The 61,488-nt window shown below is 42.2% G+C and overlaps 1 protein-coding gene across 4 annotated transcripts; it reads left to right on the top strand.

Annotated features, from left to right (window-relative positions):
• Positions 1-10,274: 10,274 nt before the first annotated feature.
• Thumpd2 (THUMP domain 2 tRNA and snRNA guanosine methyltransferase) lies at positions 10,275-58,998 on the top strand. 4 transcript variants are annotated; one of them, XM_048416187.3, is made up of 11 exons: positions 10,275-10,437; positions 20,493-20,628; positions 21,844-22,253; positions 23,095-23,172; positions 25,939-25,991; positions 31,724-31,811; positions 37,871-37,942; positions 38,915-39,029; positions 48,453-48,561; positions 52,375-52,413; positions 58,378-58,514. In XM_048416187.3, coding segments are annotated over exons 1-11 (1,227 nt in total). In that variant the 5' UTR covers positions 10,275-10,311; the 3' UTR covers positions 58,379-58,514. The 4 variants fall into 4 exon arrangements, with proteins under 4 accessions (XP_048272144.2, XP_048272145.2, XP_048272146.2 ...); XM_048416185.3 differs by lacking the exon at positions 52,375-52,413 and having other exon boundaries at positions 10,277-10,437; positions 58,378-58,998; XM_048416188.3 differs by lacking the exons at positions 48,453-48,561; positions 52,375-52,413 and having other exon boundaries at positions 58,378-58,620.
• Positions 58,999-61,488: the final 2,490 nt, after the last annotated feature.

Below are 61,488 nucleotides of genomic sequence, written 5' to 3' on the forward strand. Positions count from 1 at the left end.
GGCACATTAGAGGTACAGTGTTGTAAACACCAGTTAGCACACAACCTTCCACAGACAATATCTAGGTTTCCTCTACACCATTTTCTGCTGAATTTTCTCTTTTTTAACTATACGTTCAAAGAAGCATCATTTGAAGTGGTTACCATGAGCATATAAGTGGTTCAAATCATCAGTATGTGGCCATGGTCGGTGGTTCTTTTTCTTTTCTTTTCTTCTCTTTTCTTTTCTTTTTTTTTTTTGTTTTTTTGTTTTGTTTTGCTTTTTGTTTCATTTTGTTTTTGGAGATAGGGTTCCCTGTATAACAGTCCTAGCTGTTCTGGAACTAGTTCTTGTAGACCAGGCTGGCCTCAAACTCACAGGGATTCACCTACCTCTGCCTCCCAAGAGCTGGGATTAAAGGTGTACGCCACAGTAGCTTTTCCTCAAATGGCTTGCAGTTTTGACTGACTTGTTTGAAATGTGACTCTCAGACAGATGCGTGTCTGCATCTAAGATTTAACCAAAATGTCACAATTCAATTGAATTTTCAAAACTTTTGATTATTATCATTATTATTACAGTACATGGGTGTAAGCCTAGCAAGTGCTTAACCTGCTAAATCTTCAGGATGGCCCTATAAATCTTACTCTTTGTAAATTACTCGGTATGTGGGTGGGAGTCTGTCATATCTCCATGGAACTTACAGAGGAGTTAAAAAGAGAGGCACAAGTGGCGGGGGTAGGGATAGGTAAAAGGGAAAGGGGAACTAAGTAAGTGAAGTCAAGGCTCTTGGTTACAAGAAATGGATGCTGATTTTATCTGACTATAAATAAGGAGAATTTTTTTTGAAAGCAAACAAAACAAGACATTATGGGACTCAAATCACTGGACAAACTGGAAAACAGTGTAACTGGGAAACCAGCACTTCCGACATCTTCCTGATAGCTTTTCCCCACTAATAAAATTGTCCCTGAAGATCAGACACCTCAACTGATATCCCAACGAAGTAAACTTTTTTTTCCCCCAAGTTACTTGTTAGTCATACGAGCCTATGTAAGTCTCATTGGTAAAGCCTAAATCACATGACTATGACTTGGCTATAAAAGTCCCTGCTTTGAAGAGGCCAGCTTCTTAGAGCAAGGGATCACCCAGTCTTTGCAAGAAATGCTGCAAGGTGGGAAAGACAAGGCTCACTGAACTTCAGAACTGCTTCATTGATTCAACTTCACTTATTCTTATTAAATGGCTACCATATGCCAGGTCCAGTTGCTTTTCTTAGTTCTCAGATATTACATTACAAAAAAATTCTTTATGTCTCTCTTGGCAGTCGAACCCCTTCCACATTATCTACTACTAAATTAGAGGTTGCTCCAAAGCTGAGATTTGCCATATTATGGGACATATTAACATGTATTCAATAAATACTTATTAACAAATAAATCATAAAGGAGTAAAATGTTATAAAAGTAAATGGTAAGAAAGAGCATTATCAATGTGGAATTCTAGATTAACTTTAAAGAACACAAAAATGTACCAAGTATTCTAGACAGAGGGAATAGAGTATACCATGAAGGAACTCTGACAAGCTTGGGTATGTATAGCAAACATGGCTCTGACAGGCATTGGCCTTCTCCTTCACTCCTTCTGCTTCGCTGAAAAGCATTAGATTACATTCCTGAAGTTAACCACCAAGGTCTATTCCCTTATTTGGTGAACCCCTCCTCCTGGGGCTGACAAAGTACTGAAGTCCAGAAATCAATAGTCCCCTTTGGTTCACCTAATCAGCATGCCCAATTAAACACAATTAAACACTTCATTCTAACATGTGATTTCCCCTTTAACCTTTATAAACTGTCATTTGCCTATGGGTCACAAATGTCTCCCCTTTATCCAGAGGCAGTCCGTTGTCCCTTTGGACTCTCTCCTGTTCCCTTTCCCTTCTCTCTCATCCTCTATCTCCCACCTCTGTCTCTTATTCCCTGCCCTCTGTCCCTCTGGGGCAAATAAATCTCCTTTGTGCTGAGAACTTGGTCGTGGGGTGTCTTGAGCTGACTCTGCAGTTTCTACTTATTACATCCTGCAAGTGTGAGGTTAGGAGATAAACATTAAAGAGATAGTATCGATGTAATGGTTCACACGTGAAATGTCCCCTTGCAGTATTTGAACATTTGATCACAGACAGGTGGTACTTGGGGGGAAGCTGTGAAATCTTTGGAAGGTGAGTCTAACTGGAGGAAGAAAGCCATTGGAGACAGGCCATCAGGTTTATGCCCAGTCCCATATTGGGGCCACATTTTATTTCCTGGTCCATCAAGGCATAGGCGCCCCAGCCATAACAGACACACACTCCTACTACCATGGCCCCTGCCGTGTCTTCCCTGATGTTCTAGTTTGCAGGGTTTCATATCAACTTACACCTCCAGGTCAGAGTCCATCAGTGAGAGAAGTCAAGGCAGGTGCTCGAGCAGAAACTGAACTTTAGCCCATAGAAGAGTGCTGCTCACTGGCTTGCTCTCGGACTTGTGATTAGCTAGCTTTCTTATACAGCCCAGATCCACCTGTGCAGGGATGGAACCAGCACAGTGGACCGCCCTGGCCCCACATAAATGATGGATCAAGGGGGCTGGAGAGATGACTCAGAAGTTAATGACGCTGACTGTTCTTCCAGAGGTCCTGAGTTCAATTCCCAGCAACCACATGGTGGCTAACAGCCATCTACAGTGAGATCTGGTGTCCTCTTCTGGCATGTAGTCATACATGGAGGCAGCACACTGTATTGTATACATAATAAATAAAATCTTTTAAAAATAAATAAATAAATTATGAATCAAGACAATGCTCCAGAGACAAGTCCACAGGCCAATGTGACAAGTCTTCAGTTGAGGTCCCCACTTCCCAAGTGACTAAAGGTTATATCAAGGTGACAACTACAACTAAGCTGGATAAGGGACACCATGGAATATACTCTCTAAAGCCACATGTTAGATCATTCTGTCTTCTGAAGCATTAACCTAATTTATCTTTATTAATTCAATTAATGCTAATTTAATTAATTAATTAAAAATCAGGAGTCAGCACTTGGGAGGCAGAGGCAGGCAGATCTCTGTGAGTCCGAGCCCAACCTGATCTACAACAGCTACTTCCCAGACAGCTAGGACTGGAACACAATGAAACCCTATCTCAAAACAAAACAAAACAAAAAACAAAACAAAACCAGGAGTCAGATATCTGGATAAGAACCTGAAAGAACATAGAAGCAGGGAGCAGCCACCAGCCACCTCCTACCTCTTCTTTTTCTCCAACCAAAAGGCCGAGGTCCTCTCTCAGCCCCATCTTGCTACTTCCTGTCTCCTCTCTGCCTATAGTCCTCCAAACCCCTATGGTTAATTTTGGTCAGCTAGTGGCTAGCTCTGCCCTCTGAATCCAAGAAAATTTTATTTGTCAGAATACAATCAAAATATCACACAATAGTGTAGATGCTGATTTTTCTCCATCTGGTGGTCCTGCTGGACCAGTTTCTCTCTGTTTACCGGGTCCCGTAGCCACTTATAAAATAACCACTCTGAGGTTTATTATCCATTCCAACTGTTTGTCCAATGGCTTAGGATTCTTTCTGACTAGTTCTCTCTCCTATAAAATAACCCAATTCCATTGAACTGTGCATATCACCACATGGCCATGGCGTTACCTCTGTTCTGGCATCTTTCTTCTTAGGTGGCTACATGGCATCTCCCTGACTCTGCCTTCTCTTCCCCTATCTTTATTTTAATTTCCCACCTAGGTATATTCTGCCTGGTCATTGACTGAAACAGTTTTATTCATCAACCAATAAGAGAAATGCATCGCCACGGCCTACAAAAGGACACCCTACATCAAGGAGAAGGCAACTACCACACTTGGCTGTAGCAATGGTTCGTCATCTCTTGGGTAAGAGATGACCAAAGCTGGCATCAATCCCACTCAACTGTGTCAGTCTAGAGGAAAGGGAGTTGCAAGCATGGCACTGGAAGACCATCCAGGTAATTCTGAGGGACATTCGTGCCTATAGAATATGTACTGAAGTGGAGCATGTAGGAAGAAGAAAAGCAAAAGGCAATGTTGTGAAGCTGTGCAGTGATCTCCTGCCTCCTAGTGCCCCAGCTTTCTATTTTGTTGACCATCCTTCCTTTCCTTTATTCCATGTCTACACACAATGGCTAATGACAATCAGATGGTGTTCTAGTTTCACTCCTGTTGCTATGATAAAACAGCCTAACCGAAAGCAACTTAGGAGAGGCAGGGCTTTATTTGGCTTACAATCCCAGGTTATGTTCCATTCTTTCAGGAGTGCTGAGAAAGAAACTAAGTGTTTCACATTCACACTCAAGAGCAGAAAGAGGACAAGCAAATGGATCCTTGCTTGCTCGTTTTCTCCTTATACTCAGCTAGCTTCCTTCACTCTTACACAGTTAGGGTTCAGCCTAGAGAATAGTGCTGCCCACAGTGGGCTGGGTTACAGACAGGATCACAAGCCAGTCTGATCTAGGTGATTCCTCCATCAAGGATTTCAGGTGATTTCAGGTTGTATCAAGTTGACAAAACCTAACCATCAGAGGTGGTTGTAGCAATCTTCCTAGCTGGGAGAAACTTCCTGTGTTGGGCTGTCTTTTAGTTTCACGCCACTGAATTGCCTCCAATTCAGCACCCACACTGACTGAATGCCTACTAAGAGTAAGCCAGGATGGCTGTGGTGTCCAAATGAATTCAACTATCCTCTCCTCAGGGCTTTCACAGCCTAGAACATCTGCATTCTGATACATAACTGCATACATTAAACACCTTTGAAGTTTTTTTTTTTAAAAAAGCAACGATTACATCAAAATAGGGAGACATTGTGAAGCAAATGTCCTACCCTATATGTTCACAACAACTTCAGTTAAAAGTATGTCTTGAGACGGGGTAAAAAAATGACTAAAATCTATTATAGAAATGTAGAAGTGTGTACAACTGCCAGACTGTTGGGAGCCACCTGGAGGCACAGGTGGTCCTGCAGTTTGGAGGTAGCCACGTGGGGCTGAGCACCCCTGCCTGCACCCTTGCCTGCACATGCTCAGAACAGCAGAATGGCATTAACCAATCAGGACAGCGTTCAAGCCGCTCCACCGTTTAAAAGCAGCTGCCTCGGGGCCCAACGCTCTCTCTCTAAGCTTTCTCTCGTCCCTGCTCTATCGTCCCTTCCCCCAATTTTCCTCAAGGGAATGCTCCAAATAAAGATGTGACCAGAGAAGGAATTCTCGTTTTTGGTGGGGTTCATTCCTGCTGGACAGGATGGCGCCCCGCCACTGGTGCTCGAAACCCCGGGACGCCGAGGGACCCTGACAACTACGCCGGGGGACCCTGAGAAAGCCCGGGAGAAAAAGCCAAGATCAGACACCAGCACAGAGAGCCTTGAATTTCAGAACTCTGAGAACATGGAGCGGTGAGTGACGTCGGTTGAAATCCCCAGAAAGGGGAGGAAAAGAAATGTAAAAAGGAATTTCAAAGGATAGGCCTAAATAGAAAAGAAAATACAAAAAAAAAAAAAAAAATCAAAGTTAAGGTATCTGAAAGAAGGTACAAAAAGCAACGGGGAAGAAAAATCCCTTAAGTTCAGTGCAGGTGGAGCTGAGAAAAAGCGAGGTTTACGGTTGGGAGATCCGCGGCTTCCTCCGTGCATACTCGCTGATAGAGACTGGAGGCAACAGTCTCGTAGGGAGGCAAACTTGATCACTGCCTTCCCTGTTCTTAAAGAGCCACAGAGCTTTTGGAGGTGATTTTCGCCTAATTTTGTTAAGAGAGCTCAGTCTCTGGCTCTCACGTACAAAAAACTTTAATTTTTGACTGAGAAAGACAAGCTGCTTGATCGTGCTGAGAGTGCTGGCGGCAGCCGGCCCGCCTTTGAGCGGTAATGCCTGATTAGAAACACGGAAGTGGGCCAGGCACGGTGGTGCACACCTGTAATCCCAGCTACTCAGGAGGGAGACGCAAAATTGCACTCTCCAGTGCTAGCTCGTTCGGGAGGCGTGGCCATGCTAACCAGTTGCTGGCGGGAAATTTGCTGGAGTCCGCAGAGGCCTGAGAATAGCCAGGTCGCGGGCGGGCTAAAGTCCGTGTGACATCAGAGGCCTTCTGGCGGGGCTATGGTTTTTGGAGGACTTTTTCAGCACCTGAGCGGACTCGCCTGACTGAGGCGGAAGCTGCGTGGTGAGCAGCGGCGCCATAGAAAGCAGAGAGGAGCTGAATCGGCTCTGCGGAAAAACTGTGTTTCCATAGCAACATGGGCGAGCGGGGAGGTGAGTTCCCAGAGAACGGGGCTCTGCGCGCAGGCGGACCGGGCAGGAGAAGCCCCCCCACGGGTGGGCGGATGCCCCCCCTCGCCGGAGCTTGGCGGTGCGAATTCAATGCCTGAGGTGAGGCTGAGGTACAGTTCGCAGTTACGGGATAACCGGCGAGCCCGCGCACGGCCCGGGGCGGAGCCATGCCTTTGGGCCATGCGGAGCGCGCCACGGTGGGCCGCGCCTCAGAGGCGGAGCCGCCGCCGTCCGCTGCTGCCGCCCTCAGCCAAGGTCGCCAAAAATTTAGTCAGATAAAAACATTTGTCGCCAAGAATTTAGTCAGATAAAAACATTTATCCCCCAAACATCGCCCCTTTGTCAGCAGGAAGTAGCCAGATGATCGACGTCCATTCTCCCTCAAAGAACTGGTCCTAATTATCATAATAAAGGCGCGTCAACCTGGTTATCATTACCTATTGCCCCTGGCAACGGGTGAAATAAACAATGTTACCTAGAGGTTTTTTCATCTGAATAGGGGAGCTGGAGAGATGGCTCAGAGGTTAGGAGCACTGACTGCTCTTCCAAAGGTCCTAAGTTCAATTCCCAGTGACAACTGCTTTGGTTTTTAAACAATAGAGGGGGACTACACTACCAGTGACAGCTTCCCCCAGAGAAAGGATTTCTCTTGCATTCTTTACACTTAATTTTTAATTCAAAATTTTGCTGGTACAGGCAAACAAGATTTGCTTTTTGAAACAGAGACCTGCAGATCTCTAAGTTCAAAACCAGCCTACTTCCAGTACTGATTGTGCTGAATTTTTACACTGAGAGTTTTTAATACTCTTAAATGTTAATTTGGGAGGAGAGTTTTGTTTATGTTTTTCTAGGAATGCTGACATACATCTGGATGCCAGCGAGACCGACCAGAGAGATAAAGAAGACGACCCAGTGGATGCTGAGTGTCCTGCTGTGGAAGATTCGTGCGGAGGCAGCAGAGATGACCTTCTGGGCGGTGCCAAGAGCAGCTGTTTCACACCATCGACTTGAGCAACACCCTGTGCAACCTCTTATCTCTTACTCTACTTTGCCTTTTCCTTCCTTAGGAATGGGTGGGAGCAGAGATATCCTTGGCATGCTGCGTCTAGGTGGGGACCAGATTGGAAAATAGTTTTGCCTTATTGCTCTTAAAGACAATAATTAGGGGGAGATGTTGGGAGCCACCTGGAGGCACAGGTGGTCCTGCAGTTTGGAGGTAGCCACGTGGGGCTGAGCACCCCTGCCTGCACCCTTGCCTGCACATGCTCAGAACAGCAGAATGGCATTAACCAATCAGGACAGCGTTCAAGCCGCTCCACCGTTTAAAAGCAGCTGCCTCGGGGCCCAACGCTCTCTCTCTAAGCTTTCTCTCGTCCCTGCTCTATCGTCCCTTCCCCCAATTTTCCTCAAGGGAATGCTCCAAATAAAGATGTGACCAGAGAAGGAATTCTCGTTTTTGGTGGGGTTCATTCCTGCTGGACAGGATGGCGCCCCGCACCAGACATTCAGAAGAATTAAAGTTTGTCTGTTCTAAAATTGTTCTTGTCGACTTCCAACTTCCTGCATGTTGAATATGTAATATTCAAATGACAACTTCCTGCATGTTGAATATGTAATATTCAAATGGCAAACTGCAGCTGGATAAGTTAAATTCATCTGTAGGCACTGAGACCTTTTTTAGTACAAACTGTGTGTGTGTGTGTGTGTGTGTGTGTGTAGGAGAATATATGTGTATGTGAGTGCATGTGTATTTGGACACATGCATATAGATGCCAGAAGACAACCCCAGGTGCCATTCCACAGATGCTGTTATCTTTAATTTTAATATTTATTTTTTGAGACAGGACTCTGTAATGATTCAGCCACACAACGTGGATGACACTTCCAGGTTCCAGAGCCACACATGTGTGGACAAGCCCTCAGGCAGAAGTGCCTAATGATCCCCGGAATCTCAAAGAACCCCACGTGACTCGCGTGCTGCATGGTTGCATCATCTACTTATGACGCAGCTGCGAGAGCCCTTGCATGCATGTGTGAGCTCTGTCATCTGTATGTAACGTAACCACATCATCCCCCTGTGTGCATGCGCTAGGCAGCCCTTAAAAGCTGAACACCCCACCTTTAGCTCTCTCTCTGCATGCCAACCTTCACCAGGCCTGTACACCCACTCCTAAGCAAGTTTGTTGCATGCTCCGTGCTTCCTTCTCACTCACACCAGGTAATTTCAGTCTCTATCTCTGAGACCTGGAGCTTGTCAATTTGGCTATGCTGCCTGGCCATCAAGCCCCAGTGATCCATCTGTCTCCACCTCCCAAGCGCTTGAATCACAAGTAAACACCACCATGCCCAGCTTTGTGACATGGTTTCTGAGGACCAAACTCAGATCCTTATACTTGTAGAGAATTATTTCATCAGCTGAGCCATCTCCTCATCCTCAGGAGAAGAAATGATGGGGTGGAAAGAAGGAGCAATAGGGAGGGGAATCCAGGCCAGTAACCTCCAGGAAAACAGTGAAGGTTGAACTCCAATCCATGACAAGTGTTTTGTCAGGGCTTTGGTAGGTGTGGTGGCTGCAACGTGGTCCCCAGCTGAAAAAATGAATAGCAGCAGGCCTTTGCTGACTCACAGCCCCTAGGGGAAGGAAGACATCAGAAGGAAAAGGCTGTGTAGTGGGGAAGTTGGCTCGGCAGGACTGCAGCTTCAGCTCAACCATTGCTCCAGGAATGGGTACTGCTGGCAAGTGCCAGCCCAGAGCTCCGAACCTGCCCTTCTGGCTTCTCTGTGCTTATCTCTGACTATGTATGGAATCAACTAGCTGATGCTCTACTGCCTAACTGCTCTCCAGCCTTCCTGCTTCCATTCTACAATAGAATCTCAGGTATGTACTTCTGCTGCTGCCCCCACCACCGAGTCCTCCAGGTGGGGCTGTGGGTCATAAAGGCCCGCCGTTGTTCACTTGTTTACCTGTAACTTTCTCCACAAAGCATTTTCTATCTCCTTCCTCTTGCAGGTAAGTCGGTCAGCACCACCATCTTCTAAGCCCTTGAATCCCAGCCCCTGACTTTGACTCCTCAGTGCTGCCTGTTGCCTGGCAGCGAGCAACACTGTTCTGAGTACCTTCACTGAACTGAACTGGGTATGCCGTGCCAGTGCTAACCCACCTGGCACCACGATCTGGGAGTCTTCATAAGGCTTCATGGTCCTACCCGCACAGACTTGCCATGGGAAGCCTAAGAATGGGGATGTGGGAACCAACCGTAACAACTACCAAGGGGAAGAACCGTTTGGCAAGAAAGTTTGGGTGGCTTGCCAAATGAACAAGTCTGAGAATTTAGGATGGACTCTGGAAAGCCCAGGTGACAGCGCTCCATGAGGAAGTTTGCCCTACTGCCCCAACCCTTCATGAGCTGACCAGTGAGTGAGTGGGTGACATAAAGGAGAATATCAGTTACCCACTGGCATCCATTTCTGGACCATTAGGGAGCTACATTCTAAAAACATTCATTTAACAATTTTTACATAACTTATTCAGTACAAAACTACATAGCTAATTTAATACCAGCGAATTAGAGAGAGATTTTATTCTGCCTATATCATATTTTCTTTGTCCTTTTAAAAGTTAAGAGTTAAAAAAATATCATTCAAATACTGTTACTAGTTACTCAAATCGGGTAGACTAAACTGAGTGGCACATTCATTATCTACCTAGACGATTGGCCAGATGCAAGAAATGTAGCAAGTTTGGGGAACATGAAGACATTCTGTTAAAGAACAAGAATTTCTGCTTTTGGCCCCATTCACCGGGTTGGCCTAGTCTTTGGTGACGATAGTAAAGACAACATCCTTAGGATCCTTGCCCGGCTACAGGAAGCTCGGTGTAGTTTTCAGGAAGACCCATAGGGGGCGCACCTGCAAAGCCGCCGCTAAGGTGCCCGTTCCGCCGAGAACTCGGGGCACGCGCCCGAGCTCACGTGACCGGGTCTCGGGGCCGCGCCTGAGCACAATGGCGGCCGCCGGGGCCGAGCCAAGTTCTGACCCCGCCGCCGGTGCCCGGTTCTTCTGCACCGCGGGCCGCGGCCTGGAGCCGTTCTTGATGCGGGAGGTGCAGGCACGGCTGGAGGCCACGCAGGTGAGTCGGGATCGCTGGGTCCCCACCGGGTCCCCGGGTTCCTCTTCCCTCCAGCGCGGGTCTTAGGCCCGGGAAGAATGTGTGAACCGGGGCACCCATCCCTGCGGGCTGTGGGCTTCACCCAAGTCCTGCAATGAGTGTGTGAGCACCAAAATCGAGTGATTTCTTTCTCTATCCGGTCTGGTCACTGGACACCTGTCACGGCCAAAGTTTTAAAGAGGGGTACGTAAGCCAATTTTGTTCTGATTTCCTAAAAAAGAGACTATGCAGTTGTCATAATTGCGGTTATACCTTCAATGGAGATGTACTTTCCAGTCTCACTTGTTGAGTCTTGTTACTTTCTTTACGAGGTTGTGTTTTCACTTTGTGACTTGGCTATGAAGCATAAAAAGTACACCTCAAACACACGCGGTAACTGTAGCTAAAAAACTTCTACGCTCCTGCCGGCCCTGGGGCTACCTGTTCATTGCTGTGACAAGCCAACAGGTTTTTAACGCCCTCTTGTTCCAGAATGTGCTAACGAGGTTATTGAAAGCAGAGGGGTGAGATGTCATAGGGCAGGTTGATACTTTAGTGTGGGGTGTGTTCTTGGAAAGGGAAAGCTTGCTAAACTAGGGCTCACCTCTGAGTGCAGTGTTCGAAGCCCACAAAAAGAGTTTCAGCGATGGTCCGCAGGGGCAGCAGGGAGTTACCAATGACTTTAGCCACATTACACTACTGCCATTTGTGAATTGCATTATAGAATTTAACGAAGTGCTGAGTGTAATTTATCCAAAATAGTCTCTCTGTAATAATCCCTGCATTCACCAAGGATTTAGAGGGTTTTATTTTGTTTTGTTTTTTAATTGTGTGTGTGTGTTCACATGAATGTATAGTACTGGTGGAAGCCTGAGACATCTGCTCATCTCCCAGGAACTGGAGCTGCCCAGCATGGGTGCTAGGATTTGAGCATGGGTCCTCCACAGAACATGGGTCTTAACCAGGTGAATCCAATGATGTATTCAAGTCATGCAACTTCAAAATGACAACAATAATATTCAGATTCTAAAATCAAGCATTCCTCTATAATGCCCAACTCTGCCAGCCATGTGGCCCTATATAGTGCCACCATGGGATTTACTTTGCTAACTTGGCCAGCTCAGTGTGGAAATAACAGGGCGTGATCCAATCTGAACATCTAAGATTATTAGAAAAAAGATACTACTTGTTTGTTTCCTCTAAAGACAAAATCGTTTGAGGGAAACTTCAGCAGCCAAGAATTGAATCCAATAGGAGAGAAACTTTCTTGACAGCTCGAGCAGGTAAACGCCAAGTGAATTTTCACCTTCTGCTCTGGCACGGTGTTAGAGAGATGGGGGTAGGAGATCTGAACACATAGCCTCAGCCTGCATCCCAGCTGCTCTGATCAGACAGCAGACTCTCCAAGTTAGTTACTGATATTTATATCAATCAAATATAATCCTACCTACAAGTGAAATTAGTCATGGCAAGGTCCCTCATGCATGTGAAGATCTGTTTGTCCCAATCACTGGCGTTTGGCTGGGCTTTCTTTTTGGCCTGAATAAGAATAGCTACTGGCTAAGCAGGGTCATCTATAGTTTGCCAGGACTTGTAATGAACAACAACAACAAAGGCAAGGTGTTTGAAAAAACCCTTGCTAAAGTAGTAGCCTTCTTAGAACAGAGTTGTGCTTCTGCAGAGAGCAGCTGTGCTTACCGTGTCCCTTCCTCAAGACCCTCATGGAGTGTCCCGGGTGTCCACATTGGTATTAGGGCAGTCCAGCTTCACACCTGATTGACAACCAGAGCAGTCAGACCACCAGGAAAGGGTCTAAAGCAAATTTCCCCAGTCTCCAGCATCTTAGTTGATTTAAAGGAAAACTAAACATTAAGAGGATGTTTGTAGTCATTAATATCAGTATTTAATAGTGCTATAACAATAAGCTTACCTTCTGCCCCAAGATGGTTCCCTCTGATCTGTCTGACCTTGATATCTGAAGAGGAGTCTGTGACACCTCCCAGTACAAAAATGCACTTGATCTCATCTGTGTGCACAGTAGTGTAGTGTTTGCTTACAACTTGCACGTATGAACTCTGTCCAGATGACAGAGGGCACTAATTTCGTGTCAGTTGTTAAACAAATTATTTAGAAAATAATTTACCAAAAATAATACCAAAGGAGTCTGTGCATACTCGTATAGATCCAAGGTTTACATCCTAAATGCTTTTCTGTGTGAGATTCATTGCCTCCACCAAGAGGGCTCCTGCGGCTACCAAGGACCTGCAGTATAGGGACCTACCCTGTGGCAGTGGGTGAAGGCTGTTTACGAAGTGACAGTAAAGAACATATATTCTACTCTTACACTGGTCTTTAATGGATGTGTGCTTTCGAATAGCCTCACTTCTCCTTGACTAATTCCTACTTTCATGGCATCACCGAGTTAAAGATAGGTAGCATGGGGTACATGGCAAATAATTGGTGTTCTATAAATGCTTTCCCATGAAATGAGTTGCACAGGGATACTGAAAAAAAAATCATTCTTGTGGTGACAAGAGTCTCTTACAAATTTAGGTTTGCTAGAAGAAAATTAATATTCAAAGATCTGAATTTGTAAGACAAATTAATTCGGAATGATTGTTTACTTTTAGAAGGTAATCACTCAATTTTAATGAGTGTTTTTCCAATTTTAGTAAACAGAAGACTCACCAAGGAAGCCTGTTGGAGGTGCATATTATCCCGGGGTGCCTGCCCCCAAAGGCTTTTCTTTCTATGGAGCTGCTGCTAAGCCCAGGTGTTAGCAGTGCACATGGAAACACTCTCCCTGCCCAGGTGACTGTCACTAGGGTAAATCCTCCCACACAGCTTGCAGCAGGAAGCCTCCTGTGTACTTCCTTTCGCTGTCTTTCGTGGACACAGAAACAAACAGAAGAATGTGGTGAATTCTCCCTGCTCATCAGCCAGCTGCCGTAGCGGTCAGCCCACAGTGAATTCCGCCTCGTTCAGCCCTCTGCCATACTTCCAAGAATCATTTCATCTGCATGTTTGCTTGTGCAGCTCTAAATTCTGACTCTTTCAGAACCGGGTATATAGTGTAAAGGAGATGGACTTTCTAAAATGTGTCACGTTATCATTTACACAGCTGAAAATTCATTTCTTCTCAACACATGCCTCATTAGTGTTCAGAGTCGAATTTGTTTTCTAATATCTCTTGTTTTAAGTTTGTGTGTTTAAGTAGGGATTTAAATACCGTCTACATATTGTGATTGGTTGATACTCTTCATCTATAATTTTACCTCTGCTTCTCTCTTTTTTCTCAGAAGTCTCATGTTAAAGTGACTGAGTTGTTTGGCCTTAAACTAAAGCAATCTGTAAAATAAAAGGCCTGCTAGTAAATATTTTAGGCTGTGTGCACCACAACTGGTTTCTGTCATATTCCTGAGGTGTTATTAGTCACGTGATTTCTGTTATGTTTTTCTTCTTCATTGTTGTATTTACATCCCTTTAAAAAAAAAACATTAAGCCATTCCAGTCAACTCTCAGCTCAACAGTGCTTTCTGACCTGCCGTGACTGTGTTAGCCAATAGGGTCCCACAGTGGCTATTTAGAGAATCCATTTTTTTCTTCAGATACCTTAGCGACATTATAGATGCTCAGAAGCTGTGCATCCTAGTGGCTTCTGGACTGGACACAAAGTTACCCTCATCTAGATTTGCCCGTTGTGGTGGTTTGCATGAGATGAGAATGACCCCTCCTAGGCTCATATATCTGAATGTTTGATTTCTAGTTGGTAGACTGTTAAGGAAGAATGAGGAGTTGTAGTCTTGTTGAAAGAGGTGTGCCACTGGGGGTGGGCTTTGAGGTTTCAGAAGCCCATACTAGACCCAACCTGTCATCCTGTCTCTCCCTCTCTCCCTTTTCTGTCTCGCTCTGTCCCTGCCCCACCCCCCACCCCTTTCTGTCACTGTCTCCTTCTTGAGGATAAGAGTCAAGCTCTCAGCTGCTGCTCCAGCGCTATGCCTGCCTCCCTGCCTGCTTTTCCACCATGATCCCTACTATGATGATCATGGATTCAACCTCTGAAACTGTAAGCAAGCCCCCAATAAAATGCTTTTAAAAGTTGCCTTGTGGACGCTGGAGAGATGGCTCAGAGGTTAAGAGCACTGACTGCTCTTCCAGAGGTCCTGAGTTCAAATTCTAGCAACCACATGGTGGCTTACAGCCATCTGTAATGAGCTCTGTGCCCTCTTCTGGCCAGCAAGCATACAGACAGATAGAACACTGTATACATAATAAGTAAATAAATCTTCTTAAAAAAAGAAAAGAAAAGAAAAGAAAAGAAAAGAAAGAAAAAGAACAATTTAATTAAAAAAAAAGTTGCCTTGGTCATGGTGTCTCTTAACAGAAATAGAAAAGTAACTAAGGAGCTGAGTGGTGGTGGCACATGCCTTAAATCCCAGCACTCAGGAGGTAGATCTCTGTGAGTTCAAGGCTTGCTTGGTCTACAGAGTGAGTTCCAGGACCGTTAGGGCTACACAGGGAAACCCTGTCTTGGAAAACCCAAAAGAAAAAAATAAAGTAAATAAGACATCAACATTTATATTCATGGCATGATTTAATGTGTTCTTTTAGGTCTTGGTCCATTTGTATTGCTATAAAGGAATACTGCAGATTGAGTACTGTGTAGAGAAAGGAAATGCATTTACAGTTCTGGAGGTTCAGAAGCCCAAGGCTCAAGGACTGTATCTGTGAAGGGCGTCTTGCTGCCTTCTAACATAGCAGACAGCATCCAGGGAGAGAAAGTAAAAGCCACACAGGCACACAAGGGCCCAAGTTCATGTTTATAGCAAGCCCATTTCCTGTGTAACATTAATCCATTGCAGCACTGTGCCTTAAAGAGCTCCTACTCCCCTCCCCCATCATGCTTTGAGCATACTTTCAGCACGGGAATGTTGGGGCACAGGGAAACCTAGGACTCCATCCTCTGCATTTCCTGTAAACTGGGTTCCTGTAATTTGTGTCTAGAACTTAGTCAAACTGAAGTTTGATTTCCCCATCTCCATGTTCCAGTAGTGGGGTAAACATTTAAAGTTGCCTGGATATTTTAAAGTATTTAATGCACATATTTAGACCACTTTCAATACAGAAAAATCTCTTTATAACAATATGTAGTGTGTGGAGGCCAAAAAATGCAGGCCATTTCCACCTTGTCTGCTGGTCAGAGAGTTTGGAGATTGGCAAGCATAGTTGCTTGTCTCAACTCAGGATGTAACTGATTCGTTCTTTTGAAATTAAGATAGCTCCATGCCATCCTGACAGGTGGTCAGGATATACAAAGGTACTTCTGCTCCTCCTTTTGTAACTATGATGTCACCTGGGGAAGGGCAGTCTACAGGATGAGTGATCTAGAGCACCTTTGCTACCTAGACTGCAGGATGCTAATGATTTGGTGTCTCAGAGTGGTAAAGCAATTGACTGTGTGAGTTATCCGTTGTACCATTTGTGTCATGTTCATAAAGTCTTTTGTTACCTTCCCCCTCCCCCATTTACACTGGGTATAAAAGGTGTGGAAAAATAAATAAGAGCAGATTTCAGTCACTGGAATGTCTCCCGATACTTGCTGTGGTTTCTGTCCTGTTATTTTTATGTATCTTCATATTCCTTACTATATTTCTAGAATTCCTACCCCTACCATAGTAAGAAATCTTTTTTGACGAGGCTGACCCTCGGCAGTAATGTACTAAATTCTAATTTTTAGTAAGAATCATAGTAGCAACAGTTATCTTTAAGATAAAATTGCATGCAGCAGAGGTGATGTTATGTTAGCTAAATAGAGGCTCCTGTGGTTGGCACACTGATCTCTGTAAGTTCACACAGCGGAGACTATTAACCTAAGCCTTTAGTAGGCCAGCCAGTTTGGGTTTTTTGTTTGTTTGTTTTAAATAGTGTTGTGACAGTAGGGTCTAGTTAGAGCTAAGAGGGTTATTTCGTAGTTATTTCTGTTGGAAGGAATATAAGCCTTTTCAAGATTCTGTGTATTCCTTTTCTTTTAGTTTGATGCCATTTTGAAAGTTAAACCTATTTTAAAATTCTGTCTTAAAAAATGAACCAAAACAAACTTAGACACCACTCTAACAGATGACTTAGTACCTTAAAAATTCATTCTGTATCTAAATGCCATCTATAGAATTAGAAGTTTGGTACCTTCTAATAAAACCACAGTGATACTATGGTTTGCCTAAATTTGAACATTTACTAATCTTTGGACCAAACTTGAGTTCATGAATGTAAAGGGAAAGACAAAAATGCTGAGGAGTCAGGGAAGGACTCTTAGCTCAGGGTTAGACACCAGACCAGTTTAAACCAGTTTAGACACTTCACCTTCGTGATTCAAAAGGGAGGGACAACTTGTAAATAGCTTTTCAAATAACAGCTATTGGAATGAAAACTCTAGAGTGCTATATTGCTCCATATAGTTGGATATGGTCAGTTAGGAGTAAGCCAAGGCCTAAGGAATCCTGGGTAAAGGCACTTGCTGCCAATCCTGACTGTCCTTGTTCAGTCCCTGAGCCCCCATGGTGGAAGGAGAGGGCCACATGTAGTCCTCTGACCTCCGCATAGCACTGTGGTACTCATGCCCCCACAAATAAATAAATGTTAAAAGTAGTACTAGGGGGTGGAGAGATGATTGATACTCTTTCAGAAAACCCAAGTTTAGTTTCTAGCACCCAAGTCAGACTGCTGACACCCCGCTTCCAGCTCCAACGGATCTATCTTGCCTCCACATGCATCCAAACACGCATGGCATACACATACACATGAAAATTTTTAAACCAATAGGTAAGTTTAAGAACTGGAGAGTTGCTAGGAGCACAATATTGCTCTTGCAGAGGACCTGAGTTAAGATCCCAGCACCCATGTCACATAGTTCACAATTGCCTGTGACTTCAACTCCAGGAGACTCCGATACCTGTGATCTTATGGCACCCAAACACACATGTGCTTTTCTAGACACATACACATAATTAAAAATAGTCACCCCAAGAGCAGTGAGAGAAAGCTGGAGGATAAATTCTTAAATACTGATGTGCGTTCTCCCTCCTGCTTTAAGGTAATGTTAATATTCACAAGGAGAAAGTGCTTGTATTCCCATATGTGACTATGTGATTCTCACAGTGATTGAATTTGTAAATATTTCTGTGTTTCTCATGTAAAAAGACTAGTAAGTTGTGTGTAAATTAAGACAATAACGCTGCTTTGGGTTTTGAAGATGGATTTGGTATTTTAATTAATCAGTGGTGCAGGAGAACAATTCTATATCTGTCAATTATGTTTTAAATAAACGCTGATTGGCTGATAGCCAAGCAGGAAGTATAGGTGGGAAAACCAGACAGGAAGTAGAGGTGGGGAATAAAAACAGGAGTATTCTGGGAAGAAGGAAGCTCTTTCCCCAGTTTTGCCCAGACCACCGAAGAAGCAAGATGTAACCTGCCCCACTGAAAAAGGTACTGAGCCATGTGGCTAACGTAGATAAGGATAATGGGTTAATAGAAGTTACTAGAGCTTATAAGCCTGAGATAATGGGCCACTCTCTGTGTGATTTTTTTGGGGGGGCTCACTGGCTGTGGGAACCAGCAGGACAGAAACCCCAACAAGCCTGGCCCTCATGTTACAAATCAGCATACTGCTCTCGTGATTTCATGTCTGACTCTGTCAGCCTTTTCAGTTATGTCAGTTGATACCTGCCGTGTTCTTAATAAACCTTTCTTTTAAAAAGAGGATATTTTAAGAAAATCTGGTTGTATAAACTGTTTTCCTTAATAGCCAAACAAGAAAAAGAAGAAAAAATTTGCTGAACAGTTAAGGAAGTATAAATGTCTAGATTACTGGATACTTAAGTAAAATCCTTGATCTAGGTTTTTATGTCCATTTTCTTGTTTTTAATTACTTTAATTTCTTTGTTTTTTAAAATGTGTATCAGTGTTTTGCTGCATGTATCATAGTCCCGCAGTTCCCATGGAGGCCAGAAGAGGACATCAGATCCCCTGAAACTGGAGTTATAGATAGCCTTAAGCAGCCATTTGGATGCTGGGGACAACGTCCTTTGCAAGAACAGCAAATGCTCTTAACCACTGAACCATCTCTTCTGTCCCTATTACTTTAGTCTTAAACAATTCACCTTCAGTAAAATAGTTTCGTTTCTTCAGAATCTTGGCAAGGATTTTAGGTTAAGTTGCATAATGACTCTGTGTGTCTGTGTGTCTGTGTGTGTGATTTATTTTATGCTCATTGATTTTGCCTGCATGTGTGTCTGTGCTTGCAAAGGTCAGAAGCAAGCTTCAGATCCCTGAAATTGGAGTTACAGGTGGTTGTGAGCCCCTGTGTGGGTGCTGGGAATCAAACCCAGCTCCTCTAAAGGAGCAGTCAGTGCTCTTACCTGCTGAGCCATCTCCCCAACAACTGAATGAAGAATCTACTTAAGAACGTGGATTCTTAGTTCATCTACTGTGGCAGAATAGCCGGGATTAGGTAATATATTAAGACAAGAGATTTTTTTGACTCAACATTCTGATAGGAGGAAAGTCAAAATAGCATGGTGTCTGAAATGGCCATGCCCGTCTGAGGTGGAGAACCTCAGAGCCTGTTATAAAGACGGGCATTTATGCAGGTGAGGGGTGGGAGCAAAGCTTCTCTTATAGCAACTTGCCTCTCTGGGAAGTAGCTACTGTCATGAGACCCAGCTCACCCAGGTGACCAGCATCACTTCCAAGGTTGGTGTGACCCAACCACTGCTTGCTAGGCCAAACCTGTGAAAAGTTCTGCCATCTTTCAGTGCCACCATACTGACCAGCCTTCCTGCTATACAGGATCCTTGGGGTACCCCAGATTCCCTGGCGCCTTCATTCTACATAGCTTAGGGTGATGTCAGTCAGCCATGAGCATTGTGATGAGGACTCCCAGACGCCCCTATCCTTCCAGGGCTCATGGCAGCTGCAAGTGCAGTTCCCCATACCACACTTGGTTCCCTGTAAACCAGGGAGTTTCCCTCTTCCCCTCTTCCCACACGTGCCACAGGCTCATGCTAAAGCTGTGATGTGTATCTCTCCCTCCTATCTATTTCCCTGTCTATACCCGTGTGTCCCTCATGTCTGCCTCAGTGATCTGTTTCCCTCCAGCATCACATTCTACACCCAGTCCTTTATGCCCCTTCCAAGGTAATTTTTCTGTCAGCTACATCATTGCTGTCTTAGTTTTCATCAGAATTCTTTAATGGCTGCCCATTGCCATCTGTGGTACTCAGAATTTCATGGCCATGTATCAGGCTGCCTAAGCTATGCCATCCGTCCCGAACATGCCAGCATGCTGAGAGTTCACTGCAGCCAGGTTTCTGTTGCTTTTGCACCTGCTTCCATTAGTTAGCAACATGCTTCCTTGGTCTTACAGGATTTGTCCCCAGCATTTTAGAAACGGTGGCTTCGTGTTCAATGCTAACATACTATAGATTGTCAGTACGGCTGATGAGCAGTTAAGCGTCATTTTCTTCTGGGTTTAATTTATGGTATTGTCTTACAAGTTTTACATCTTAGTTTATGTGGCTGTCATATTATTGTTCAGTATTTGCTGTATGTTCCCTGGTAGACATGGAAATATTTAATAAATATCTATCTTGTTCTAGACACTTAATTTGTAATATGCATATTACCTATATTTTGCCTACTTTTAAGCAGTGGGTAAGGTTTGACAGTGTAATTATTGAATATTTTGTCTTTTATTTTCTCTAGGTATATGGGTGTGTACTTTACAAGAGGTAACATAATAGTCTGACCATGTGACCTTACACAGATTGTGTGACCTACCCTAGATGTCAGTTTGTGATGCAGAAAATGGCCATGATAAAATCTGCCTTAGGCTTGTTAAGTGTTTAAAGGGAAAATAGATGTTGGAGGTGCCTGCTGCAGAACCTCACAAATGACAGATGCTCCACAAATGACCAAAGGGAACAAAGAGGCCCTTATTGTGGTCCAGAACCATATTGATGCCTGTTTTTCTGTGTCTAGGTTGAATACATTTCAGGAAAAGTGTTTTTCACCACCCGTTCAGATTTGCCCTCAATGAAGAAGTTGAAGTCAGCGGAAAGACTGTTTTTGTTGATTAGGAAGCAGCTTCCCATTGCAGTTCCTTCTCAGAGCAAAGGTACAACACACACCCTCTGCTCTTACCTACCTGCTGTGTGACCAGGCTTGCCCGCCCAGCAGCTGTGTGTCTCGGTTCACCTCCGGTTCATCCATGCTGCGTCACTGTTACGGAGTTTTTAGTTCCCTGGTATTGTCTCGTATCTATAGCCGGTTCTCTCGCTTCTCTCTGGAACCTACTGCCTCCCTTTGGGGTTTTATTGTCCATGTTTTCTTTATAGAAATGAATATGTTCCACAGTATTTGATTTCTTTGAAGCATATAATAACCAGAATACAATTTTGCACCTCAAGTTGGTAAAATCTGTCATCTTACAAATTTTAACTAAATGAAATAGTTGGAAATTTGCTACATAGTAAAATTTTCTTTTCCTGAGGGCACTTCAGGAGATCTTGTAATTACTCCCTAACTTTAGAATTATGTTGTATAAATAATTTCAAGAACATGATTAAAGCCATTTTAAAAGGCAGGCACTGCAGGATTTACACTGCCCCAGCCTTCACTCTGATTCCTATGTGCATAAGACATCAAAGAATTACATAGAAAGTTAGGACTGGGAAGAAAAGGAAGTTAAAGAAAATGCTGAGAGTCTGTGGAGTCGCCATAATTTCCTCCCATCATCCATACATTGTCATCTTGAAGGAACTAGATTGATAATTTTCAGATCAACTTAGTGACTTTTGTTTATTAAAAAAAGGTTAAAAGTCATCAGGCAAGCTGACAGCCCTGAACTTATAAAAGTGGCTTGTGTATCTGAAGTTTGACTTCATGGAAACTCATTTTAGGATTTATGTTAATATTTTTGTGGTCTAAAATGAAATGGGTCCAAAGTTCAGCTGCTCTGTTTCTGAACCTTATTTTTCAGTTTATGGGCAAGGTCACTGTTATCTCAGAGATGTGTGTATCCCCAAGGTCTGTGCACACACTCAGCGCCTGCTGAGGATAGCACCGCAGGATACATGGCTGTGCTGAAGTTTGCATGGTTTTCCATAAATTTGATAAATCTTAGATCTCTGTATGTAAAATAATGAAATTTATTCTGTTATAAATCTTAGAATAAATTATCTAAACTCTAAATAAAAGTGAAATTTTGTGTATGTAGCAATTCAGTAAAATGTTTTAAAGAAATAAAGGTCATGAAATCTGCATTGGTGAATGTAATAGACAATTGCCTATAAAGCTTGAAGATAGATAAACTGAGGTTTTGTTTATTTAGGAAAAATACTTACTGAACTACAGAGACTTATAAATGAGGATCCAGGAAGTTGGCTGAAGGCCATTTCGCTTTGGAGAAAACTTCTTGAACGTGATAAAAAAGGAGAAAAAGTTTCTCAAAGGGATCTTAATGCACTAAAGCGAAAAGTGGGAGGAAATGAGATTGACATTGCCAAGAAATTAAAACTAGAGGAGAAGCAGATGGTTGAAGAGAGCCGCGGGGAAGGCCAGCACGACAGGCTTCCCGAAGAATCGCTGGAGCAAGGGGATGCTCTCACTAAAACTGACCAGCTTCAAGAGCATGGGCTCCAGAACGACATGGTGAAGGCAGCTGACACTCAGAACCAGGACTTGACCTTCAGGGTTTCCTGTCGCTGCAGCGGGAATATCGGAAAGGCCTTCCCTCCACAGGTACGCTCACTTTCCAGGTGGAATTCTACTTCCCAAAGCACACCTCTTAGAGCGGAGATACATGGCCCAGATGGATGATGAGGTCTGTCTTCATTTGATTGTCTATCTCTAAATGTACGTTTCCCTTTTTAACTTTCCCTCCGCTGCTCCAGAGGAAGAATGTGCTATTCCATATGGCTGCCTTTTGCTTTCCTTCTAAACGTTTTCTTAAGTCCATAGATGTCCTTTGCATTTGTAAATGCTGATGCAGTGGTCTTAATATGTTAGGGGCTCTTCTTCATTACAATGATATGCTTATTGACAACCACCCTGCACTGTGATGTTTGCAGCCTTGTCACATGACCTAGATGTGCACATGAAGTCTAACAGCCTGGGGAAGGGTGGGCACCTGTTTCCATCCCAAGACCTCGTTGGTTAGTCCTTACAAAGTTCAGTAGCGCAAAATTGATCTGGATCTTTTAGCCAAACTTAGAATCACATGGACCTTAAAGGTCTGATAAAGCTGGTCTGGTGATGTGGGGACGTAGAGAATGAGTTAATGCCTAACCCTTCAGTATGTGTTCATTTCCTTTATTACAAGGGTCATGAATATCAGGTCATGGTCTTATGTCACACACTGAAAATTGCCAGAGTAGAGTTTCCACTAGTAGAGAGTAGTCCTAAAGAGTTTACAAATGGAGGAAGTAAAATTCAGCCCTATTGCCTTACATAGGCAGTCTTGGAAGTTATATTTTAATATCACTAAATTACCATCAGGTGATAGCTAGCTCTTGTCCATTTTAAAGTTTCTTCTTTCTTATTTCTTATGTTCTTATCTTTTCTATAACCTGTCACTTTTCAGGAGGCAGGAAGAGTGGTTGGAATTGCTCTCATGAAGAAGTTTGGATGGAAAGCCAATTTAAGGAATCCACATTTAGAGGTAATGAATATCCATCTTGATTTCTATACAACAGCATCATCTCCTTTCCATACTTTTCAGGTCGGGTTGACTTCCGCTATAAAAAGTATGTCCACATGGATCCAGGAGCCTGTTTCTCTTCGGCAGCCAAAGATGCAGAAATGTCTTACCCAAACTGGGTTACTTGGCCACAGCTGAAGGAGACATTTATAGTGAGGTGGCAGAGGCACTTCGTAGTCTTCCCGTGCATAACAAGTATCTTGAATAAGAAATCCTAGCTGCTATGTAAAAAAAATGAGTAATGACCTAAAGTATGATAAAATAATGACCTAAAATACGATAGTTACTCGTGGCTGTGTTGGGCTTGTGGAATTATGTTTATATTTTTATTTAGAACAAATAAATACAGGGACTAACAAAAATTCACCTTCCCTATATTTTGAAAGCCATCTAATGAATTTGTCAGTTATTTTAATAATTTATTTATAAATTTATTCCATGTGCTATAACTTTATATAGGGACAGACTTGGCCAAATAAGTCCGAACCCTTTGTAAGATGTTGGATTTTTCCCCCTTTATTTATATTTTTACTTCTAAAACATAGTAATTGATATAAATCCAATGGTGTACCCAAACTGTTTTGGCCCCCAGATTTTTTGACGTGGTGTTGTCTCCCCCACTTCATCTCTGTTTTCTCCATCTCTCCCCATCTCCATTATACTGCCAAAATCATCTCACAAATATGCGATAAGTTTAGCTCCGACCCACCACCTCATGGAGTTAATAATAGCTCTAATGGGTTAAAGTAACCGTACAAAACCATAATTGGTAGTAGAACAATATATAATAAAATGTATGACTCAAATTGATAAAAAAAATCAAATCTTAAATTTTATTCTGTAAAATTGATAGGAAATCAGTTTTATAGTGGGAGAAGCTGTTCTTGACATTTGGTATGTAAAAATGAGATCAATATATATTAAAATTTGAAGTAGAACAGAATTTTGTTAAATGATTTTGCTAAAATGCATAATCAATACAGTTGAGAAGCTCAGCTATGGTGTTTCAGTTGCTGGAGAAGCTGGCCAGTGGGACCACTTCTTGCAATCTTTGATGAAATGTTCCCATGGTGGAACAGCCCTGGTAAAAGTGCAAATACAGAACCTGCCCTTGGGGGCTGGGCTGGGGCTCATTGAAGAGCATTTACCCAACACGAGTGGGGCCCTGCATTCAGTGTTCAATCTCTAGCAGCAATTGCGGGGAAAGACACTTTGGGTGAAAGTCCCAGGGATCACGTGGTTCATCATGTTTGAATGGTCTATAAAGCTCTTAAGACTGAAAGTAAGAGAAATCTGCATTTTTTAATTTTATGTGGAGTACGCATTAAGTTCTATCCAGGACCTAATGAAAGGAAAGAGGCTAGGGTTTTTTTTTTTGTTTTTGTTTTTGTTTTTGTTTGTTTGTTTTGTTTTTTGTTTTTTGTTTTGTTTTTTGTTTTTTTGGTGATGGTGGGTGTTTGTTTTATCAGCTTGACCCAAGATGGAGTTGTTTGGGAAGAGAGACCTCAGTGGCGATGCCTTCCTCAGATGGCCTGTGGGTGGGTCTGTTGGGCATTGTCTTAACTGATGTTTGATGTGAGAAGGCCCAGCCCACTGCGGGTGGCAGTGCCACTCGGCAGGTGGTCCTGACCTGTACACACAGCAAGCCAGTAAGCATTTCGTCCATGCTGTCTGTTTCGGTTCCTGCCTCTGCTGTGTGATGTTTTACTCTTTTGGCTTTTTGAGGGGCCCACTACCCAACTGCCAAATTAATCAATACACGAAGGTTTAGTCTTAGGAACACCTGGCCTTAGCTTGACTATTTCTAGCCCACTTTCCTTAACTTAAATTATTCCCTCTACCTTTACCTCTGGGCTTTTCCCTTTCGTTCTGTATATGTTACTTTCATTCTTACTCTGTGGGTGACTGGGTGGCAGGCCCCTAGCAGACTCCTTTCCTTGTTTTCTTGCTCCTCCTCTTCATTGTTTCTCCTTCTATTTACACTCTGTCTGCTAGCCCCACCTGTCCTTGCTCCTGCCTTGCTATTGGCCATTCAGCTCTTTATTAGGACCATGCGGAGTTTTAGACAGGCCCAGAATCACAGCTTCACAGAATTAAACATGTGTAGCTTAAACATAAGTCACACACCTTAAAATAATAATCCCCTTCAGGTCCCCTCCTTGAGTTTTTGCCCTGACTTCCTCAGTGATGGAGTGTGACCTGCCAGTTGTAAGGTGGAGTAAACCCCTTTCTCCCCAGGTTACTTTTGGTCCTGGTGTTTGTCATAGCAGTAGAAACTAAATAAGAGCCTTGTCTGCAGATGGCAGAGTGGAGGACACCCTGGCTCAGGGAAACTTCCTCTGCTGTGTTCTGTCTGTGTGCTGGGATAGGCAGCCCTGCATGGCTGCAAGTCTGGCTTGAGGATAGAGCAGGCTTGAGGAAGTCTTCGCTACCGGAGTCTAAAAGCTACAGTCCATAGGTCCAGCGGAGAAAGACCCGAGCTCTTTGACACGTGACTCTGTGGAGCTCGCCCACCACCTGGCCCTGACTCTGTAGACCTTATCCACCACCGGTCGGTCCTCGGACTTTTTTATGAAATGAACCTAAATTTGATTCACCTCTGGTTAAGAACAAAATATTACAGAGTTTTTTTTATTAAGGTCATATAAACTCAAAACAAATGCTTCAGATTTTCATATCTTGATGTAGTGTTTTCTTGTGCTGTTCTGATTCTGTTTGTTCTTTCAGATTTTCATGCATCTGAGTGACGCTTACTCCGTGCTGGGGATTCCCCTGCTCAGGTAACCGATGTATTTGTAGAATTAAGAACTTAGTTTTATTTTTGTAGTATGAGTGTTGGTACAGCAAAGGAGGCAAAGCTTCCTGGGATCCTTGCTTGGGCATGGGCCTTGGTCGGATCCATTAGCGCCAATTGACCATGGTCGTCCATGGGCTAGGATGAATCTTGGAAAAATACATCATTATTTCTGTTATTAAGTAGTTTGTACAGACCTGTGTATAAACTATAATTGTTCAAATTCTTTTTTAAAAGCTTATATACTGAATTCTTACCTTCAGCAGGCACTTTGTCTAGGTGTTTTGGGGAGAAAGCTGATTGATGCAAACAGTCATTCTTAGGTCTTGAAAGATTGTTAAGTATTAATGCATTTTTAAAATGTCTTTTGTGTCCAATTCTGTTCACAGTATAGGGATATAGAGATTCTTCTGTTAATTCTCCATTTGCCTTAAGCACATTTTCTCAGTCGTAAATGAGATTACATGTTTTAAATGCTTAAGGTGGTTTTAATGGCTCTTATCCAGTGGTGAGCTCTCCAGCAAACCAGCACAAAACAGAGAACTTTGCAGATGCCTAGAAGGTAGAATGATAGGTCTTTGCTAACTGCTGGTTGTATGGCAGGCTCTGCCAGTGTCTCACCACCACCAAGGATCAGGAGTTGTGTGAAGGTTCTTGGTACAACAGCCGCTATGAGACCGTTACCTACCTTGGTGTCCTATTGCTGCTTCCGCTGGGCCACAGCTACTCCACTGCCTGCTCCTAGGCCAAGCCTCCCTGCTGTATGCTCCATTGTCTCCAGGCTGCCCCACTGTAGGGCCCTGGATAACTTAAATTCCAGTACTTCTGCCTCTCTGGCTTTTTTTTTTTTTTCTAAATCCTTTATTTGCTGACAGGAGTGGAGGAAACTACAGAGTGATTACGTTTGAACTATGTATTTATTGATAATCACCATTGCAAAGGTAGGATGGACATGTAAAACAGTTAAACAGAACTCATGTCATGGGCTGGAGAAATAGCTCAGAGGTTAATAGCACTGACTGCCCTTCCATAGGTCCTGAGTTCAATTCCCAGCAAACACATTGTGGCTCACAACCATCTGTAATGAGATCTGGTGCCCTCTTCTGGCCTGCAGGCAGAACACTGTATACATAATAAATTTAAAAAAAGAATTCATATCATAAAGTAGGTCTCATGTGTATCTCTGGCTATCCTGGAACTCACTTTGAAGACCAGGCTGGCCTCCAATTCACGGAGATCTGCCTCTGCCTCCCAGTGTTGGGATTACCACTACCCAGACCAGTTCTGCATCTTAATTTATAGGTACATATGTGCTTTTAAACTTTCATCTTATTACCAATTATTATTTGAAATGCTATTTGCATGACTTCTTATGTTTCTATAAATATGAGAAAATTTAGAATAACAAAATTTAATGACCTAAAACACATATAAAGTTATACTTGCTGAATAAAAATTCAACAGTTTTATATATAGTTGTAAATTTAAAATATTAGTATATTTGGTGTTGGAATCTAAATATATCACTGCTGCATTTGGTACCACTAGAGTTGAAATATTTCTTTTCTAGTCAATTTCTAGACTCACCTTTTCTGGGGGAGGTGGAGGGGTCAGAGTACTAATGTAGCATTGTGTATGTGTGTGTGTGTGTGTGTGTGTGTGTGTGTGAGAGAGAGAGAGAGAGAGAGAGAGAGAGAAACACTGGGTTTTCATGCCTAGCATTGAGGTGGGGAAGAAGGAAAAGGGAAAGAGAGGGACTAGGAGAGAGGGAAGCACACAGAGAGAAATCCTGTCTTGAAAGAAGTATTAAAGGAAAAAAAAAGACTCGGAGCCGGAATGTACAGCATATAAGGTGACAGTTGGTATCCTGTGGTCAGCTGAGTGGATTGCCTCAGTGACGGAAGGAAGTGGTCTCAAAGATGTGTCTTGACTAAGAATGATTTTCAAGAGTATGAACAAAAAGAACAGCATGGTAGCCCTGACCATGGAAGAAAGTGGAAAGTTATGAAACGGCATAAGATAGCCAGGATGTCTGGAGGTCACATTCAAATGTGTATCTTAGTAGTTCCTAAAGGGCTTGCTTTCATTAAAGACAAGAACTCTTTGGATCTTTTAACAGTTTGAATTCCCAACAGTATTGTTACCTGTACCTATACCACAATGTCATGGTATCACTTCTCTGCTGTAAAGTCAAGAAAATACTATTGCCTACTTTAGAGCGCTCTTGGTTATCTACTGGTGTGATAGACACCACGACAAAGACAAAGGCAACTTAGAGAAGAAAGAGTTTACTGGGAGCATACAGTTCCATCATGGTGGGGAGCGTGGCAGCAGGCAGGTAAGCATGGTGCTGAAGCTGGAGCTGAGAGCTTACATCGTATACACAAGTTGGAGGCACAGAGAGATTGGGTCTGTCATGGGCCTTTGAAACCTCAAAGCTCACCCTCAGTGGCACACCTCCCCCAACAAGGCCACAGCTCCCAGTCCTTCCCAAGCAGTTCCACTGTCTGTGAACCAAGCCTTCATATATAGGAACCTATGGGAGCCATTCTCATTCAAACCCCCCTTTAGCTTTGTGACTAGGGTTAAATGAGCCAGGCTGTGTGACATTGCTTGGTGCTGTTTCTAGTATTCAGAGCATGCTGAATACATTTTCACTTTTATTTTTGAAATATTCAGCAACTAGTGAGGAAGGGGAGGAACGTTGAGTAGAGTGGCAGTTTGAAGTAAAACAACCGTGTCTCTGAGTAAGATGTTAAGTTCAAGAAATTCAGTCAGAAGTAGTAAGGCACATGATAAATGATTGACCAATTAGGAAAGAGTTAACTAATGGATGGCAGATGGGCAAAGAACCTAAGAGTCTTGCAAAGCTGTCTGTGGTAGCACACACTCTGGATACATGGTGAGTTCTAGGACAGCCTAGACTACATGGCCAGACTCTGTCAGAAGGAAAGGAAGAAAAGGACGAGGGAAGGAGAGGACAGAAAGTATGAGGGAAAAGAAAGGAGGTCGAAGGGATTAAGTAAGGCCTCCCCAGTGAACAAAAGAAGGAAGAGATCTTCCAGGCAGGTGTAGCAAAGCTGTCCTCATTTCTCTCCTATCGCTGTGATAAAATACTCTGACAAAGCCTAAGAGGAGGAAGGGCTTCTTTGGCTCCCAGTTCCAGGTTCCGGTCTGCTCTGGCAGGGAAGTCACACCCACCCACAGCCAAGAGCAGAGAGCTAATGCATGCACTGCTTAGCTTGCTGTCTCCATTTCAGACAACCAGGATTCCCTACTCAGGTCAGGGGTGAGTCCACGGTTAAGATGGGTCTCTCCACATCAAGTCTTGTCATCAGAACAGTCCTCACAGACAGTTCGGAGCTAACCTAAATCTAGACAGTCCTACTAGGTGTCCCTGGAGGGCTGCGAAACACCACATCCTTGTCTTGATGGAGGATGTTGTTAAGAGAGAAAAAGAAGAAATTAGCCTACATGGGAAGAACCAAAACCGATATTTCCTTTTGAAACACTAAAATCTGATTTAAAACAAATCCTAAACAGGTAGATGTTTGTTTTTATTCTCAAGAATTTGAGATCTGCTTTCCCCTGAGCTCCCCATGCTGGTTTGAATGGGTTCGTTTATTGGAGTCAGCGCAGGTCACGATGCCCGGGTTTAGCAGAGTAAGAAGAGCCCATTTGCATTTGCCAGGTGTTGTCAGATCTTTCAGAGGTCTTATATAAATCCCTGTTCCTTGGAAGATTTTGTAAACTTTGCAGCAGAGGACCATGTTCCATGCAGTCTCCTCATTGCTATTGTCTACAGTATAAATTGTTGTGTTTTATAGCAAGATAATGGCCAAGCTTACTCTGTAGGAGCAAAACTCAAGATATTTTTTTTTTTTTTTGGTTTTTCGAGATAGGGTTTCTCTGTAGCTTTGGTGCCTGTCCTGGAGCTAGCTCTTGTAGACCAGGCTGGCCTCGAACTCACAAAGATCTGCCCGCCTCTGCCTCCCGAGTGCTGGGATTAAAGGCGTGCGCCACCACCGCCCGGCTTGATCAAGATATTTTGTGGTCTATCTACCACTAGTGTACAGCCTGGAGTCCAGAGCTATGAGTGTGGCACTATTTATAATGTGGACTGTCATTTCCTGAAAAGGCCTCAATTAATAGGTCATTGCACATGGTTTTACCACACCTGTCACCTTACTGTGACAAGAGGCAAACAGTTAAAGTATCTAGGTCATCTGGCTCCGAGAGTTTAAGAGGCTTGCGCTGGATACAAACTAACAGAATAATTTCAAGTCAGATAAAGATGAGAAACAAAATGATAAAAGAAATCAACGCCTGGAATTACATTGAAAGTGTTTTAGAAGAGTGCAGAAAACAATGTGACTTTGTGTGAAAGCCCTGCAATTGTTTCTAAAATGAACCTACCCCCCAAACACCAGCACACATTCCTGAAGTCCTAATTTCTTTATCTTACCCACAAACTGTAGCTCCAAAACCACATTGAACTTCCCAAGACACCACATGTGTGTTGCGCTAGAAAGGTAGAAATGGAGGGGCGGCAGCTCGGTCTGTGAAATACTTGCTATGCCCTCATAAGGACTTGGCTTCATCCTCAAAATCCCATAAGAAGCCAGATATGGTGGTAGAGACAGGCAGGTGGGTCCCTGCACTCGTTCAGCATTCCAAGCCTAATCAGCAAGCCTCAGGTCCCAGTGAGAGACCCTGTCTTAAAAAGCAAGGTGGACAGTATAATGAGTCTTTCTCTGTGTCCCCTTCCCCAAGCTGGCTCCCAGAGACAAGACCTCTTATTAATTATGAAAGCTCGGTTTACAGCTTAGGCATGTTCCTGACTAGCTCATGTAACTTAAATTAACCCACTTATAGTAATCTACATTCTATCTCTTAATGTTACCTCCCTTCCATATTGCATCTCCTTTTTCCTCTCTATCCCAGAGTCCTCTCTGTCCCCAGAAGTCCCATCTAACCTCTTTTTACCTATTGGCCATTTATCTTTTTATTAAACCAATCACAGTGACTCATCTTTATTAGTGTAATCAAATATCTTACAACAGGATAGGTAGCCTCTGAGGAGCAACACCCCAGGTTGGCTTCTGACCTACATACACGCACAGAATGATAGAAATAATGCTTGATAGTTTGACAGTGTTTGAACTACTTTGAAGTCTGTCAAATGTAGAAACATGGTATTTTCTACATAATGGATGAGGGATGGGTGTCAGGTCTGTGCACGGTTAAGAATGAGAGCTGAGACTCATTTGTATGCTCCTGCCTCATTGTGTCTTCTGAGAAAGATGCAGGTCAGCAGAAACCAAGCTTACAGAAGAGACTGAATTTCCCATATTACATGCAGATTACAAAGCACTGTCCTCTTGATGACACCAGCTGTTCTGTGTAAAGACAGGGAAGTGCTAAGTAAGAGATTTCCTTAGTGTGCGATTACATTTTTGTAGCTTGAAAACATAGAAGACTTTAAATTTCAGTTGTCTAGAAAATTTCATATTGTTAAATACCACACTGGTTGATTAAACAAGAGGCCTAATGTAGAAGTTATTTAATAATAAGGTTAAAATATCCTCTAGTTCAAAGAATATATCAGATTGATATGTTAAAGTACTTCTCAGATATAGACAGAATGATTGTGTTTTGCATCCTGTTCTTTAACATAATATGGTAATACTTAATACCTTCCTGATCTCTTTCTTGCAGAGTTCCCTTAGCCAACAGAACTTACATCCAGACAGCTGGGCTGCGGTCTACTATAGCATGGGCCATGGCATCTGTTGCTGAAATTAAGGTCAGGAAGCTGCCGACATCCCTCCAGTGCCAGCAAGGTCCTTCCTGCTGGTGGGCACCTGGTTTTGCTGTTGTTGTTGTTGTTTTTCTGTTCTCCCCTTTATTTATTTTTGCTTTTTGGTTTACACAGCTGCCATTTGACTTAAAAGCTGTATAGTTTCTACTTTTTGTTTCTTGCTTTCTGATTTTCCATAATGAACTTCTTTAAGCATCTTGAGTGAAAAGGCTGAGGTCAAAGTGAGTTGCATTTTATTATTTCTAATATTGTGAGTCGTAATCAAAAATGTGGCCGAAAGAACCTACATCTTTTAAAAAAAAATGTTTGTTTTCTCTGTATTCGAGATCATCAGTCTGTAAGTGTTCCCTTGGCAGTGGGAAATTGTGTTTTCTAATTGAAATGTCCTGTTTGACCTCATCTCCTTTTGCTAGTGTCTAGAAGCTACTCCGAGCTTCCCTGTGCTGCTATCTGCGTTAGCACGGGTTCTTTGTGATTCATGTGCAGTGAAACCTCTTTATCTGGGTCAGCCAGCTTTGCTGAGGCTCACCGTCTCACATGTCTTATTGGTCATGTCATGCCTATCTTTTAATCTTCAAGTTCAGGGGGGTTTTATTGTTCATTTGGTTTGTTTGGTTTTGGTTGCTGTTTTGCCTTTTGTTCCTCCCAGGCAGTCCCGAGTGCCTTTGGTGCCGAGACTGGTCCTGAACTTGTAACAGTGCTTCCATGTCAGCCCCTCTGTTTTCAGTTTACTACCACCACACTCGGTCTTACACCTGGTTTTAGATCTTTTCTGTTCCTGTCACTTTCATTGAAACATCCAGGAAGAAGCATGGCAGATCCACTTCCTATTTTCCTCTTCTACTTCCTGTCTTCCCTTTCCGTCTTTCATAGCTTCTTACTATTTACCTATGAACTGCCCCTTAATGTGACTGTGGACATCTAGGAATTTTACTTACTGATTATTCTGTTAAGTTGCTTTGCCCACTCCGAATTGGTCACGCCTGTCTCTGCTTCTTCCTACCTGTGCTTTCTGGGTCATGAGTATTTCTCTTCCCTTCCCTGCCATGAGACCTTGCAGCTGCCAGACGGAACCTAATGGCTACTGTGCATCACAGTTTGCCTCAAAGCTGCCCTGCGTTGCAGAATCTTAGTTGGCCCTTTCATGGCCACCATGCCCATCCTTAATGTCCAAGCACACTTGTCGTGACACATGTGATACGACTGCAAAGATCCCTCCAAGATGTGCCGCTCCTTATCATGTTTGTTCTTTCCCTCCCCCTCAGGTGATGGCGGGGTTAAAGTCTTTCAATAGCCTTCACCTCTCCTCCTGTACTTGACTGGCCATGGTCCGAATCTGCTTTTGTCTGGAGTTCTTCTCCCCTTTCAGCCCATGATGCTCCTCCTGACTTTTAGCTTCTGGTGTTGCAGATGAACTACCAGGCACTGTGGGTTTTCTTGGTTCTTTCTGCTAGTAGACTCCTAAGAGTTTTCTTTTGACCCCTAAAGCTCAGGAGTATTGCCAGGTTCTCCGTACGTGTGGCCTTTTGTTGCACGTGCCTGGATGTATTTCCATTCAAGCCCAGAGTTTCCAAATCCACCAGATGGTTCAGTTCTGTGTCCCGCACTTACTGGCCAAGGACTTTCAGGGACAATATTTAACAACTATCCCTCAGTTTCTTGCTTACAAGATAAAACTAACATCTCATACTGTTAAAGTAGTTGTTAGGGTCAGAGCCTGGGCCTTAGCAGCCCTGATGGGCTAGACTTAGCTGCCTGTCCTCAAAAGGCCAAATGGATATTTACAAATGGCTGAAGAGAAAAATCAGTGGCTAAAAGCAGGGCTGCTCTTGCAGAGTGCTAAGATCCAATTCCCAGCACCCACATGATAGATCACAACCATCTGTAACTCCAGTCCCAAGGCATCCAAACCTCTTCTGGCATCCTCAGACACCAGACACACATAATACATAGGCATGCAGGCAGGCAGAACACTCACATACATGAAATAAAGTAGTTTTTAAATTAAGAAAAGCAAGTAATCCTGAATAGCAAAACAAGATGTGTTCAATAAAACCACGTTAAGAAAGAAGCTAACAAAAAGTGTCCAGTGACCTACTCATCGACAAGCCCATCTCTGAGGTCCTGGCCGAGGATTTAGGTTAACAAAAGGGCCAGTATGCATAACTAAGCAGCCCTGGCCTAGGTTGTCCTGCCCATCATTGTCACCACTGTCTCAGCGCCATCTCTCTTGCACAGTGATGTGACAACTGTCAGAACTGTGTGAAATCTTTCAGAGACAAATTGCTCTGGCTTTTCTTACGCCCAGCATTAGGTTCCAAGGGAAATTTCTGGGGTCCATTTTCTCAGGAGTGAGAGGAGAGACTCTTCTCAGAATACTTTTCTTCCCGTCCTGATGGTTATAATAGGTTCATATCAGGACCAGGTGAATTAGCGTTAATAAAGCAATTAAACTAGTAACTGTCATAGAAAGTTCACAAGTGCCACTTGTTATGGCAGTAACATATGAAATTGGTTCTGTTTAATAATAATTACTATTGTTCCTCCTAACTGAGCACTTTCTCCCAATATTTTAATATCATTGCCTCAGCTGTCCTGTGAATTTAACTTTAAACTCTGTTTTTGACCTCTGAACTTCCTGGTAGAGCCTGTTAACTTGCTGGCTCCATCCTCCCAGCCATTCATCTTTCCATGTGTTTTCATCTCTTTATATTTTACCTCTCCATTTAAGTTGTTCCAAGTTCCAAGTTCAAGTTCCAAGAATAACAGAGATCTCCCTTAATTCATTTGTTGATTTTTATAACTTCAAAGTCCTATTTTTTGTTGTGTGTGAGTATCTGTGAAGTCTCAGCTCATCGCCCCTCTAGTAGTTAGTAGCTCTGCTCACTACAGCAGGTAGGATGCATTGCTCCCCATTAGATGGGCCAAAGTTTGCTACCAATGCACATTTGAATGCCTCGAATAAATGGTAAGAGGCAAACAGTGTGGAGAGACTCTGTTAACCTGGAGATGCCTGAAGGAAGGGCCTCTATCCTCTGGTCTCAAAGCTCTCTGAAGGCTGATTCCGCTGCTTTCTTATTACTCAACCCAGGCAAAGTGGCCCCTACCACGTCCTTCTTGGGGGTCTCAATGGGAGTCCAGGCTTCTCTGAGCACCAGATCCTTGAGGTCTGAGCATCAGCTTGACTAAAGGTCTAGCCCCCGTGCTATTCTTTAACCATTATCCCAATTTATTTTGGTATAAGACTGGAGACATGATTACTCTCTGTTCTTTTCTATACTTTCGGTAGTTCCAAAGTTTGCATTTAAACATAAGTTTTTGTGACCACATGCAAATCTGAAATCTTGCTTTGTTTTGATGTAGACATACATTTGGTGCCAGGATACAGGTTTTTTGTTTCTTTGTTGTTTTTTTTTTTTTTCCTGAAGGACATTTCGCTTCTTTCCTTCAGGTCTCGTCTGGTTCTGCCACCTGGCTCTGCCCTGGGGACCCCGCTTCCTCTGTAGACATGTCCAGTGAAGGATGTTTTCCTCTCACATCCAAGTGCCACTCAACCTGAAGTGGGGTAGGTGTCCTACTTGCTCCTCACTGGTTTTTGCTTCCTTTCTTCTACCCTAGAAGCTCATGTTGGTAGATTATGCCAGTCAAATACAGACCTCTTTCCCCATTGGTCCTGTTAGAGGTATAAGCCTTTATTCCTGTCTGCTTCTTAATGATCCCATATCCAGGCGACAGCATGCCTCTTGGTTTATTGGCTCCCCTCCCTCTATCCGCCTGCCCTAGTCACATGCTAGGCCATGTTAAATCCAGAAGGGTGTGCCTTCTGGATGTCTCTGTTTAGAGAATCCTGCTCTTGCCAGGTGTGGAGATGTGTGCCTAGAGTCTCAGGTACTTGGGAAGCTGCAGGAGGAAAAAAGGACACAGAGACTTGTTAATCATGAAAGCTTGGCCTTAGCTTAGGCTTGTTCCTAACCCACTGTGTTACATAGCTCAGTTCCCTTCACTCTTCTCTGCCAATCCTGCTTCTCAACTGGCGACTCCTCCCTTCTTCCTTTCTGAGTTCTCTCTGTCCGGATGTTCCACCTATGTCTTCTCCCTACATATTGGCCATTTAGCTTTTTATTAAACCAGTCACAGTGACATGTCTTTACACAGTGTAATTAAATATCTCACAACAGGAAACTGAGGCAGGAGCATCACAAGAGCCCAAGAGTTTGAGGACAGCCTCAGTAACATTGCAAGGCCTTGTTTCTTAAAAAGAAAGAATTCTGCTCTCGTGCAATAGCTGGTTTTGGTTCTACACTTTCAATTCTCTCCCTTTGTATTTGTCTTGAATACTAGAGCCAGAACTAGTGTGTTCTCTTCACCTAATCTATCAGCATGCGAGTCTGCCACATAGCATAGCATTACCTTTTGTCCTTCAGTAGTGAATTGTCTGTTCTACCCTAGAACCAGGTACTGGATTGGGCTTCCTCTTTCATACCTAAGGACACTAATGGACCATTTGCATCACTCTGTCCACTGCTCTAATAGCTTACAACTTGAAAAAAAAAAAGACAAAAAAAATTCTCTAACAAGTTCAAGGTTCAAAAATAAACCACTATTGGAAGTAGGAAACAGTGAATTCATGCTGCCTCTGGTTCCTTCCTTCCCATTCTCTCATTACGCACTGCTTTCATGAAGATCGCCCGAACCCGCCCATCATCCTTGTTAACACTCTCCCTGAAGCAGACTTTCTCTGCTGGTTAGAACTGCTCGCTCTCATCCTGAAGCACATGCACCACCTCTCAGTAAACAGGACTGAGCCTCATCTTCCAATCATCTACATCTAGAGAGCACCAAGGCCTGACGCATAAATGTCCCTTTTTAACTCCCCTTGCTTCCCAAGTGATCCCGCTCAGTTCTTAGGCTTTAAATACCACCTGTTAGCTGACTCATGTTGACTGTGCACACCTTTATATCTGTAGCCTGAACCTTGAGCTCTAGATTCAGCTATCCTGTGACTCACTCGTCATCTCTCCCAAGACGTCTAAGAGGTGTCTCAAAATTAGCATGTCAGAATAGTTCCCTACTCCTTCAACTCTCCTTCCACCCTCTGCCCCCACCAGTAAGAGACAGGTCTTCCCCTGTTGGTCAGGCAGAAGGTTTAGTCATGCCAACCTGTTGGGTTTCTTTAGTAGTCCACATTAAATGCACCCAGAATCCTACTTCTATCAGAATATCTATAATATCTAGTCTCTCCTGCCCAGACTCCAGAACCAGCCTCGTGTGGTTCATGCTTCATAGCAGCCAGTTCAATCCCCTCCGACTGCAACACCCTGTCACTTCTTTAATCACACCCTGTAGTAGTTGTCTGTCCTTCATCGGCAGAACCAGAATCCTTAGGGCACTGACGAGATCTGACATGATATTACTGTGGGAGAAATTAATTTTTTTCTCCAAATTTCTATTTCCCTCCAAATAGTATTGCATTGTCCTGACTCCTTGGGCTATGTGAGCCATGTTAACTAGCCTGGTGCTGTTGGAAGTCCTGGGAATGACATCCAGATGATACCATTCAGATCAATGCACAATGTGCCCTGCATGCCCGCCCTCTGGCATGGTGATGGTATTCGGCCATTCAAATGGTGACCATTTCATCAGCCTGGCTTCCAGAAAGCATTAAAGCCCAGGTGCCCTGCTTTGTGGGCATGAAGTATGGGCTGCATGTTATTGTAGACCTCCGAGGTCTGGGGATTATACAGTCTTGTCATTTCCTGGCTACATCTCCAGTGTTACCATTGCCTTTGCTCCTCCCCCCCCCATCCCCCCACCCCCCCCACCCACCCCCTCGCCACCACTCGCTGTTCCTTGAACTCACTGGGTTCCCTCCTGCCTCAAACCATGACAAATGCAGTCCCGCCTTAGGATTTGAACTGCCCAAGTTCTTCTAGAGTATAAGAAGGAATCTTGACTCCTGAAATAATGACTCCCCAGGTTTAGGCTTCTTTTATAGTAGACGTATTGCAGCAGACTTAGTAACAGCAATTTCTCTTTCTGTTTAGGCTGGAGCTCTGGTTCTGGATCCAATGTGTGGCCTTGGGACTATACTTGTGGAAGCTGCTAAAGAGTGGCCTGTAAGTTGCAAAGATTTGTCTAAGTCAAGTTACATTTTCAATAATTAAATCACTTACCAATGTTTTCAAGTAGATAGTCTGGTTTTGGATTGTAGTAATTATATGAGTTCCTGTTTGCTATAATTATGAGATTTTGAAGAGTTCGTTAAATTTCTATATTTTTTTAAATGCTATGAAGAATTTAAGAAAATATGACAGGATTTAATAATTATTCATACCTATATTTCCAAAGACTAAATTTCCAAATTCTTTAGTCATCTATAATGGTAAAATATTAACAAACTTTAAAATTTACTGTTATGTATTTTTTAAAAATTATTTATGTAGCACAAATTCTAATTGGGCTTAATAATAAAAACCTGGAATCAGATATTGGGGTGAAAGCTGAAAGATAGAGAAGCAGAGCAGCCAGCCTCTAGTTCTTACCTCTACGAAATCCTCAGACTGATTGGAGTATCCTGTCTCTCCATGTCGTCAGACTGAACTGCCATGAGCTCTGTCTCCTCCCACCTTATGTTCCTCTCTCTACCCAGTCATATCCCTTCCTGTCTCTACCTTCCTCGTGCTGGAATTAAAGGCATGTGACTCCCAAGTACTGGGATTAAAGGTGTGAGCCATCACTACCTGGCTCTGTTTCTCATTTAGATCGAATCAATTTTACGTAGCCCAGGGTGGCCTTGAACTCACAGAGATCTGTCTGCCCCTGCTTTCCAAGTGCTAGGAATAAAGGTGTGTGCCACCACTGCCTGCCCTCTGGCTAACCAGTGGCTAGTTCCTCACTCTGATCTCCAAGCAAGCTTCGTTTGTTAGAGCACAAACAAAATATTACCACAACTTTAAACTGTTTTAACTTGAAATTAAGAATCTGTTAACTTTACTTTTTCCCTTTAGTAAAATGCAAGTAGATTTTCTTAATTACCGAAATGCTTGATAGATTTATTTATACTTAAAATATGGACTTCTTTCCCACAGGATGTGTATTACATGGGTGCTGATGTCAGCGACTCGCAGTTACTTGGTGCATGTGACAATGTGAAGGCCGCAGGCCTTGAGCACAAGATTGACTTACTTAAAGTCTCTGTCACAGGTAAGGTAGTGTGGTTGCTCACACCCTGAAGAAGGTCTGTGGGACTAATATGCACTTTATTTCTCTACTGTAATTGTTTGATTTGTTTCTTTCAAAATGCTCCTGATTGGGAAGCTGTTGCAGATTGAAATAAAGTAGTCCCACACTGGCCCAGAATGGAGCATAATAAAGGCTTCTTTATTTAGGGGTAGACACACAGATCAGCAGTGGTCAGCAGTCCTCTGCGTGAGCAGAGAACTGGAACTGAATTCAGCAGCCGAGAGACCCACTCATGCTTTTGCTCTGAATTTATAGCACATGAGACCACACCCAAAGTGGGTCGATATCTTAAAGGCTTTTGGTTGAAGAAGTTCTCACAGCACCTCCCCCTTTTGTCTAAATAAGAGAGTTCTAAACCCAATACAAAACTATATACAATAAGAATAAATATCAAGTGTAAAAATTAGAATTACAGCCAGCATGAACAACATCAAGCAAGAAACATATGCTAAATGTTTCAATAGTTCTCCTATTCTAAGGTGTCTAAGTCTTGTATTAGAAATGGCTCAACTGAGTCATGAGAGGAAAGTAACTACGACTATGTGGTCTTCAACCCCATCAAAGACCTGAGAAGGGAAATAATATTACTTGAGTTAGCAGGAAGTGCAATCAAACAACTTCCAAAAGATGCAAGAAATGACAGAGACAACCTAGGCAATCACCTAAAGTCTCATTTGCAATGTTGGGGCAACCCACTTTGGCTAAAGCCTAGAGTAACTGACAGACCATTTTCAGAGGCAGGAAAAATTTTAAAACCATATTACCCTGTCTTGGCAAGGTCTGGCGGTCTTTTTACTTGTATCCTGCTTGTCCAGTCTAAACACCATGCATTTTGTCAATGGTCAAGGCATGGACAGTTCTTTGCCCAAAGGCCAGTTTTGCCAAGAAGAAAACAACCTCCAAGTGGAGTGTCTTTGGTGCCCAACATTCTCTCTGGAGTAGATCAGTGCTGCCAGGAGCAATCGTGTTTCATGTCAACAGAATCCTAAGTTACTTAATGCCATATTCTTTGAAGGGGTTAAAGATTACCTATCTATGCAGAACACAATCTCTATGTATCTAAAGAACCTGATTAGTCTAACTGTAAGTATGACAAACATAGATGATTATTGACCTATAATTCTTAATATATATATATATAGCTTAAAGACTAAAGCTTCATATTATATTAAAAAATCCTGAAATAACTGCAGCATATGAGGACAATGATGTCAAAATGTAAACAATGTATAAGTGTCTTGATCGGAGGTAGAGATGTATAGTGCAATATGATAAATATATCTTAAAATTTCATCAGTATACAAAATATCTTAAGCAGAGTAGAAACATGCATGCATACAATATGATGAAATAACTTTGCATAAGTGTACAAATATTGTAAACAGAAATAGCATATTCCATATAACAAATATAATTTGAATTTGTATTAATATTTAAGAATCTATATCAATGTAAATTGTCTATAAGTAATAGCTCACAAGTATTCTCACTATTATTCACTATTATCCTTAGTGTGAGTAAGCTCACACTAATCTACCTATTATCCCATCCAATCCCTTTTTCTTTTAAAAGAGATCCCTGAGCCTACTTAATTTCCACCCCAACCCCCAACCCTATGCTATTTATAATCAACCCCTTATAGATGTCCCTATCACTGAGGACAAACTTTATTGGAAGAGGGGACATTATCTTCTAGAATTACTTCTAGCTGTTATGAGGCAATGTTATTTCTGTGGGATCCTATAAAAGTAAAGTGCTGCTTAAGTTTCAAGATTACTGTCTGGTATAATTGCAAATACTCTCTGAGTAGTCAGTAGGGTTTTTCTGAAGTTCTTATTTGAGGTTCTGAGCAGAACGTTGTAAGAAGGTGCACCATCTCAGCTAGCCAAGTTGGAATCATCTTGAGTAGTTTGTAACCCAAAACTGATCTTAAAGTGGTGCTAGGTGGAATCATCGTTGTTGGACCCCATCCTCTTCCTGGAAACTTCAAAGATTTCTGCAGGAAAATGTATTATTTGTTGTTGAAAACGTAAACATTATTCATATAGACATATATTCATTAAAAGGTACTATATAGACAAAATAGGTATAGGAAAAAGTAAAATGTTTCCTGAATTCTTTCTTGTACCTAGATGAATAATGAAGTCAATTCTGTATCATCTGGTATAAATTCAGTGGTTTCAGTATGCCAAACAACTCTGCATATTGTGAATCAGTAACTATATTGAGAGTTTCTTTAAAATCCCTTAGTACCATGAGAATGGCATATAATTTTGACTTTTGGACAAATTGCAAGGGTTTTGTTTTACTTATATCTTCTGATTTGTAACCTGCTTTTCCTGATTTTTTTTCTTCAATATAGACTGTACAGGCTCCAGTTATTGGTGTGTCACATGCAATACAGAGAAGGATCCAAGTAGCTCTCTTTATAAGGTTAATTCTATAAATTTTGAGATAGTTGCTCTTAATCTCTCAAAAAAAAAAGATAGTACAAGCTCTTTGCCAGGGTTCATTGTCTTCCCTTAATTTTTTAATTTTATTAGTAGTAAAAGGTACTATAATCTCTGCTGGTTCTATTCCTGCTGATTGATGAAGTCTCAATTTTCCTTTTAAAATTAATTCAGAGATCTTTTCCACATAAGTTTTTAGTTTTTTACTCAGTTTATGTGGTAAAAAGATCTATTTTAATATAATATCTTCCCTGTGCATTAAAATTTCTGTAGGGGAAATTTTGGAGGGCAGTATGACCAGAATGAAGTTAAGATTCAGATCCACTCGTTCCACGTGTGCCTCCCCGCCCTCCCCCCATAATTTCTCTTCAACCACAGTTAATTCTTTCTCAACTTCAGCTGTTAATTCCCTGGGACTATTTAAGTCTTGGTCACCATCTAAGGTTTTGTTTAAATGAATTATTAGATCAGGTATTATCCCAACAGTGGGTCATAGATTGGAAATGTCTCCTCGCAATCTTTGAAAGTCATTAAGAGTCGCAATTAATCTCTCCTAATTTGCTCTTTTTGTGTTCTAATTTTCTGTAAAACTATTTTATACCCTAAGTCATTGACTGAATCTTTCTGTATTTTTTTTAGGAGCAATTTGTAATCCCCGTTTAGGCAAAACTGTATTTACTTCTTCAGACGTTCTTTCTTAAGTATCTACATTTGAATCAGATAGCAAATTGTCATCCATGTATAGTACATGAGACTACACCCAAAGTGGGCCAGTATCTTAAAGGCTATTGATTGAAGGAGTTCTCACAGCAGGAAGTGATATATTTATGTGACTTTCATAGCACTTAAGCTGGAGCACATTTTTTTGAGGATGTGTTTGTTACAACTGAGCCATTGTCATCTCAAAGCCTGGAATGAAAGGATACAACCATAACATAGAGTATTAGAGGGAAAAGACATTATTTTATTTTTTTCTACATGAACTGTATGAAATGAATTAGCTGATCTTCTACTTCACAGTGGACACAGAGAAGTGACTTAGTCACCCACCCTGGGGTGGTAAACCAATATTTTCAAGAACCCAATGAGGTCTGGAACAAACCAGGATGGATATAACCATCGTCCCCTCTTCATTGATAGGGAATCAGCAGGGGCAGATGAAGCAGGCACCAAGCATGCAGAGTCCCTGGTATCTCCCTAACCTGGCACTGTGTTAACAGAGCATCGCTGAGCTCTTTGACTACTTGCCATCCCTTGATATCACACTCTCCTTTTTAAAAACCAGCTTATTTAATTCTGCTGAGGAGGATGGATCATGCTCTTGTCCATGAGTAAACACTGAACCTGTAATCCAAAAGAACAGAGTGTGTTTTTATAGCTTTTTTTCTAGAGCGATAAAGTGGCAGAAATGACTGTTGTTGTTTTATGACGGCATGTTCCCCGACAGGCTCACAGAGCAGCCCTAGTCCAACAAGGACGGCTGTGGTCCCTGCAAGGTCCCCAGGGTGGCAGGCTGGTTCCGCCATGCGGCCAGGCTCACAGGACACAGGACATAGTAAATAGATGTAAGGCTAAGCATAAAGATAAACATTTATTACTTAAAGAAGAAGGAGAAGAAGAAAGGCAGAAATAGAAAAGAGGACAGAGAGAGGAAAAACACATGTGCACATGCCAGGAGAGAGGGACAGAAGAGAAAGAGTTAAGATGGCGACCAGGAGGTCAGAAGTGGCTAGGAGTGGGCCTGGCTTGCCCTTAAAGGGACCAGAGCAAAGGAATAACATTCCTGAATCCTTTTTATAATAAAAAGTAGAAGATTAGACATTACAGCTTGAAGGAATTGGGGCGGCAAATTCTCAAGACTGCTTCCGGCTGATTTGTGGGTGTCGTCTTGTTGGGGGGGAGATCCGAGAGAAGGCTGGGTGCTGGTCACATCCTGGCATAGTTGGTCTCTGCTCCCAACAGGTGTCTGTGGTATGGAAATGTTTGGTGTCCCTTGTACCTGGTTAGGGTGTTGGCAGAACAGAGGACAAAGTTAAATTAAGAAAAAATTTTTAGGACCAGGGAATTGAGGGGTATGTATCTGACCTATTTACGGTGGGTTCTTTAATTCTGTTCCCTGGAACTCATAAGAAAAATAGAAGTTTTAGACATATACATTGTATAATGGCTGTGACATATTTTTATGACTACCACAGGAGCACATGTTAAGATCAGTTTTGTAACAAAGTTTCATAAAGTAGCCTCAAAGAAAGACCTAGGCTGATCGCACACTCATGGCTGTTGTCAGCCAGTGACCATTTGTTCTGTCTCAAGGTCTAGATTTCTAGAGTAAACAGAGATGAGCAAATCAAGTTTTCCTGAGTCTGATGCTTTAAGAAGCTCTTCCTGAGACCTGTAAGAGAATGGCTTGCTAAGCTGTCTCAGAGCCAGGGTTTAAAATCTGTTTGCTTTCTCCATGGCACCTTGTAGACCTGAGGGAGGGCACAGTGATTGCCCTCTGGACCTCTGCCATATTCCCAACTCCACTGTTGATTCGTTTTGGAGATGTTTTCTGTGTAGTTTCACTTTCAAAAACAAGAAAAGGTATCTCTGCTTTTCTTAGATATAGTTTTTGACAGAGCTTTCTCTCCTGCCCGATCCCGCAGCTGTTCACTTCCCGAAGAAACACACAGAGGTCTACATTAATTATAAACTGGTCAGGCTTCTTATTAACTCTTACAGCCTACATTAACCCATAATTCTTGTCTGTGTTAGCCATGTGGCTTGGTACTTTTTATCAGAGAGGCATTCTCATCTTGCTTCCTCTGTGTCTGAGTGATAACTGCAGACTGTGTCTTTCCTCTTCCCAGAATCCTCCTGTACTCATTGCCCTGCCTCTACTTCCTGCCTGGTTGCCTCCCCCTCCCCCCAATACTTCTTACCTGGCTACTGGACAATCAGCGTTTTAAAAAAAAACGCAATACATTTTACATTTTAAAAAAAGCAATACAACTAATAAATCTTTACAGGATACAAGATTATTGTCCCACAGCATATAGTGATTTTCATTTATATAAAACCATAATCTTATTTTCTTTATTGTATTATTTTTTTTTGTTTGTGTGTGCACACACATGAGCTTCATTTGGCACATGTGAATTCAGGGACAACTTAAAAGGAATCAGTTCTCTCCTTCCACCATGTGAGGCCCAAAGAGTAGACTGTGGTCATCAGACTTGACAGTAAGAACTTTTACCCCCTGAGCCATGTTATTGACCCCACTTTATTATATTTTAATGATTTTATTATTTCTGCTTCTTGCTAACATTCACTTTGTAATGAATCTCTTTGTAATGAAAGAATGTAATGTAATGAAAGTGAAAACATTCACTTTGTAATGAAATTTGTAATGAATTTGTAACCCTCTGCTAGAATAAACAAAGATGATCATTTAACATGAATAAATTCTATGAATTTATTCCTGAATTTTAATCATCGTGAAAATATGGAATAGAATGAGTGTTGCGCTACCCGTAATCTTGGAAAGTAAGAACTCATCGCTGACTAAGCATTTGAATCTGTTGACATTTACGTATTCTTAGCATATGGTAGAAACTAACATAGAGATTTGAGCAAAAGAAGTACATTTGTGATGTAATTAAAAGGTAACTAAGTAAAGGGAATATTTACATTGCATCCAGCAAGACATTTTACAGCTGGTCACTCAACACTTCACAAGTAGGCTTTATTATGACAAGATTTTTGGCTACAGATTGTGCGTTTTTGCCATCTTTGTTTTAGAGTATAATAAGCTGGCTTTAAACCATATGGCTTCATTTTCCTTCATGCTCATGTATTTTCCTCCAGCCCTCGTCTCCCATCCTGTTGACCTGGCTAGTGTTACCCCTCTGGGGAGTTACTAGCAAATGAGGGACATAGTAGGCTAGGTGTACATGAGGTATAACAGAAAATGAGTAAGGGCTCACCTCCAAAGTGTTTGCAGGCTGTCACTGTATTTTTTGGTAACATTTCTATTTTGTGATGAATTCTTAGTGCCCAGTAAGTTAATTAGAGTGTGTCTTTAACAGGAAGGTTCTACACTTCTCTAGAAAGACAGTGATGAACATGTAACGTGAATGAAGTCTGTTGACATTAACTTCCAAGTTAACTTGTCTCTGACCAAGTGAGACAAGTCCGCTAATAGAACCACCTAGCATCTACTTCAAAGCTTATCTTAAAAGTTATTTTAATGATAATTGTGGATCAGAGCCAGGTGTTGTCACATGCAACTGAAGAAAATGCATTTAACATCACTGTGTGAAGCAGGACTTTTCATCAGCATGGAATGACTGGTTTTCTAAATTAATGTTGTTCACTGTTCAACTGCAAGTGTTCTTATACTTGTGGTGTGTGTATGTGTGTGTGTGATTTGTTATTAAAAATAAAGTTAGCAACCAGGAAAGCATGAACAGATAATTGAGCTCAGTAATGTACAAGATAAAATTCATCCTGTAAATATACCTTGGGTGTCTTGTGGCAAGAATCTTTTGATGACTTTCTTCATTTTAATTGAACATGAGTATATTCTAGAATAGAATGAAATAAAACTGCAGTCCTAATTTTGTTGAGTTTACACTTGATAAAAGAAAAACAGTAGAGACAGCTTATTTGAATTTTATGTTTGCTGAGGTCACTGAGTGGAAGGACTCTGAAGGGCTAAAATGTTCCCATTTTCCATCTTAAGTAGAATTGAGAGTAGCCTCCACTTAGTGGAATTTATCTTGAGATCCATTGTTACTTGAATACCTCCAGATAAAATACATTCTCAAATATAAATGTACCGGAAGATGTTTTAAATATGGAAGTAGAACTTTGTTCTTCACAGACAGTTTAATGAAAACCGCCTTCACCACTGATAACTTGGGATCAGAAACAATATGTCTTTGAAGCTGGTTGGTAGATGAGTGAATACACAGTTATTTAAATGTTCAGATTTTTTTCTTTTTTCTGAGACAGAGTTTATCTCTGTAACAGCTCTAGCTGTCCACAGAGCTCACTTTGTAGACTAGGCTAGCCTTGAACTCACAGAGATCCTCTTGCCTCTGCCTTCTGAATGCTGGGATTAAAGGTGTGTGCCACCACTGCCCAGCAGTATGCAGATTTTTAAAGTTTGATTAAAACCTTGGTGTGTGCAAATATGTGTTGTTTTTAGGCCCACCATCATGTAGAATGGATATTTCCAAAGTGTATAATTTTAGCATTGTCTTTTTTTAACAATATTCCTTACTAAACTATAAATTGAATGATATCCCAACCCAGTTACTAAAATACATTTTACATGTTTAAGACTTCTTTTTTAAGGGCTGGAGAGATGGCTCAATTATTAAAAGCACTGACTACTCTTCCCAGGCTTGAGTCTCAGCAGCCACATCACAGCTCACAACTGTTTGTGACTCTAGTCTCAGAATCCAGCATCCACTTCTGTCCTCCAAAGGCACTACGTGCATGTGGTGCACATAAAAATATAGTCTGCTGGGCGGTGGTGGCACATGCTTTAATCCTAGCACTAGGAAGGCAGAAGCAGGCAGATTTCTGAGTTTGGGGCCAGCCTGGTCTACAAAGTGAGTTCTAGGACAGCCAGGGTTACACAGAAAAACCCTGTCTTGAAAAACAAAAACAAACAAAAAAAATTCAGTGTCATTATTTGTACCTCTCTGTACTTAACTGAAATGCGTTGAAGAGTGAAAAGCATAGAAGACCCAGCAACAGCTGAATCGGGGAAGGTGGACAAGCCAGTAAAATAAGCCTCTCTGTTGCTTTTGGCCACGGTGGAAAGAGACAAGTTATAGCACAGTTTCCAGTGTGGTATCTGATTCTAGGGCTCTATGGTCCTCTTCTCAGGGTTACTGAAGCAGCCTGTGACCCAAAAGCTATGCCATCTACAACAGCATTTAACACCGACATTTTCAGATGTAAGATGTTCGGGGAGCATTTCACTGATAAGCCCTTTGGGGCTGTGAAGCATTTAATAAAATGCAGGCGTAGAAAGGATGAATCAGCTTAGGAGCAGAGACGGTCAGGGCAAGATGACTGAGTCCATTTAAATACAGAACTAACTTTAAACAACTAAGAAAATGGCTGTTTCTGACAGAAGGTGAGTGTCCCATACCTGGACATAAGAGATGACGAGCTGCAGGAAATACAAGGATAGAAGAGAGAGTGCCCACTTCTAGAAAAGTCCTCCGCCATCTAGTCCTTGTACATGCATGAAAGCTGCCTGAGGGTTTGTAAACCTTGCAAGAAAGAATCTTAGCTCCTTAGTCTACATCGTAATTTTTATCCATCTTCCTGCCAGGAAAAAAAGGAAAACCCAGGCAGTTATTTTGCTCAAAAGATGCAGTTTTAAAACTAAACCTTTTCCTATTGTTGAATCATCCTTTGAAGGTGTAAAACAGAATTGTTTTCTTGTTTGCATTTGCCGTTCCTGTTTTAAGGCCTTGCCCTTAGTTACAGGTGTCCTTCGTCCACAGGCGGCGCGGAGCAGACTTACAGGGGTTCCCTGTGTGCCATCTTGTGAGTCTGTCCTGCAGATACCCCTAGTTGAACTACACACAGTCAGTGGTACTTCCTGAGGTACTGACGCTGCGGGCCATGAGAACTGCTGGAGTGGGTGTGAGCAGAGAGGCCTGTTTACACGATGTCAAGACCTTCGGTGAAATGAAAAGGCAATCTCTAAAAGACTCTGACCCTCTGAGTTCCCTGCCAGTTACCCTGCCAGACCAGGGAGGATTACACAGTAATTTTGCTGCTCTTTGTCTTGGATCTCCAAAGCATTTAGAGTCATGTCATCTCGTAGAAACAGTACAGAAACTCTAAATGTCCTTGTAGGTCAGTGTCTTGAGGTGGTCAACGCCTGGCCTTGCCATAACCGGAGTCTCTGGCTTCTGCATTGCAGAGTTACCACTGCCATCACAAAGTGTTGATGTGATTATTTCTGACATTCCATTTGGGAAAAAGTTCAAGTTAGGAAAAGACATCAAAAGCATTCTACAAGAAATGGAAAGGTAAGGTGTTGAATTTATTTCCATAATTCTTTTTTTTTAGCTATAGGCCATTTAGTCAAACTTATCATTGCCCTTAAGTCTGTTCATAGTGGAGTAATTTCCCAAAATTTTGATGTTTAATTTTCTATTTTTATTCATTTTACATATCAACCAGTTTTCCTTCGTACCACTCTTCTTGTTACTTCCCTCCCCCCCCCGAAACTAGCCCCCATCTATTCCTCCAAAAGGGTAGGGCCTTCTGTGGGTAGTCAACAACACCTGGCACATTAAGTTGAGGCAGGATCACGTGCACCCTCCACACACACACACACATATAAGGCCAATCCCATCATAGGGAATGGGCTCCAAAAAGCCAGCTCATGCACCAGGGATAGAGCCTGGTTCCACTGCCAGGAGCCTTTCAAACAGACCAGGCTATACAACTGTTGCTCACATGCAGAAGGCCTAGTTCAATCCCACGCAGGCTCCACAACTGTTGGCCTAGAGTTCATGAGTTCCCAGTACTTGGTTCAGTTGTTTGTAGTTTTCCCCATCATGATCTTGACCTCCCCTTGCTCCTACAATTTCTTCCCCCTCTCTGCGACTGAACTCCCAGTGCTCTACCTGTGCTTGGCTTTGGCTCTCTGCATCTGCTTCCAACAGTTACTAGATGAAGGCTCTATGATGACAGGGTATTCACCAATCTCACTATAGGGAAGACCAGTTCAGGTACCCTCTCTACTATAGCCAGGAGTCTTAGCTGGGGTCATCCTTGTGGATTCCTGGAAATTTCCATAGCACCAGGTTTCTCCCCAATCCCCTAATGGCTTCTTCAGTCAAGGTAATCATTCATTGCTGTTTCTTCCCCATCCTTCCCCCAGCTCTACCATTCCATTCCCTCATGTTCTCACCCCCCTTCCCCTCCCCTCTACTGCCCCACCGCCAGTTCACCAATGAGATCTCACCTATTTTCCCTTCCTGGGCAATCCATGTGTCTGTCCTTCTTAGGGTCTTTCTTGTTGCCTAGCTTTTCTGGAGCTGTAGATTGTAAGATGATTATCCTTTGCTTTACATCTAATATCCTCTTATGAGTGAGTACATACCATCTTTGTCTGAGTCTGGTTTACCTCACTCTGGATGATTTTTTCTAGTTCAATTCATTTGCCTGTAAATTTCATAATGTCTTTGTTTTTTATAGCTGAGTAATACTCCATTGTGTAAATGTACCACATTTTCTTTATCCATTCTTCGGTGAGGGGCATCTAGGGTGTTTTCAGGTTCTGGCTTTTATAAATAATGCTGCTCTGAACACAGTTGAGCAAATGTCCTTGTGGTATGATTGCACATCCTTTGGGTATATGCCCAAGACTGGTATCACTGGTTCTTGAGGTAGATTGATTCCCAATTTTCTGAGAAACCACTATACTGATTTCCAAAGATACCAGTTTGCACGCCCACCAGCGGTGGAGGAGTGTTCATTCCCCTTACTCCAAATCCTCTCCAGCATAAGTTGTGCCCATTGTTTTTGATCTTAGCCATTCTGACAGGTGTAAGATGGTATCTTAGAGTTGTTTTGATTTGCATTTTCATGATAACTAAGGATGTTGAGCAATTCCTTAAATGTCTTTCAGCCATTTGAAATTCTTCTATTGTGACTTCTCTGTTTAAATCTGTGCCCCATTTTTAAATTTAATTATTTGGTATTTTGATGTCTAGTTTCTTTAGTTCTTTATATATTTTAGAGATCAGCACTCTGTCAGGTGTGGGGTTGGTGAAGGTCTTTTCCCATTCTGTAGACTGTCATTTTACCTTACTGTGTCTTTTGCCTTACAGAAGCTTTTCAGTTTCAGGAGGTGCCATTTATTGATTGTTGCTCTCAGTGTCTGTGCTGATGGTATTATGTTTAGGAAGTGGTCTCTTGTGCCAGTGCATTCAAAGCTACCTTCCACTTTCTTTTCATCAGGTTCAGTGTACCTGGATTTATGTTGAGGTCTTTGATCCTTTTGGACTTGAGTTTTGTGCATGGTGATAAATATGAATCTATTTGCAATCTTCTACATGCTGACATCCAGTTATGCCAGCACCCTTTGTTAAATATGCTTTCTTTTTTCCATTGTATAATTTTAGCTTCTTTGTAAAAAAAATTAGGTGTGTGGATTAATGTCAGCATCTTCAATTTATTTCCATTGTTCCACATGTCTGTTTTTATACCAACACCAAGCTGTTTTCATTATTATAGCTCTATAGTAGAGCTTGAAGTCAAGGATGGTGATGCCTCCAGAAGTTCCTTTCTTGTCCAGGATTGTTTTGGCTATCCTGGGTTTATTTTTCCATATGAAGTTGAGTGTTGTTCTTTCAAGGTCTGTGAAGAATTGTGTTGGGATTTTAATGGGGATTACATTAAATCTGTAGATTGCTTTTGGTAAGATTGCCATTTTTATTATGTTGATTCTGCCTATTCAAAAGCATGGGAGATCTTTCCATTTTCTGATATCCTCTTTAATTTTTTTTCTTCAAAGACTTGTTCTGTTCTTGTCATACAGGTCTTTCACTTCTTTGGTTAGCATTACCCCAAGATTATTTTATGTTATTTGTGGCTATGGTGAATGGTGATGTTTCTCTGATTTCTTTCTCAGCTTCTTTATCACACGTATTTAGGAGGGCTCTTGATTTTTTTTTTTAATTCACCTGTGTCCTGCCACATTACTGAAGGTATTTATCAGCTGTAGGAGTTCCCTAATAGAATTTTTGGGGTATATATACTATCATATCATTTGCAGATAGCAAAAGTTTGACTTTTTCTTTTTTAATTTGTATCCCTTGATCTCCTTTTGTTGTCTTACTGCTCTAGCTAGAACTTTGAGTACTATGTTGAATAGATATGGATAGTGGACAGCATTGCCTTGTTCCTGATTTTAGTAGAATCACTTTGAGTTTATCTCCATTTAATTTGATGTTGGCTGTCAGCTTGCTGTATATTACTTTTATTATGTTTAGATACTTTCCTTGTATCCTTGATCTCTACAAGTCCTTTATCATGAAATGGTGTTGGAATTTGTCAAAAGTTTTTTTCGACATCTAATGAGGTGATCATATGTTTTTTTTTTTCTTTCAGTGTATTTATATGGTGGATTCCATTGACAGATTTTCTTATGTTGAACTATCCCCACATCTCTGGGATAAAGCCAACTTTATCATGGTGGATGATTTTTTTTTTCAGTGTGTTCTTGAATTCTGTTTACCAGTCTTTTATTGAGTATTTTTGCATTAATATTTATAAGGGATATTAGTCTGTAAGTCTCTTCCTTGTTGATCCCCTTTGTGGTTTGCATATTGGAGTAACTGTAGCCCTGTAAAAAGAGTTGGCAGTTTTCCTTCTATTTAGATTATGTGGAACAATTTGCAGAATATAGGTGTTAGCTCTTCTTTGAAGTTCTGGTAGCATTCTGTGCTGAAACCACCCATCCCTGAACTTTTTTTGGTTGGGAGACTTTTGATGACTGCTTCTATTTCCTTATGGGTTATAAGTCTATTTAAATTGTTTATCTGGTCATCATTTAATTTTGGTATGTGGTACCTATCCCATTTCTTTTAGATTTTCCAAATTTGTAGAGTACAGGTTTTTGAATATGGCCTAATGATTCTCTGGATTTCCACAGTGTCTGATATAGTCCCCATTTTGTTTCTGATTTTGTTAATTTGGATATTCTCTCTCTGCCTTTTGGTTAGTTTGGATAAGAGTTTGTCTATCTTGTTGATTTTCTCGAAGAACCAACTCTTTTGTTTAATTGATTCTTTGTACTGTTTTCTTTGTTTCTATTTTATTGATTTCAGCCCTCAATATGATTATTTCCAGTCATCTACTCCTCCTTGGTGAGTCTGCTTCTTTTTGTTCTAGAGTTTTCAGATGTGTTGTTAAGTCACTGATGTGAGTTTTCTCCGTTTTCTTTGTGTGGGCACTTAGTGCTATGAACTTTCCTCTTAGCACTGCTTTCATAGTGCCCCATAGATTTAGGTATGCTGAGCCTTCATTTTCATTGAATTCTAGAAAGTCTTTAATTTTTTTCTATTTCTTCCTTGACCCAGGGGTGATTCAGTTGAACATTGTTCAATTTCCATGAATTTGTGGGCTTCCTGAAATTAGTGTTGTTGTTAAATTCTAACTTTAATCCGTGATGATTCGATAAGATAACAGGGTTATTCCATTTGGGGTTTTTGTTTTTGTTTTTTTTGTTTATCTGTTGATGTTTGCTATATGGTCAGTTTTCGAGAAGGTTCCATGAGGTGCTGAGAAGAAGGTATATTCTTTTGTGTTTGGGTAAGCTGTTCTATAGATGTCTGTTAAGTCCATTTGAGTCATGACATATGTTAGTTTTCTTATTTCTCTGTTAAGTTTCCGTCTGACAGACCTGTCTATTGGTGAGAGTGGGGTGTTGAAGTCTCCTACTATTAGTGTATGGAGTTTGATGCGTGATTTAAGCTTCAGTACTGTTTCTTTTACATATGTGGATGCTCTTGTATTTGGGGCATAGATGTTCAAAACTGAGACTTCATTTTGATGGATTTTTCTTGTGATATGTATGAAATGTCCTTCTCCATCTCTTCCGAATGATTTTAGTGTGAAGTCTATTTTGTTAGGATAGTATACTTGCTTGTTTCTTAGGTTCATTTGATTGGAAAATCTTTTCCCAACCCTTTACTCTGAAGTAATATCTGTCTTTGAGGTTGAGGTGTGTTTTTCATATGCAGCAAAAGGATGAATCCTGTTTTCGTATCCATTCTGTTAGCACCTGTATTTTTATACACAAATTGAGTTCATTGATATTAAGAGATGTTAAAGATCAGTGATTGCTAGTTCCTCTTATTTTGGGTTTTGTTGGTGGTGGTATTGTGTGTGTGTGTTTCCCTTCTTTGGGATTTGCTGGTGTGGTATTATCTAATGCCTGTGTTTTGGGGAGTGCAGCTAACTTTCATGGGTTGGAGTTTTTCTCCTAGTGCTTTCTGTATGATTGGATTTATGGATAGGTATTGTTTAAATCTCGTTTTGTCATAGAATATCTTGTTTTCTCTGTCTATGGTGATTGAAAGTTTTGCTGGGTTTAGTAGTCTATGCTGGCATCCATGGTCTCTTAGTGTCTATATAACACCCATCCAAGGACCTTCAGGCTTTCAGAGTCTTTTATTAAGAAGCTGGTGTTATTCTGATGGGTCTGCTTGTATATGTTACTTGGCCTTTTTTCTTGTAGCTCTTAATATTCTTTCTTTATTCTGTATGTTTAGTGGTTTGATTGTTATGTGACAAGGAGATTTTTCTTTTCTTTTCTTTTCTTTTTTTAGTCCAATCTATTTGGTGTTCTGTAAGCTTCTTGTATCTTCATGAGCATTTCTTTCTTTAGGTTGAGAAAGTTTCTTCTGTGATTTTGTTGAGTATATTTTCTGTCACACAAAATGGAGCCCCCAAGAAGGAATATGGATTCCTGTGATGGCTGAGCTGTGCATGCTGCTCAGTTAACCATTGTTAATCATGTCCCATCAGGACAGAGCACAGTTAGGAATTTGATCAGCATTTGAGCTTTGTTCTATTTCCATGTAAAATACATGAACACAATTTGAAATGCACCTTGCTCGCCTTAAAGAAAGGAGAAAGCCCCATGTGCCAAAGAGGCCTAGAATGGTCTCAGGGAAGAAAACAGTTTCCAGTAAAATTTGGAAGTTGTGAAAGAATTTTTTAAAGGGACCGTGTTTTTATACATGCCAACATTCAGTGAGCAATGAAGCAGCAAGGTTACTCAATGACCAGTGAGTACACCAGGCTGCCTGAGGCAGGGGGTTGGCAGTAGGTGGTTTAGGTGGTTGAGACTTACTGTGCTCCATGGTCCAGTGGCATCACCATTGTTATCATTTTCCCCTTGTCTCACAGGGCCACATGCAGAAGGGAAATCTTTTCTAGTACACAGTTTTCTCACCCTTTTAATGACAACATTTTAAAGATATTACCATCAATATCAGGAACCAACATACTGTTGCTGTTCAGGGCAAAGATTTTGAGCAATATTATAATTTCTGAATAGGTCTTTTGTAAGAAATTCTGTGCGTGTACATGGGAAGAGTTCTCAACAGAGAACTTTGGGTCATCTTTTCTCTTTTATCTTCTCCATTGTTTGTAATATGTTGGTAAATACCGTGTGAAGTGGCTGGCCTTGCATATGGGCTACAAAAGAGAGACCTTTTCTGACTTTGTCTATAAAATAACAGTGCTGGGGTGCAGACTAGAAAGGATAGTTGAAGGGTTAAATTGTAGTAATGAGGAGCAGTGGGCTGCTTCCCACGGCTCCCGGCTAGCTTACACCCGAAATAATTATACAGAAACTGTATTCATTTAAACACGGCCTGGCCCATTAGTTCTAGCCTCTTATTGGCTAACTCTCACATCTTGATTCAACCCATTTCTAATAATCTGTATGTCACCACGAGCTCATGGCTTACCGGGAAAGGTTCAGCATGTCTGACCTGGCAGCTTCATGGCAGGCAGCTCTCTGTCTCTGCCTCCTTTCTCCCAGAATTCTGTTCTGTCTACTCTATCTAAGCTGCTGCCCTATCAAAGGCCAAGAAAGTTTTCTTTATTCAACCAATAAAAGTAACACATAAAAAGAAGACCCTCCTACACCATTTCCCCTTTTTCTGTTTAAATAAAAAAAGAAAGGCTTTCATTTTAACATAGTAAAATTACATATAACAAAACAGTTATCAAGCAAAAATTACAGTTACAATATTTATATCTATTTTATCTTTTATCATAACTAAGGAAAACTATGGATAACCATTCTTCAACTCCATCAAAGACTCCAGAAGGATATAATATTACCTAAGTAAACAAGAAGTAAGCAACTTCCAAAACTCTAGAAATGACAGAGACATCTCGCTGCCTGGACAGTCACCCAAAGGTTTTTTTGTACCATTGGGGCATCCATCTTCGGCCTTCAGGCCCTAGTATCCAGCAGGCATTTCCATGAAGCAGGAAAATTCAAAGACAGTTCAGTCACTTTCTTCTGTATCCTGCAGAATGTCTCGCAAATTCTTTTATGAAACAGGTACCCCAAAGGATCATCTCACCTTTTGACAAGTTCAGCAGTCCTCTCTCTGCAGGTTCTCTGTGTCCAGTTTATGCAACAGTCCAGGCAAGAGCAGTTTCTTGCCCAAATGGCTATCAAATTCCATAAGGAGCCTCTTCAGTGCCCATCTTCCTCTTGAAGTAGCTGGTGCTGCCAGGAGCAGACGTGTCTCATTGTCATGAAAAAGCCCTAAGTTACTAAAACATTTAAATGCCATATTCTGTAGTCTTTGAAAGACATGAAGAATGCCTATCTACCTGAAATATATCTCTATATATCTAGAAAATCTAACTAACATGACTAAAAGCTTGACTATTATCGATGATTATCCACTAACAACCTATATTTCCTAATTATACATTACATTTTTAAATGAACTACACAATCACAATACCTTAATCAAGATCAGAAATACTTATACCATATCAATAAACCAAGATTTATACCAATGCAAATTATTTATATCTGTATCATAAATGATATGTGATACACTGAGCATTTAAAACAGTGCCTGGCATACAGCACTCACTGGATAAGTCTTAGCTGTCACTATTACTGAATACCATCACACTGCTGCTACTCTATTACACCTTCTTGAAATAGTTTCAGAGAGGTAACACTCCAGGCTTGAAGATACTCCATATTGGTGATACAGGATCTGCTCTCCCAAAAGTGTTACACCAATTCCGTCTTCAAGAATGCTTGTTGTCTCAGTCTTACCGTGCAGAAGCCTCAGTCTTTTCATCTTTGGTGATGAAAAATGAGCTAAAAGATTATGTATCATTGCCAATATATTTTTTATATGTTCGGGGATATTTGTAGTTTTCTTGTCTCTGTCTCTGGCATACAGACACAGCGGACGTTCTGCCTGGTCTGTGTAGGTGCGGCTTCTCCCCTCCATCCAGGCTGCCTCTCCCAGTCCCCTCCCCAAGAACCATACTCTGCCCACTTTCCTCTCTTGTCTTGAGCCATTTTATCTCCTTGTTCTTTCTAAACAACTCAGCCATCCTTTCCTTAGGAGTGTGAATGTCCTATGTCCTGCACTAGGTCATGAGGAAACAGCCATGGACAGAGACAGATGAGGTCCCTCCTGTCACAGTGGCATGATGGTACACACAACAGTGTTTCTGATCATGATGGTACACACAGCAGTGTTTCCAATCATGATGGTACACACAACAGTGTTTCTGATCATGATAGTACACACAGCAGTGTTCTGGTCATGATAGTATTCACAGCAGTGTTCTGATCATGATGGTACACACAGCAGTGTTCTGATCATGATGGTACACACAGCAGTGTTTCCAATCATGATGGTACACACAGTAGTGTTTCCGATCATGACTGGTGCAGTGGGGGAATAGGACAGAATACCACCTTAGGCATAGTCAAGAGATGCCTGTGTCTCCACAGAGGTAGAGTTCTAGGGGCCTGGAGAAGGAGAAAGCACACAAGGGAATGTGTGTTCAGTAGAGAGCTAGCAGAGGCAAACAGAACAAACAGAGAACAGAAGCAAACAGAGGCAGGTTATTGAGTTTGAGCAACTGAAAGAAAATCCCTGGCAAAAAGAAAGTGGATCGGCAGTGAGTCTACAAAGGCGGAAGCAGCAGACTGCAGAGCAGCTGTGAGTGCCATAGGACAGTCTAGAATTTGCCTGACACTAAGCAAAGCAGCTACAGAGTGACCAGACATCTGTATCTCCTTGTGAGTGAACGCCAGGGAGCACTGGTGGGAAGGAATCGGGTGGAAGCAAGACCCTGCTGTCCCTGCTCCTTATCTCCTTGCTCCTGGGCCTTCTGTCCCCAGGCTCACTGGTGGCGTCTACCCTTGGCCACTTGGTGGTCCTGTGGCTTTTGGCACATAGAGCCACGTACCTTGACCTCCGTGGCACCACTATTGTCCCAGTTTTCTCTAGAGTGTGTCTCCTGGCTCTCTCCCATGGTTCTTCCTTACAGGTGATGTCCCTGCTCACTGCCTTTGCGTCCCTCTTAGCCTGCTGCCACCCGAATGATCATTAAACCTGCTGTCTTGCCGGTCTCAGAGCCCCCAGCTGTCCCTTGACAGTTACTCATAATGATGTCATATTCCAGACTAAGCTTTGCAGGTCCCCCCAGCAGGGTGAACCACTGCCAGTGCCTCCTCTTGCTTCTACCCCCACTGCCTCCCAGCCTTGGGCCCTTCCTGTCCCTCTGCCTGCTCCCGGCCTCCCTCATTGCTGTGGTCCTTTAGTCACTCGTGCTGTTTGCTCTCCAGTCCCACAGATGCACTGGCAGCACTTGAATGACTGAGGAAATAAGCTCTCAAAAGTCAGTGTTTCAGGGTTTTCCCCTTGTGAAATCTTTTCTTAATCATCCCTTTGTTCATGTCCCAACTCCTCCCTGGTGACTTCTGTCCTCGGCCTTTGCTTTCTTGAATATGCTGATTCCATAGGATGCTACCGTTAGCCTTCTTCATTATACAATCATTTGTTAGAATGTGACTTCAAATTACTTTGAAGCTTGCCTTTTAAGTAGAGCAAAAATAGATAATTAAAGCAGATTTGTACTAGAGATTCCATAATTACTATAATGAATATGCATTATAGAAAATGCTACCTAATTATCAAAACCCTTGTATTTAAATAGATGAAATTAAATTTCAGATTAACAACTATTTTTAAATAAATCAGGATTGTTTGTTGTTTCAGAAGAAAGAAATACTCATTCCAATTACCATTTTTTGTCAGAGTGCTGTGTGTTGGTGGAGCCATGGTCTTGCTGCTCAGTGAGGATCACCACAGGTACCTTAGAGACTGTGGAGGCAACGGCATCCCCCTAACTTCCCAAGACAACATCGCTGACCCTGAGATGAATCCTGACAAAAGAACTGGCACATCAGACACAGCATCGCCTTCATGTAAAACCAGTAGCTCTCAGTGCCCAAGCAGTGTGTTGCCCTGTGGCTCACTGGTGCCAGTGGAATGCTTCAAAGTTAGCCTTGGAAAAACAGATGCATTCATATGTAAATATGAGAAGGTGCATGCTTCTGGACTGTCACCAGCTGGACACCATGAGCCAGGAGCACATCGTCAGATGGCAGCCCTTCAGGAATCCCCCCATCTCCAGGATTCCTCATAGCCCCAGAGCCCAAGTGCACGGCCTCTGCAGATGGGTGCAGCTAAGGAACAGCCTTGTTGAGTAAGGCTTCCTGCTCTCCAGATCTCAGTGTTCGTGACAAAGAGCAGTTGGTGAAGATTTTGAAGATTCTGTTTGAAAACTGCTTCATGCCAGAAATCAAACTTTTAGAAATGAGAAACCTTTTATGTGTAACTTTTTTTACATATTAAACTTGATTTTTTAACCTATAATTTGCTTTTCCATTGAAATGAAAATAATTTTTATTTGCCATAATTGATGACTCGCATTTTGTAAAACATCAGATAATAACAGTAAGCTGGAATTCCTCAGCATGATGAAAATGAATTTTGCTTTTTTAAAGAATTTGTTTTTATTTCGTGTCTATGTATGAGTGCCTACCTGGGTGTAGGTGTGCCACGTGTGTAGTGTTGCTGGAGGACCCGAAGACAGCATTGCATCCCCTAGAACTGGAGTCACAGGTGGTTGTGAGCTGTCGTGTGGGTGCTGGCAACTAAATCCAGGTCCTCTGCAAGAGCAGCAAGTGCTCGTATTCCCTGAGCCATCTCTCCAGCCCCTGGAATTGACTTTTTTGGAAAAACTTTAATAACTTGTTTCCTTACTTCCTCTGTCAATGTGTTTCTTGTGTTTGCTGATTGAAAAAGGGAAATTGGAAGGTAGTGAGCATACATTTTCTTATTTGACCTTTTATATAGTAGCTCACTTTTTGTCAGATTTGACACCATTTGAGCAACCTTCCTATGTTTAGGAATTCCCTGCCTGTGACTCTCGTCTCCGCCATAATTTGCCTTTCAAGTGGGGTCTGGTGTTTATTCTAGCTCCACCCCCATGAAGGTACTGGTGCAGGCTGTGTGTGTGCAGCAGCAGCAGCAGCAGCAGCAGCAGCAGCAGCAAGGGGGTCTTTGTCAGAACATCCCTGCCCTAGTTTTAGCTCCTAGGCTGGCTTTCTGGCTTTGCTGGGTGAATTTGTAATGCTGTATGCTAACCTTGAATACGTTCTGCCTTTGCTCAAACTCCAGATTGCTTGCTAGCAACTAAGATGCTAACATGGAACTTAGGAATTTCAAGCAAAAGCCCCCAGAAATGTGAGTGTGCTGTTGGTTGTACAGCCTGGCTGGGTGAAAAACAGGTTATAGATTGTAGCATTGTTGTATTGTAGCAAGCTGGTGGCAGGTCTTGGTAGTGAAATGATCGATCCATTGCTCCTCTCCTTACCGACTACCTTGGACTGCAAAATGACTCTGAGGAACACCAGCTCTGTGGAGTAGCCTTTGTTAATAACAGAACTTGACAGCTCAGGAGAAGACATTCAGGTTCACATAGTCTTTCCTCCTTGAGCCAGTGCAGTGGTCTCATCCGGGGGCAACTTTGTCTGTAGATGACGTATGGCAATGTCCTCAGACTTTCTGGCTGCCACCTTAGAAGGCAGAGAGAGAAAACTGGAGTCTAATGAATAAAAACAAGGAACTGTTAAGCATCCGGCAATGCATAGAACAGACACTCATAATAAAATGCCACCAGTGCGGAGCTGAGAAGCATGGGTTTGTGAAGGCCTAGGATGCCGGGAATTAACCAGGATTATATGAAGACAGCCCCTTCTGGTCACCATTGGACTGAGGTAGCAAAAGAGCAAATTCAGAATGGGAGCCTGTGAGGTGCCAAGTTATATCAGTTGAATTCACAGCCTAGCTGGGTCTTGTAGGTGGAAGAAGTTAGAACATGATGAGGAGAGGAGAGACCTTAGACCTGAATGCAGACATGAATGACTCACCTCCCTCAACCCCACTCAGGCTTCTGGGTGCTCCTGTTGAGCAAGCCCATATTCCTTAGCAGGTGTTCTTCATGCCTTGTGGTTTCTAGGACCTCCACTGAAGACAGAACCCAGCAGCCTTGGGGCCTGGGGAGAAAAGGGCTTGTGCAGCAGAACTCTGAAGATTGCTAATTGATAGACAAAAATGGGGACGGAAGAGGGTCTGTTCGATCTTCACCAAAATTTAATTTGGGGCCAAATTAAATCTGTTGCAACTGATGCAGTTAGTATAGGCCTCTGTATCTATAATGGAATGGGCACCTGGGAAGGTATGGCAGATTGAATAAGAATGGACACACAGGACCATCTGTTTGAATGCTCAGTCATCAGGGAATGGAACTACTTGAGAGGGATTAGGAGGTGTGGGTCTTGGAGGGAGTATATCACTGGAGGTGGGCTTTGAGGTTTCAAAAGCCCAAGCCAGACCCAATGGTTTTCTCTTCCTGCTACCTGTGGATCCAAGTGTAGAACTCTCAGCCACCTCTCAACACCATGTCCACCTGTATGCCATCATGATGATAATGGACTAAACCTCTGAAAAAACTGTGAGCCAGTTTCAATTAAGAGCTTTATTTCATAAGGGCTTCCTTGGTCATGGTGTCTTTTCATAGCAGTAGAACACTGGCTAAGACAGAAGGGCTCTAACCATACAAATACACGGTCAACTGAAACCTAAGCTTAGTAGCTTCTCTCACTTACTACCTGAATCTGAATGCCAGAATTCAAGGTATATTGAAGAATTCAAAAGCTTTCTACAGGGAAGCAATGGAATAGACTTAGTATATTTACCCACCCTTCAATTTCTTTCTCTCCCAAAGCCCAAAAAAGTGTGCCTTTCATTTCAGCGTTGAGGGTGGAAGTATCTGTGTAGGGACTGGACTGTGGAGGTGGG

This window comes from Myodes glareolus, chromosome 6 (genome assembly GCF_982192425.1).
Source record: "Myodes glareolus chromosome 6, mMyoGla1.1, whole genome shotgun sequence".
Classification (NCBI taxonomy): Eukaryota; Metazoa; Chordata; class Mammalia; order Rodentia; family Cricetidae; genus Myodes; species Myodes glareolus.

Coding starts and splice junctions, on each gene's coding strand:
- Thumpd2 (XM_048416185.3), top strand. CDS start 10,312: ATGGCGGCCGCCGGGGCCGAGCCAAGTTCTGACCCCGCCGCCGGTGCC. Junction 20,629..21,843: donor AGTTCCTTCTCAGAGCAAAG/GTACAACACACA, acceptor TTGTTTATTTAG/GAAAAATACTTACTGAACTA. Junction 23,173..25,938: donor TAAGGAATCCACATTTAGAG/GTAATGAATATC, acceptor TTGTTCTTTCAG/ATTTTCATGCATCTGAGTGA.